The 72,089-nt window shown below is 43.7% G+C and overlaps 3 protein-coding genes across 3 annotated transcripts; all 3 read left to right on the top strand.

The window, feature by feature from the left end:
• Positions 1-6,462: 6,462 nt before the first annotated feature.
• Positions 6,463-7,355, top strand: LOC309554187 (olfactory receptor 1M1-like; the record flags this gene model as incomplete). Its single annotated transcript, XM_082255818.1, is given in 2 exon segments — positions 6,463-7,330; positions 7,333-7,355. Coding segments are annotated over 2 exon segments (891 nt in total).
• A 21,990-nt stretch (positions 7,356-29,345) lies between these two features.
• Positions 29,346-30,167, top strand: LOC309554774 (olfactory receptor 1468-like; the record flags this gene model as incomplete). The annotated part of the gene is made up of 1 exon (XM_082256475.1): positions 29,346-30,167. The coding sequence occupies one exon, from the start codon at positions 29,346-29,348 to the stop codon at positions 30,165-30,167; it is 822 nt and encodes a 273-aa protein (XP_082112601.1).
• Positions 30,168-55,568: 25,401 nt separating this feature from the next.
• LOC309554772 (olfactory receptor 6N2-like) lies at positions 55,569-60,161 on the top strand (the record flags this gene model as incomplete). Its single annotated transcript, XM_082256473.1, has 2 exons — positions 55,569-56,459; positions 59,370-60,161. The coding sequence occupies 2 exons, from the start codon at positions 55,569-55,571 to the stop codon at positions 60,159-60,161; spliced, it is 1,683 nt and encodes a 560-aa protein (XP_082112599.1).
• Between the last annotated feature and the right edge of the window lie 11,928 nt (positions 60,162-72,089).

The following is a 72,089-nucleotide window of genomic DNA, read 5'->3' as shown; positions in this document are numbered from 1 at the left end:
AAAGCAACAAAACCCCCCCATGTTGAGGGCATGTGTCCTGCTGTGGTCCAGGGGGTGTTTGGTCCGCTTGCTCGTTCTCTTTCCTGGCCTGACAAGCTGCATGCTTGTATAAGGGTCTGGTAGGGGTTTTGGGGGTAACCCACGCTGTCTTTTTGTTGTGGGCATACCCTCAAACTCAATACCACACACAAAAGGCCTGGTTGTGAACTTGAGGGGACACCCACGGTGGGTTGTTCAATTTTTTGGTGTAGTTCCCCCTCAAAAATCTTCACAACGCAAGTGGCCCCGCAAGTCAGAGCATCCTGATCCGACTTACGGTGCGACTTCCATTCAAATAAAGAGGCTCCCATAGGGAACTAGTGTTGTAAATTGGAGGCTAAAAATAACACTGATAAAAATCATTCTGCAAAAACCTACGTGGGCACACAATTGGCTCTTGGACACTTGGTCCTGGTTCCTCCACAGTTTCGGAACTGGCTTCCATGCTGCTTGGCAAGTTGCCAGGAGATCGGGCTTCTGACCTGGCTGGGGATGCCACATCCTGGCATGATGCAACATCTGCAATGTAAATTTGTAAGGGAATACAAGAATATAAGGTTAAACAATCATTGCAAATACACATATTTCTATGATCCCACTACACAAAAATCTGTGACTACCAACCTTCTTGTTGCTCTGGTGTCTCATCACTTGTTGGCTCCACCAGGATTATTTCCGGAATAATGTCTTCATCTACATAATACAAAACATTGGCCATATCATAAAAGTCACAAGAGGTACATTTGTTAGGACATGGTGCCCTGCTTGATAGCTCTTTTAGTAACAAATATGAAGACATGTACATGGTTATCTACGAAAAATATGGTACATTAATGTTTGACAGTGCATAGGAACCAATTACCTTTAGTGGAATCTGTGCCACCTTCTGTGCCCATGTCCTCATCTTGTTCGGCAACTGCCGATGGAGCTGCCAGACCTCTCCTCCTCCTTTCCCATAGTTTGGCACGGAGTTTACGTTTTTCTCCTATTTAAAGGTTTGAATAATAATCTGTGATTAATAGGAATGTTTGCTGAGAAGATTCGTGCAGGAAAGAACGTTCGTTGCAACACAATACATATATTTTTAACTATGGCTTCCTGACTTTTAATGTCATATACTAAAACATCAACAATAGATCGATCAAATCACGACATGACAACTAAAATGAGTAATCTAACTTTTTACATAGACATTATAATCTAGACATGTTAATACAACATACACAAAATTATAAAAAACATATTGCATGATTAAAAAAATAAAGAAAAAATAAAACTTACTTTTTTTCAAAATCCGATGGATTTGGGAAAGCTGATCCTGCTCACGGTGTTTGAGGTCGGACCACCGTTTCCGAATCTGATCTTTCGATCGCTCGACACCGAATTTTTTGACCAAACAGGCCACCACCTTGTCCATGATGCCATCTTTCCTGGCATTGGGCCGATCGTAATTTGCCAACTTTCCATCGTAATCCATTTTTTCTAAAATGGAGACCATCTCCACCATTTCTGGCTTTGACATGGGTGTAGCCCTTGATTTTCGGGTGGCCCAATCACTTCGGCCCCCACTAATTGAGCTCCCAGATTGTTGAGACATGGTTCGTAATTAAACAATGATTATTCCACTGCCTCAGGTGTGAGTGCCGCATGTAGGCCTGATCTTCGGCACGTACACACCCCTGCACAAGCCCGCCACTGGAGGAGGAGTTGACGCCTGCGCTGTATTTAAAGGACGCCAGATCGTTCGGCCGACGATTCGCTAGCGGACATATCGAGAGTTGGAGCACGATCGAGCGGCGAATCACGACTTTTCCCCACAAACAAAGGTACGACTCTTTTAATAGAAAGTGTGTGTTTTGGGCCCTATACAGCTTTTATTAGGAATATCTTTATTATGTGCCAAAATACATGCTCTTTTAATATGTTTTGTGTTGTTTTGTGTCTTGCAGGCATATACTGTCCTGCAATATGGTGGACAATTTCACCACCCACAACTTTCTCATCAGTTTCATTGATGAATTCAGGCAACTGCCCTGTTTGTGGCAAGTCAAGTCCGCAGATTATAAAAATAGAAAACTCAGAAAACAGGCCATGGAACATTTGGTGGCCTTCTACAAGCCCGTCTGTCCTGGGGCAAATTTTACTTATATCCGCAAAAAAATAAACAGTATTCGCACTGCCTACAGGCGGGAGTTAAAAAAAATAGAGGAGTCCACCCAGTCTGGAGCAGGGGCACGGAATGTATATGTACCACGGCTGTGGTACTTTGATAACATGCGGTTCCTGGCAGACACCATGGAATCCAGGCCGTCAATTTCTACGCTGCCTTCGACTTCGGCAGAGGGCTCAGTGTCGGTAGATCCAAGCCAGGATGAGGATTTCCTGGACGAGAGTTTTACTCAGGTATGGCATTTCACAATATATTGTCTGCTAAAATGTAATCATGTAACAAAATTATAAGCTAAACCATAATTGACCCTTTAGGTAAACGGGCATAGCAAGGGGTTGGCATGACAGGCAACCGCCAGGGGCGCAGGCCAAGGGGGGTGGGTCACAAAAACATTGGCATTGTTTTATTGTTTATTTTAACAATCCACTCAGCCTGCACACCCCAGAACCCCCAGTTTGCAGGCGGATTCATGCAGGTGTAAAACATTGAGAGCAGCTTCATGCAGGTGTAAAACATTGAGAGCTGCTTCATGCAGGTGTAAAACATTGAGAGCAGCTGAGCCAAAAGACCAGGAGACTGAGACTGCCTCTCACTGCATCCCCAGCACACCTCTGGTCCTAACAAACACTGCTGTAGCCTCAGCATTCCTCTGGCTCAACCTTTTTTAATACAAAACTAACAGCTCCTGCAAATGATCCATCCATCCTTGCTTCCATGTCTCTGGTCTCTCACTCTGGGTCAGCAAGGCAGGTGGCTTCCTTATTCATGTTTCCCTGCACTGCTTCACCCTCAATGCCCTACATCAAGTCCTCTGCAAGTTCAGGCCCCTCTCTCTCTGCAACCCCCTCCTCTCTCTCTCACACCCCCTCTTTCTCTCCCTCTCTCTATCTCTCAACCCTCTCTTTCTTTTTCACACCTGAGACAATGATTGCCCACTAGAGAGCTCTACACTGGGCAAACAAGGGGCAAATTAGAAACTTTTAATGCCCTTTAATTTTTTTTTGGGGGGGTGGGTTACAGTTTTACATTGATCTTGGGGGGGGGGGTTGTTGCCAAATACAGCTCCTCAACAAGGGCACTGGAGACCCTAGATATGCCACTGTATGTAAAGTCTGCTATTTGTTCACAATAATATAACAAACATGACTTTTTATATACACTATAACATTCTAATCAATTGTTCATTTCATCAACAGGGAAGTGTCACTGAGGAGGAGCCAGGTTGCAGCCAGGAGCCTGGGGAGCCTGCGGAGCCTGAGGAGCCTGAGGAGCCTGCGGAACTCTTTCCACCACCACCTCCTCCTGCCAAACGGAGGCAAAAGAGGAAGCACGTGGATGACATCACCGACGAGTTTATCCAGGAGGCCACCATAGCCCTACGTCGGAAACTGGAGGCCAATGAGTCCTTCGGCAACATGACGGCAAAAATTTTAGATAAGGTGGACCTCAGGCAGTGTCAGTATGCCAGAAAAATCATCCTCGATGTGCTGCAAAAGGCTGAAAACGGCATACTTAATGAGCACAGCCATGCATGCCAGGAGCACCCGTGCCCTCCACCTCCACCTCCACCTCCACAACACCCACCACCTCGCCAAATGCCACATGGCCAGTGGCAATATGGCCAGCAGGATCCAAACCTGCCCTCATGGCAACCTGATTTCAGTTACCAGCAACTTTAATTTTTGTAACCCCCTATTATTTATTTTACCCCTGTTTGCCAGTTTCTAGTTTAATTTTGTCCAAATGGACCTTTTTTATGTTTAGTTATACGGAAAGTATTGATGTTTGCTTTGTTTTTTTTTTGCTGAGATCCAAAAAATAAAGAAAATTGAAAATAAAAAATGGCCTATCTGAATTTGTTAACATGTTTAATATTGTGCATAACCTGAAAAATATGTTTTAGACATTAATTCATACAAGAATAAAGGGTCATATCAATAGTTAGATCTTTGGTGTGAAAATACAAAAATAATGGTGAAGAGTTCAAATTATTTAATTCTAAAATTTGATAGAACAGATAGAATAGACAAACATTATCTTCATCATAACAGAACACATGCCTTTTTATTAGAAAAGTATGGCATTATGAGCAGCATCTTCCTTCTTCTCACATTTATCAAGATGAGCATGTGCTCCGCATTTCACCTATTTCTTGGACTTCCGCGAGCCGAAAGTTCTTTCTGAATAAAATGTTGAGTTTACTAGAGAAAATTCTTCCGGGAACTCATTTGGTTTGATCATGCGTGTTGGGATTTGTAGCTGTGTGTCGGCAGAATTGTGTACTGACAGGCGAACAATCGTCCGTTCTGGTGTCGGCATACAAATATTTTCATGTTTGCAAGAAAGACTTTTGTCCGCGGATTGTGCGCAGACATCTGTCGGAGGCACCATACTAACACGCGTACAATCGGCAGATCCTTCGTCCACCGACGTTTGTATGCCGACGATCGGTACGTGTGTACGGGCCTTAAAGCTAACTACACAGACAATGCCTTCTGGATACAGTGTAAATTAATTGGCTCAGATTTATTAAGAGCTCACACACAAGCGAGTCATGCTAAACCCATCACAGTGCGGACATCAGTATATCGCACTGTTTATTTCTAAAAAATTTGAATGAAATGTAAAACAGTTCCATTCACTGCAGCAGTGTTACAATCTGATGGTTCACATCCCATCGCATTGTGCTGGAAAAAAAAAAAAAATGCATTGACAGTGAATACAGCAATTAGTAAGGGAAAAAGTTGTATGGGCCAGCTTGGCCAAAATGAACTATTTAAAATGAAAGGAAAGCTGGAGTTAGGTATTAAAGCCTAATTCTAGCTTTCCTATAACTTTAAATGGTTTCTAAACAACTATTTAGTGGAGTTTTGTATTTGAAAAAAAAAAATACATTTATTTTTATTACAGTCACAATCATAAACCCAAAGAGATCTTGATTACTCTCTATGGAATCTTTAATCTGCAAAGAAACATATAAATGTTTGAGTGAAAAAAAGGTTTCCCGGTCAGTCAACTGGGCTTATCCACCGATACACATCATATGCTTTACACTTACAATAGATAAATGGGATATTTCTATATTCTATTCTCCCTCTCTTTCTATTTTTTCTTTAAATTCATGACTTCATCTAGGTCTTATTTTTTCCCTGTTAATATAAACACTGCTAAAAAAGAAAGAAAAAAAAACTTCTATGAAGAAGATTCATTAACCCAGAACTATATATTTATTTTTGACATTATTTTGGAATATTTGACATTATTTTCACTCCCTTTGTTTTAGTTTTTCTTTGTTTTATTCTTTCCATTCATGACATTCTGCTTTTATTCCATGCTAAATAGACAAACTTGTAGAAAACTCTCTCATAAAAAATAATTTTGTTATATTGTTACATTATTTAATATTGACACTTTAATTTTCTGTTAGCAAAAAAAAAAAAAAAAAAAAAGCATCTACATTGTTTTTTTGTTGATTTATTTAAAATTAAGTTAAATTATCAAAAATACATGGGTTTTCATCAGAGATCATTAGTAAATAGAGTAAGTACATGTTTAAATTCAGACTAAATTCACCAAGCTATAATGCTTTAACTAATTGAAATAGTAATCATGAAGACAAATTAGAAATTCTATAACTTGATCAATCTGTTTTCTTTGCATTGTGTAGTATAGTCTCCCACTACTGTAATGGCTTTAAACCATACCAAAAGCCAAATACTATATATATATATATATATATATATATATATATATATATATATATATATATATATATATATATATATATATATATATATATATATATATATATATATATTACTGTAGTTTTCCTGCAATGCTTTTTTTTTACACATGATGTATGTACTGTACATATGTAATGTTTTATTTGCCCAGAGTTCTTCTTCTTCTCAATGTTCTTGTCATTTTCTTATATGAAATATTAACTAAAAGAACAGAGATTTTCTCAAAGAAAACATTTACCGAGCAGCCAAGGTCACTCCAATCAACCAAATATGTTTTAGAAAAAAGACTGTGTTTTTTTTTTTTTTAATTTCCCATTTCCCAAGCTGTATTAAAAGAGTATTCAAAGTCACAGGTTCACCTTATTTGCTATCAATAATTTTACAAACTCAACATATATTTTTTTCTGCTATGGTTAATACATAAAAAAAGCTATATAAATATTTTCTGCTTTCACACAGACCACACATAAAGGCAATTTCACCACATTCTTCTTTTTGGGATTTAACAGCATGGCTGTATTTAATCTGCTGCTCTTCACCTTGGTCCTTATTATATACATTGTGACAATATGCGGAAACGTTTTGATCATCATGCTGGTATATTACAGCAAGACCCTTCATTCTCCCATGTACTTCTTCCTCTCCCAACTCTCTATATCTGACATCATGCTGACCACAGATATTGCTCCTAACATGTTAAATATTGTTCTACATGAGCGGACCTCCATATGCTTTTCTGCTTGCATCACTCAATATTATGTCTTTGGCACAATAGAAATATTTGAATGTTACCTTCTGACAATAATGTCCTATGACCGCTATCTAGCCATCTGCTCTCCTCTGCATTATTCCTCCATTATGAAACCAACACTTTGCATTAAACTAGTTTTTGCATCCTGGATTTTCAGCTGTTCTATGGCATTAATATCAACACTTGGCATAGTTCAACTAGAATTCTGTGGAACAAATGTTATTGACTATTTTTTTTGTGATTTCAATCCTCTTCTGGAACTTTCCTGCTCAGATACATCCAAAGTTCAAATGGAAGCCACCTTGCTGTGCTTCCCTGTGCTAATATTACCCTTCCAAGTGATAGTGGTTTCATATATTTATATTGTTTTAACAATATTAAAGATCTCCTCCTTTTCGGGAAGACTGAAATCCTTTTCCACTTGTAGCTCCCATCTCACCGTTGTTTTTATATTTTATGGAACCCTAATTTCTGCATATCTGATTCCAAAGAAAGGGCAATCACAAAGAATCACTAAGATAATGTCATTGTTGTACACGGTTTTTACTCCCTTTGTAAACCCTTTCATTTACAGCTTGAGGAATAAAGAGATCAAGGACAATTTAAAGATATTCTATGTAAGCAAAAGGCTTTTATTCAAAACCTTTGGTAAAAATTAAATTATTAAGATATATCTGTTTAAACATGTGGAGAACTTGGTGTGCATTGGTACCCAAAAATTAGACTTCTACCGTACTGAAGCAGTGCTTAATAATAAATTGATTCTAGAGTTCAGTAATAAAAGATAGTGGTGCTGCGCTATCATATAACCTCAAGTAAATAAATAAACATGTGAAAATGTCAATTAAAGTGCATGTGCTAAAATTGATGCATGCCAATATATAAACGTGCAAATAACAATTGCTAAAGTGCATGTGCTGGAACTAGAAATAGGTCAGGGAATACACATATAATAAAAGTGCATGTGCTGAAAATGTGTCAGTGAGTACACAAATAATACATCTCAACCATTAATAATATAAATGCAGATGACAAAGTAACTAAATTGGTAACAATCCACAGAGTGAGTCCAAGTAAAAGCATGAAAGAAATGAAAGTAACGTCCAATGCTCATCCAGAAGGTGCTGGAATCCTTTCACCCAAAGTCAGAAAAATGATTGGTGTCTGAAAGATCCAAAACTAATGTGACACCTCTAAGTGTACTAGCCTCTCACCTTACAACTGTATGGTTACTACGTAAATACAGGTGGTCCCTGGGTTACAAATAAGATAGGAACTGTAGGTTTGTTCTTAAGTCAAATTTGTTTGTAAGTCGGAACAGGTACATTTTTTTAAGTTTAGCTCCAGGCAAAAGGCAAAAGAATAATTTTTAAGTTTTTTCGATAGCATAGGGAAGGGTTAAATCCCCTGTAACATTTGTTTTGCTGTCTGTGCCCCCGTTCAAAAGAATTCACTTCACTTTCTGTCCCTATGACAATTGGATTTTGAAAATTTTGGTTCGTTGTGGAAACCCGGATTAGTGATAAAGCTTCAGTGTAGACACCTTTTTCCCATGAGAACTCTTACAGGAGTGAATTTCCCTTCCTAGGGGAAGATTTCTCCTCACTTCCTGTTGTCTCCCTCTGTTTGTAAGCGCGAGTCGTTTGTAAGTCGGATGTTTGTAAACCGGGGACCGCCTGTAGGTAACTTTCCCTTTCAATCTTCTCGCTGCTTTTCCGAGGTAAACCCTTTGTACACTCAGCTGATGAAAAACTGTGATTGGGGGTGCAGGGGTGGCCGTCTGAAATTATCTAGCAGGTCACTTTAAATGTATTCACAGCATCCTCCGGATATCTGCCTGGAAGGAACAGCGGGGGGGGGGGGGGTGTCAGACATCAATTTACTTGCCCGCCTGTTGGCAACCATATGAAGGGCAAGCAAAATTGAGGTCTGACCCCCCTGTTGTTCCTTCCAGGTAGATATCCAGGGGACGCTGTGGATACATTTGGAGAGCCCTCTAGATCATTTCAGTGCAGCACCACTATCTTTTATTACTTTACCTTTGGCTACGGATTGGCTAATCGGTGCTTGCAGCAATTAGTTATTATTTTCATCTTATAGTGATAGTGCGGGAATATTGTTTTATCTCGATACTAGAGTTCAATCACCCAAATTAGATTCCTAACAAAAGCCTAACACCCTTCATACCTTCATTCCATGGCAGGTCTTACAACTCCCCTTAAACTGTGTTTTGTTTTTGTTAAAATTTCTGCTTTATGACCACTGGAGATTTCTTCATCTAAGAATGGGTTTTTAGCTACTTACTGGACCCTTCTTAGCAACATCCCTTTTTACTTGCCAGCCACTGCTAGTGACATTAAAAACTCAACAGTGTCTTTTCTGTGTGTACTGTCCTTAAATTGATACTAACGAATTGTTTTTTTTCTCATTTGAAAATAACAAACATGTCATACTTACCTCCTCTGTGAAATGTTTTTGCACAGAGCAGCCCAGATCCTCCTCTTCTCGGGTCCCCTGCCGGCGCTCCTGGCCCTACCCTCCTGCCCCCACAGCAAGCAGCTTGCTTTGGGGGCACCTGAGCCGAGCCGCTGCTCTGTGTGTCCATTCAGACACAGGGGGAGTAATTCACTAAGCTGAAAGAATTGCACTGCTCCAGTTCTATTTTTTCTAGCCACGTTAAATAAATTTACATAACGCGTGGGCGAATTTGTGATCATGAATGTCAATAGGGAATTCCGATTAGAGCGGCATTATTGGCGATCGCGGCTTTTACAATTAGGAGTTTCATTGGAAACTGACAGGCAGGAACTGCACTCAGCACTGTGGTGTAGTGACATCTGCACATACACACTAACTGATCTGTCATGGGTTCTAGTCTGACCATCATCACCTCAGTTGGGTTGGGGGGAGGGTGTGTATGTTTTTTATGTCTACAGATTGTTAAATGGTGGTAAAATTAGTGATAAGTACATGCAGCTGAGATGATTGGACATGCCTGTGAAGCGGGGGCGTTCAAGCATTCGCCAAGTGACAGCATTCATTGCACAGTAAACCCTCTTTAATACTGCCTGATATTTTCACAGATTAATGGTATTCTGTTCATCTGAAATTGATGTGGTGGTATTAAATACAGCTTCACGTTTTTAACTGTATCCATCTCTTTTAAACGAAAGAAGGTGGTACCGTCTTTGGGACTTGAACCCATGGTGAAAGAGGTAACAGGTAGGAAAGATAACCATTAAGCTATTGTGATCAGCACAATCATACTTACAATATTCATATTTGAAGACAATGTGGATTACTATTGCTATATGTGCATTTTGGAGTCATGGGACTCCTCTCTATTCGCCAGATAACAGTATTCTGCAAAGTAGCATACTGCTTTGCAACTTACCCAAAAGCACGTAGGTCATGGGTTCAAATCACAACCATGCCAAAATTTAGCCGTCGCCCAAAGATCTTGGACTGGCACAGTAAACGCACAGGGACTGGAGGTGCTGCCTCCTCAGAGAGGGCAGCAGAAAATGCAACCAGCCCCATCTTCAAAGCATTGTTAAAATCAGCCATTTTGCCAGGGGATTTTGAGGGTGCCCTGGCGCATATATACACACAATTGCCAATTAGCCCAAGCATGCTATAAATTGAACACATTGACAGGTGGACATTGTGTGGTGTATTGTGGATTAGAGTTTGCTCTATTTGGAGATTGTCTACTGGTAAGTCAATTGTACATATATGTGTGTGTGTGTGGGTGTGTGTTTTGAGGTCCTGTTATTGCTTGTCTTCTTTGGGCTTAAAGATTACTGCTCAAGACAGATTGTTAAATAGCTCAGTGGGCATCAGGTCCTGGGTTCAATACCAACTTTGTCATGTGTGTTTGTTTTAATTACCATTGCCAATTTACACAGGTGGGGACACACAATTCTTTCTTAGTTTAAGTGGACAAACAAATATTGCAAAATATGTCATGTAATGTGTTTATAACTAGAAGCATTTAAAGTGGAATACAAAATATTACTCAGTCATACTCATAAAGAAAGGTCTTTGTTGAACATGTTTACAAAACACAGAGAGGTGTCCAAAAATTAAATTCTAACTAGCACCTTAAAATGTACAGCATAGTTATGCTATTTTGCACAAAAGTTCACAACTGGTAAACCACATGCCTACGTGTAGCACACACAATTTTTACATATATTGGTCTCTTTCACTTGTAAAAATGTCTGTAATAAATGCATGGCAATGTGTACCAATGCCAACCATGAACAAATGTGCTTATCCTGCTAAGATTCTTCAGTTAAAAAAGCCATTATTTAAATGTTGGACCCTGACATGTGTCTCTGCATATGCTGTTAGCATACTTTAAATCTCTCAAATGTAAAGACATTTCACTGAACTCTTTAAGGTGCCTCTGATTTTTTTTTAGCTGTGTGCTATAAACACATTTGCAATTCACATGAAGACACATGGAAATGGACTTGCTTTGGAGATTGGGTTCACATTCTGTCCTGTTCCAGGTTCAAACATTGATCTCCTTCCTGTTCCAGGTAATACGTTTTTAACCCCTGCTTCCCACAAACCACATTTCTCACCCTGATACTCACACAGAAAGCTTGATCACCATGGCTTTTCCATTTCCTCTTCCACCTTGAGATTCAGTTCACACATGCCAATTGGATCAACACATCTAATTTGTCTGATAGAAGAGTGTGAATGGCTTTCAATGGAGCTGGATCCCAAATTTTGAAATGGTGTTTTGCATTTTTGTCTCAGTTTCCTGTGCAAATGCTTGCCAAAATGCACACCTGATTTGCACATTAACCCCTTGAACAGGGACACCTCTTTTTTTTTTTTGTTTTTGGGGTGCGATTTTGGTAAGTATCAATTGCTCTGCTGCGATGTTGGCTTACAAGTTTGGTCCCTGATGTTGTTTTTCTTCCTTTTCAGACTACAGTTTGACATTTAGCCCCCCCCCCCCATAAGAGGAGATTTGTTGCTGTTCTACTTTTGGTAGCTGTCAGTTTCTCTCATGTGCTGTTGGCTTGCAAGTTTGGTTCTTTATGTTGTTTTTCTTCTTTTTCAGACTACAGTCTTGCCTTTAGCCCCCCCCCCCTCATAAGAGGCGACTTGTTGCTGTTCTACTTTTGGTAAATGTCAGTTTCTCTGCTGTGCTGTTGGCTTGCAAGTTTGGTTCCCCCCCCCCCCCCCCCATAAAAAGAGGCTATATCTGCAGTGTCGGTTCTATATTTGAACTTTGGCATTTCTAATTCTGCAACTTACCTTGTTTTGTCTCCTTTGCAGATTGTTGCCTTGGGAGAATTTGCTGCTGCTAATCACCCAGACTACCTGCCCACCTGGTCCTCCCATGGCTCCCCCCAGACCTGCTAAGAAGGGGTTGAGGGGAAGGCGGAGTAGCTATGGGGGGCTCAGGTGGGCACGTTGTCTGGCTCGTGGGGAAGGGAGGCTCCAATTGGTGCCAGAAGGGTGCTTGCTTCCTCCAGCCTGGCGGAAGCTGGGGGTGGTGGTTCCCCACCATGCCCGGCAGAAGCTGGGGGTGGCTGCTTCTCCTCTTTCCAGCCATGGAGAGGGCTCTTCGGGGAGAGGCAGCATTTCCACTGCCCCCTGGCTTCCCCATTTCACCCACAGCCAGAACTGGGTCCTGGTCCAGCCGTATCTTGCACAGTACGCCCAGATTACAGGGACCAGGACCCATATGACTTTAACAACTGAAAGAAAGTGCCTGTGGGGTGAAATAAGGGAAGCTGTAAATGCAGTGGATGGGACTGTATCTCGCTCTTCCCAAAATGTCACCAAAAGGATTACAGATATCCGTGGAGCCATCCAAAAAAGGCTGAGAGTGTGGGCTGTGGAGGGACATGTGACAAGAGAGCATGGAGTCAATCGGGCCTACGTGTTGCTCCTGAAAGACTACTAACAACAAGTGCTGCCAATCATCAGCCTGAACATGATTTTGGGAATATCAACACGTGGGGATACTGATGATTGGCAGAGTGGTAAGTAACTAACGTGGATCTTACTTGTTGTTGGGAACTAGTTGTGAAATTAGTAACTAGTATGCTATCTGTAAAATGACTGTATTTTTTTACTTGTCCTGCAAATATTTTTTGTTTTTTTTCCCTATTCTGTCCTCTACATCAGGAGCGGCACCCCCTCTGGAGCCCATGCCTGACAGCGAGGAGGATGGCACCCATGGGTTGGAGATGGCATGGGACAGTCCTGGTAAGTCAAGCAATATATAAGACTGGTCTCTTCTCTACAAATGCTAACTCACATGGCAATGTCTTATTTTTAGAAGAACATCAGCAGGAGGAGGAGCGGCCACCCCCACTGCAGCAATGCCTGGAGGAAGGTTTTGGTAGGTATTGCTAATGAGGTTTTGAAAAATCTTAGTGTGCCTCCAGATTAAGCAATTGTCATTTATTTGGAAAGAGTGTTGCCCTAAATATGTGTAACCCTAAAAAGACAGGACAAGTCATTAATGGGTCCCCTATTTTAGATTCATACCTTGCCTTCTTAAACTTTTGGGGTGTGCTAGCAAGTGTCCTATGAGCCCTGTGAAATAGTTTGGAATGTCTGGGCCCAGTTCTTAATACATTAAACCATGTTTGAAAATGGCAAAGAATCCTTACAGCCTAATGTTAGTTCCTAAGCCATTTCTTGTCCTTTTTTTTTAGAACATCAGGCCCCTCGTGAAAGAGCAGCTGGAGCTGGACCTGGAGCTGGCAAGGATTCCGCATCCACTGCTGGGGTATGTGATCTAAGTTAACAAGGGGGAAATGTTCAATGAAAATGTTAGCAATGTTGCTTGGATGTGGCCTACATATTCTCTTTTGCATTTGTGCAGGGACATTCAGGCACTGCACCTGCAGCTGAAGAAGCCTGAACGTCAGGTAAGAATTTTATCTTTTCTAGGTCCCAAGAAGGTTCAGCCAAATCAAGACCAATTCCATTCCTGGCAGGCTTGGATTTGCAAAGGCAAACTTCATGTGTGCCTTGTCTTTTTGTGTAATAGTGCATTTCTTAGACCATATTTTCTGCTAGTTAGTTGCATGTGGCAAGTCAGTGGTGTAGTAAGACACTTTGTTGAAATCTGAAGAATGAAGCTACCAGACTAGAGCAATATTTGAACTGTTTAATGTACAAACTGTTCAGCCATTGTAATGTTCGCAACCCTCATATAATGTGTATCCATTATCAGAAGTGTTCCTAGCTTGGCTAGCATTACTACGAGCAAGTCCTTTTTGGAAGTCCATCCAACTGTTCTAATGTATGCTTGTGGTGTTTATGCTGTGTAACTAATATTTAAGTCCTTTCTAATGATGCTTTTTTATTTTTTTATTTTCTTTTAGCCAGCATTGGATGCAGCTGGATCGTCACCTCTCCCTCCTCATCATTCTCTTATAAATGTGGCAGAGAGGCTGGTTGCCCAGATTGAGATCCTAAATGAGCCAAGGAGGCCTGCTGAATCAAGTGAATTAGTACGGTTGCTGGGGCTCATACAGGAATCTGTATCAAGGTTGACTACAAACCAGGACATCTTGATACAGGATGTGCGGAACACCATAAACACCTTGGCCAGCCATCAGCAGCAAGATTGTCTCCATGTGGATAGTCAGCTGCTGGCCATCCGCCACCTGTTGGGAGATGAAGCGGCAACATTGCCACAGGCCTCCCAACCAGCACAATCTGCTGACCCTGCAGGTAGTGTTGGTTGGAGGCCCCCAACAGTGTTGCCGCACACTTGGCAGCCAGCTGGGGAGGTGCCGACTTGCCAAATAGCCACTCCCAACACTTCACAGACCCCTACAAATGTTGATCACCGAAACCAGCAAGCCTCCTTTCCCACCAAGTCCTCACACACCCAATGCATATCTGACCCTTCCTTCGATTCCACACTCCCCCTTCAAAACACCCCAATAGGTCCACCCCTTCCCCAGCTTCCTCACAACACACCTGTCCAACCCACGTATCCCAGCCCTCCTTCCCAAGCACACTTGGCCAGACCCCCTCTCACCACTCCTCCACAGACCCTCAATATGTCTTCCCAACACAGACCCTCTAAGTCCAACACTCCACCTTGCCCCACACCTTAACACAACACTGTCCCATCCCTACCCCATATTCAATCCTCTCACACCACCAGCAGCAGCATCTTCCACAGCAGCAACAGCAGCAGCAGCAACAACAACAGGCTTGGTCGCAGCAGAAGCAGCTGGTGTGCCTGGTGAGGCTGGCTCAGCAAATGCTGCAGCCACAGCCCCAGCCCCAGCCACAGTAGCTATAACCACAGCCACAACAGGGACAGCTGCACTTGCAGCAGGTGTTGCAACTTTTGCAGCAGCAGCAGCAGCCCACCCCTCCCCCCACCTCCTGAGGAGCCACCTCATGTTTGATGTTTTTTTTTATATATATATATATATATATTTTCAATGTTTTTTTTTTATTTGTGTTTGTCATTACTGTTTGTAATAATTTGGATATTGTTTGTAATAAATATTTTAAATTAGATTTATTTTTTGGTTATATATTTTATTTTGGGGGGAGGGGGGATGCTGGGCAAGAAATGTAGGCCTTTATACACAGGTGCATCTCTTACTGCAAACATATGGTTACATTTCAACTTGCTAAACACAATCTTCACATAATGAAATCCTAAAAGGTGTCGCTTCTAATTTTTCTCCAATAAATTTCTTAGGGAGAACACAACTGATTCAGAGCGGTGGGGGCTGGAATTGGCTGTGTGTTGGATTTGGTTAGTATTTTCTAGGGGGAAAAACACACAAACTAGTTTCTTTCATAACAAAAATAGTTTATTAAAAACATATAAAAATAACACAGATATGAAAAACTAGATCTGAAAACAGTCCAGAATAAAGGGCTGGTCAGCAGCAAGATTAACCCTTGCCAGCCCCTCCAAAAATTGAATACAATCACTGGCCCACCTCAGTGCCATGGGCAACGTGATGTCCTGGACCCCTGGGGAGAAAAAGAGACAAGATAATTACCTGGAGGCAAAATGCTGAAACAAAGAATTGACAAAACCAAAACATCAAAAACTAGGCACTGGTTTATATTTGCCCTGTTTTCTCTACATTCTTGTTCAAACATGATAGATTGCTGGTCTAAATAGTTACACTCAAATGCTTAATCCACAAAAATGTTTGGGGCAGGTGTAAGGTGAATTCCTTGGCCAACAAGAAGACATTTTGAACTTCAACCTCCATGGATATATCTATGTTGGGAATGCTGTCCAATTTGATCCACACAGGATCAGAGTTTCCTATTGCCCTGATGGTTTGATTAATCAGATGTGGTGGAAGGGAGGAAGCCCAGCTCCTAGTAAGCTGAGGTGTGGTCTTTCATCTCTTAGCATTGAAGCCTGAAGATGGTAGAGATCACAGTGGAGGAAGCACTTTGTTTGGGCTAACAGGTAAATCCTAGATGCTCCAGCTTTAAGGGGACATAAGCCTAGACAAAAATCTTGCAGGGGAAAGTGTTCTAAAGGTTCAACAAGATCACTTTTGATTTTATTAGCTGTTCCACAAAAGCAATGTAAAAGGCTTGCCATATCAACCTCAATAGGTTAAGATAAACAAACATTTGTAACAATGGTATGTGTTGTGTTCAATTGCTTCCCAGGATACATGTACACACAGCTCTCTCTATCCCAAACTAAATGTAGATTGAGTTCTCTCTTCCTCTCGCTATCTATTTATCTAAAGAGACATATTGTAGAGACTCACAACTTGGTAGCCAGAGGTGGGCACGTGGATGGGGTTGGTCTTATGTCTCTAGAAACTGTGTGAAGAGAGAGAGAAAAAAGAAGAAAAAGAAGATTAGCAATGAATTTCACAAAACAAAATGGAGGTTAGGCAGTAATGGAAAACATCAAACCCCCACTCCTCTCATCTTTATCCCAACCATATCCACCCTCCCCCTCTTTCTCTAAATGTTCACCCATTAAACCCCCCTACTCTCTTACACCTTTCTCTCTCTCCCATCCTCTTCTCTCTCACCTATCTCTCTCTCCCTCTCTCTCTCTTTCTCTCTCTCTCTCTCTTTCTCTCTCTCTCTCCCTTTCTCTCTCTCTCCCTACCCCCTCCACCCTCCGCTGAAAGGGTGCTTTTTGCATCTTTTCAGTGCTGAAGCTGATTTCTACACTGAACAAACAAGAAAAAAAGAAGAGGGGAAAAAGGACCAACTTAGCCTCCTTTATACTGAACTGCTTGTATCCCTACATCTCTGGACTGCCTATTCCAGGACACTACCACTGGTCAGTTAGTGGGAGGATTTCCACATACAGTTCAATTGGACTGTGTCCATTCAATCTGGACTGATCTTGGATGTCCTAAGGATCCCTGTTCGTTCAATAATCAAGCTTTCTATGAAGTGCAATAACTACCAGGGACTGTATGTTTCCCCAGTGATGAAATCATTTTTCTTGCATGATTGATTAATTATGCTTGGTCGCTGCAGCAACATCCTGTCTTGGTCTCTGCAGCAACCACCTGTCTCTGTTTTTAACAATGTTTTTATATGAGCCTGTGGTTTGTACTGGGAGTTCACAATATATATTTTTGTCATTTTCAATAAAGTGTATCTCACAATTACTTCAGTGTCCTTAGTTGACCCTTTTGAGGAGAGTCCCTTTTTCCCCTCTTCTTTTTTTCTTTTTTTGTTCAGTATTACATAGGTCAACAGACCCTTATTAGCCCGTATGCGGGCAAATGGGTATGTAGAGGGCAGGCTGTATGGTTCCTGGAGTCCCACCCGCCCCAATCTACCCTATTTATAGGCCTTAGAGGAAAGAGCAATCTTGTTGTTTTATTGACTGTGAGCTGTGACCCGGCCCTGCCCCCTCTCTCTCCTGATTGTCTCAATGATTTGGACTGATAGCAGCAGGAGGCAATATTGCCATGCTACCATCTCAGCCAAGGAGGAGGGAGAGTCTGGACCAGCCAAGTGTCTCCTGCAACATTGCTGGAGTGAGATGGGCTTAGGTAAGTATAAGGGGGCTGATGCACACAACAGACTTTTAATCCTAATCCATATAATGCATTAAGAGAAAAAAACCTGATGCCTTTACAACCACATTAAGTCTGCTCTGTCCCATACACATTTAGACTTTCTACCCTAACAAATCTTAGACATTCTAGCAAAAGCACGGATTACTTACCTTCAACAACTTGGCCATGGAAACCGGTGGTGATAGGCCAATGAAACACAGCAATTACATCATTCACATGCTACTATTGGGGAAACACTGGCGTCTACACCCTGCCTGACCGGAGGTCGCAAACCCACACGTCACTATTGAGTGACGGCTTGCTGTGTGCCTCACATAGCTCATCACAGCATACAGATGAGGCAGAAGAGACCTCCCGGCTTGGACAAACGCCAGAGCGCAGACCTTACTGCAGACTGCTGAAGCCGACACAGACATAAAGACTACCGGTGGCAGAGCAGGTACACCCTTTATTGTGATTTAAACAAGGAGACCTTCTTGACTCACAAAAGACTTGGCCGTATTCTTTAAAGGTGAAAAGATAGGAACTTATTTGTATCCTCAACATATCCTGTGTTGTTATGCTGCCAGTGCAGATTCAAGTCCTATAACATCCTTGACAAATTGAAGGAATTTTGAAATCATCAGTGCCTTCTCTGTGTTTTTCCCAGACTGCAGTTACCTGCGAGCAGACTGTCAATTAGTATCCCTGAACTGACCACCTACCTGGGCCTTGTTCTGGTATACCTCTGTATGCTGGAACCTCAACAGGAACTGGGATAAAAGTATTGATGAATTGTTTCTTTAGGGCTATGCATGCACAGCTGTGTTATTCCCTTCAGTGTTGTTTTTATAGGCAACGTTGTCTCTTTTATATGGTGTTGGTTAGTTGGTTTTGGAATTGGTGTTCAATAAATGTAATAAAGTGTACCTTGATTCAATACCCAGATGTCCTGTGTTGACCTTTAGGAGAATCTTACTCCTTCTTCCCCCTTGTTTTAACTTGGCCATGGGCCTCTGAAATGGATGGTTTGGTAGTCAGAACCTTCAAAAAAAAAAACATAAAAAAATGTGAACTCAAATTTGTTATATTCCAGGGGTTAAGCATTTAGAAACTTAAGAAGAACACACACAATGTTGAAGCCAAGCCACCCCCATTTTGAATGTGGTAAACACCAGGACAAGATGAGATTAGCATGGCCAAAAAGAACATAGAGTTACAAAATATGCCATGTACACTTCAGGGAAACCAACCAGAAATTAGAGGCCTCAGGAAACCGACTAAAGACTATAATGTCCAGTAATGCTCCCTACTACCACCTTCCAATAGGGTAAGTTAACCACTACCCTCGCCACACTGACTGTTTTGCCCAAAATAAACTTGCAATTAGTGGTCATTGTTAGAAGATCCTAAAAAATCCACGATGGCCAGCCTTACATTGGCCCTCATGGGATATTCTCTATTCTTGACCTTCACAATCCTCTATGTCAAACTCAATTTCAACCTTCCTGTCACATCTAGCTAAAATACACTGGATCTTCCATAAACTTTCATTTGCACATATGCACATCCCCCTAGCACACACATTACATGTGAGAATCCCATTGAATGTACTTACAGTGTGGTGCCTCAGGGGAGCATGCCTCCTTGGCTTTATTGGCCTCCTCCTCCTCCCCTTGGGGGTGACCACGTAGCAGATACTAGAAACACAAAGAAAAAATACAATCATTTAATAACAGCAATTTTGAAAAGGGACACAGAAAGTAGAAACCCATTGAAGGTAGTTACAGTGGGCTGGGGAGGCAGCCTCTCCTCTTCCCCTGTCCTCCCCAACATCATAGATGTCTGCTGCTACATAAACAAAAACCAAGAAAAACATTGCAGCCCTTCCAGTTAAAACAGGGACCCAGAAAAAACACAAACACATGAAGGGTACTTACATTCACCTTCAGGGCAGGTGTCCTCCTCGCCCCTCTCTGCAGCTGTCTCCTCCTCCCTCTCCTCCTCCTATGCTGCCTCCTCTCCCATCTCCTCCATCTCCTCCTTCTCCTCGCTTTCCTTGTCCTCATCTATTGCTGAAGCTACATAAACCACAAAAGAGAAATATACACCAAAAAATGCAGTCCTCCAAGTTGAAACAAAGACACAGAACACATTCACAGTCAAAGTACTTACAGTGGACCTGAGAGGAATGAGCCTCCTGCTGCTCGTCGTCGCTTGTCTCTACACAAAAGTACAGCACAAGTTAGACACTATTTTCGGACACAAATATCAAGCTACTTATCCACATGGTAGCAATATATTCAATGCCCCTACAATTCAGTACATACAGGAGCAATGACATCAATGAGATTCATTGGGCAGGTTTGGAAAAAGGAGGTCACTATCCATCCATTATGGTGCGCACCCCCCATACCTGTCCCCCACACTGAAGAATGTAGTGGCTCACACTTTCAGGTCACTTGAAGCAGCCTGAATATCATGTGTTCACTATGCAGTTACATTAGTCCTAGCTCCACAAAGCTGATCTGAAAGCATGTTATTCAAAACAGGTTTTAAACATTTCCCAGTGAGCTGTGTTATGTGCCCAGCGCCAAAAACAAAAAATACAAAAACATTATTTAGGCACCACAATACCCCCAAAGTGATTTCAAATTAAATCTATAAAATGAACATGTTTCTGCTTACCATCAATAAATCTGAGCGGCTCCAATGGCTCACTCCCTGGGGCCATATACTACAGGGTCACAGTCCTCCTCCTCCCCTTCTTCACCAAGCAGACCACCTCTTGGTCCCCATCAGCTGTGTCTAGAACAAGAAGATAAAGAGGATATAATTTAATGACAATATCTAAAGGGAGTTCAAAAGGCTGTGAACACACACACACACACACACACATCCATATTTTTTGGCATATTTATTCCACATATTACCAGAGATTCTCACCACTGTCTTCTTCAGCACTCTTGGATTTTGCCTCTTTATGTCGCTCTGAAGGTCCTGCACAGACGTGCGGTGGCATAATCTCCTCCACAGCTTCATCCGGAGGGCCCACATTATGGTCTGCTTGGCAAAGATTTTCAATGGCCCAGCATAGCGGCAGAGGAGGAGGGTCTGTGGAAACAGCAATTTATGTTTTACTAAAAGAACAAAAAAATGTGTTAACAAAGCTCAAAACATACATAAGAAACATTTAGAGATTTGTGACCAATGATTACCATTTCTGGTGATACATATCATTCTATGTACACATCTATCTCCATGCCCTATGTCACCACACAGTGGTGATGACCTCAACATGAGGGTTGCATTGGGGAAAGGGGGCCCTAAACACCCACCTCAAAGTATCTTGTCCCCATGTGGAGGCTTTTCCACATAACCCTGGGCAGTGTTTGGGGGGGGGGGGTTTCATGGATCGTAAAGCCCCCCTTTAAAAAGTGTCACCCATGTTTTCCCCCCCTCACCCAACCCCTATGTGTACTAACTCCATTAGTTAGCTCTTGCTTAACACAACCCATACTCATTCACAGGAGGGAGGGGCTAGGATCTGGGACTTGTTAAAAGAGGCATTATGACATCCCAAAGTCTCCTGGGCACAGAGCTGACATAACTACTGGCCTGTGATCTAGGGAAGAGGTCCATGTCCCCATCAACATATGGACAAGGTGCTTTGGGGTAATGATGGCAGATTTGGGGTGGGGGCACCCATGACATTGTTTTATACTACCTTTTGGCATGGGGTTTCCCTTAAAAGCTAGACAAGCACCAAAGGCCACCATCTTCATTGGTGGGAGTAGGGGGTTTGAGAAACGTTTTTTTTTTTTTTTTGCTACTCTCATGAAAAAGCCACTCTTTAAAATTTGATGTTTCTTTCTTTGCCTATGAGATTTTGGGTGATGCATGGTAAAGATACAGTAGCATTTTCTAAGCAGACTAAGGTGAACAACCAGACACTCTCTTAAATGCAAATGTTGGCTTTTCTGTTTTCACGTAACACATCCTTAACCCCTTGGCATAGGCTACCAATGTCACTTTAAGGGGTTTGCTATGGTTGGCACCGCATCCCTTTAAAAACATCCACATATTAATGACACTGGTTCTGTGGCAAATTTTTGTGTTAATGAAACTCCCTCGATGCCCGATCTGCAATACATTTGCCTCTGAACGGGTGCAATTGCTATGTTTTTAAGGGATGAGGTGACCACTTTAGGATTGGATCTTCTGGAAGGTGGGACTTATGGACATGTGCCCAGCATGATTGGCCATCTTTTGATCTACAAATTCCCAATTACAAGTAGCAAACAGTAACTTGCAGTGTATATATATATATAAATATATATATATATATATATATATATATATATATATATACATATATCGTACCAGACTTTTGGGTATTTGGTATCTGGACATGGACCCGAACATTTCACTGTATGTTCTGGTACTGTCCGTTGTTCAGTAATGTAATTTGATGTTTTGGCGCAGTTTTAATGGCGCAGTTTCAACAGGTGCAAGGCAGCCAATCAGAAAGCGTTTAACTAGTGTGCCCTTAGAAGCCATCAAAGCCATGCCTACTAATGGCATGGATGTGATTGGCCAGTGCAGCATGTGACCAAGACTCTATATAAGCTGGAGTCACATAGCGTCACACGTCACTCTGCTTAAACTATACTAGAGAGAGGTTCCTGATGCTTTTGCTGAGGGAGAGATAGGAGATTACTGTAGGGTCAGGCTGGAGATTGCTTTGAGGGAAAGAATAGGAAGAATCTTCTTTAATCAGACAGCGATCTACATTGATTGTATTGTGTGGGGGTGCAGTGCACAATCTTTTTGCCCGGAGGGAGAGATAGGAGATTATTGTAGGGTCAGGCTGGAGATTGCTTTGAGGGAAAGAATAGGAAGAATCTTTTTTAATCAGACAGCGATCTACATTGATTGTATTGTGTAGGGGTGCAGTGCACGATCTTTAAGCCCTGACCTGAGCCCAGTGAGGAGGAGAAAGGAGAAAAAAAAAACCTTTTATCAGTCTGTTAGTTGGGCGGCGTGCGGTACTGCACATTTGATGCAAGCTCAGTGCATATGTGTCTGCTTAATCTGCATTTAAAAAAGAAAAAAACTTTTTTCCTTCATATTTTACTTTGACATACATTGTTTAGACACTGCTTTTCTAACCTGCTCTTCAAAAAGCACCAATGTAAGGGGAAAATAATTATTTTTCAGTATTTAAGGGAAAAAAAAATATTTTTCAGTTTTTCATTCAAATGTTTTTTTTTTCTTATTCAATAGCAGAATAGAACAACAACAGTATCCAACCTGTTAGGCGTGCGGTGTGTAGCGGCCATTTCATGCAAGCTGAGTGCATATGTGTCTGCTTAATCTGCATTTAAAAAAGAAAAAAACTTTTTTCCTTCATATTTTACTGTGACTTACAGCGTTTAGATACTGCATTTCAAATCTGCTATTCAACAAGCACCAATTAAGGGGACAATTATTTTTCAGATTTTCATTCATACGTTTCAGTGAGATACACCGTTGCATACTGTTGTTGTATTCTGCTTTGCAATAAAAACCCATTTAGGGTAAAATAAAGTTAATTGCGGCTTAGTCTGCAAATGGTACAGTGAGCTACACCCATTGCATACTGTTGTATTGCGCATTGCAATAAAAACCCATTTAGGGAGGGAAAAAAACTTAATTACGGCCTAGTCTGCATATGTTACAGTGAGATACACCCATTGCATACTGTTGTAATGTGCATTGCAATAAAAACCCATTTAGGGGATAAAATGTTAATTGCGGCCTAGTCTGCATATGGTACAGTGAGATACACCCATTGCATACTGTTGTATTGCGCATTGCAATAAAAACCCATTTAGGGTAAAAAAAGTTAATTGCAGCTTAGTCTGCATATGGTACAGTGAGATACACCCATTGCCTACTGTTGTAATGTGCATTGCACTAAACACCAATTTAGGGGAAAAAAAGTTAATTGCGGCCTAGGCTGCATATGTTACAGTGAGATACACGCATTGCATACTGTTGTTGTATTCCGCTTTGCAATAAAAACCCATTTAGGGGGAAAAAAAGTTAATTGCGGCTTAGTCTGCATATGGTACAGTGAGATACACCCATTGCATACTGTTGTATTGCGCATTGCAATAAAAACCCATTTAGGGTAAAAAGAAGTTAATTGCGGCTTAGTCTGCATATGGTACAGTGAGATACACCCATTGCATACTGTTGTATTGCGCATTTCAATAAAAACCCATTTAGGCTAAAAAAAGTTAATTGCGGCCTAGTCTGCATATGTTACAGTGAGATACACCCATTGCATGCTGTTGTATTGCGCATTGCAATAAAAACTAATTTAGGGGGGAAAAAAAGTTAATTGCGGCCTAGTCTGCATATGTTACAGTGAGATACACCCATTGCATACTGTTGTAATGCGCATTGCACTAAAAATCAATTTAGGGGAAAAAAAAGTTAATTGCGGCCTAGTCTGCATATGTTACAGTGAGATACACCCATTGCATACTGTTGTATTCCGCTTTGCAATACAAACCCATTTAGGGGGAAAAAAATTGTGGCCTAGTCTGCATATTTTACTGTGAGATACACCCTTTCTATACTGTTGTTCTATTCCGCTATTCAATAAACACCCATTTAGGGAAAAAAAATTAAATTGCTGCCTATTCTGTATCTGTACGTGTGAGATACACCCGTTGTATACTGTTGTTCTATTCCGCTATTCAATAAACACCCATTTAGGGTAAAAAATATTACATTGCGGCCTAGTTTGCATATTTTACTGTGTGATACACCCGTTGGATACTGTTGTTTTATTCCGTTGTTCAATAAACACCCATTTAGGAAAAAAAAATTAATTGCGGCCTCGTCTGCATCTGTACGTGTGAGATACACCCTTTTAGATACTGTTGTTCTATTCTGCTATTCAATAAACACCCATGTAGGGGAAAGAAATATATTAAATTGCGGCCTTTTGTGTATCTGTACGTGTGAGATACACCCTTTGGATACTGTTGTTCTATTCTGCTATTCAATAAACACCCATTTAGGGGACAGAAAGATATTAAATTGCGGCTTAGTCTGTATCTGTACGTGTGAGATGCACCCTTTGGATACTGTTGTTCTATTCTGCTATTCAATAAACACCCATTTAGGGGACAGAAAGATATTAAATTGCGGCTTAGTCTGTATCTGTACATGTGAGATACACCCTTTGGATACTGTTGTTCTATTCTGCTATTCAATAAACACCCATTTAGGGGAAAATTAATAATTTTGCAGCGTTTGCTGATTATGTTACTGTGAGACACACCCTTTACATTTTTTTGGCGCATCTACTTCCACCACCGAGGATTGCAGGGCGCTTCAGTTTGCCTCCTGTTGCTAACTCCTCCTACTCCACTTCCTCATCCTCATCCTCTACCGCCCCCACATCCAGAGCAGTGATCATTTCCAAGGCTTTCAGGGCAGTCATTCACAAGTGGCTCCGAGGGTGGGTTCCTGCACCAACAAACGCCAGGTACACAGTTCTGGAGGATGACGAGGTGGAGGATGAGGAGGAGGAGGAGATGGAGGAGGAGGAACCACTTTCACAGCAGGGTGGCACATAGATAACTGATAACAACAGATACTACACTTGATCTTAGGCAAAAGGTCGAGAATCGATGCTGGTGGCATTCCCAGCTGACAGCAGGGGCACAGTGGAAGCACGAGGCGAAGGAAGAGGAGGAGGAGGTCGCCAACGCAGCCAGGGCACCGCCAGCACCTCAGAAGGCAGGGTTTACATGTATGAAATGTGGAAAAGCTTTGTCGGCACGCCACAACAACCAGGACCACCAGCTGTTTTTTTTTTTTAAGCCCCTGGTGTGTGAATCCACTCAGACTATCACCCGGTGGGTGCATAAAAAATTGCACACCAAAAAAGTGAAACACAAAAAGTGCACAGGTTGTACACATGGTCCTTGACTGGGGTACTTACACTGGCTAACCTGGCCGAAACCAGGCCGAAACCAGGCAGCCCCATTCTTTAGGAGGTCTGCTGAAACAGACCACCCCAAGTACTAGGTGGGGCTGTCCCGAAGAGAGACCCCATGAGAGAGGGCGAACCAAGCCAGAAGGCCATATCCATCCCCTCCCAAGACTTTCAGGGACAGGCCCAAGGACCTACACCCTACTAATCACGCTGTGCAAAATAAAGTGTACCGCCACAATAAAAAACACAAAATGTGAGACACAACACATAAAAGTGTAGAACGGGACAGTGGAGAAATGTGAGGTTAGTGCCACGTTGCAATATGGCAGGCCCTTCGGCCAGGAATAAAATATTCCTCTGGTCCTGACTCCTGACCAAAAGGCCCGGCCCTAGAGGCAGGTGTGAAAAATGTGTGTAGAAAGTGCAGTGTCCTTGGTGCCATACTCATAGTGTTGCCATCCACCGTAAATTATGGCACCCCTGGACTGCCACTCCAGGGGCACATACACCACAGGCTTTTCAGAATCCCGGTCCCTGGCAAAACCAGTGCAGCCCGGTCCCTACCAGAAGGCCTCAGAACTTAGACAGCTTTGGGAGAGCCCGGCCCACAACCAGGGACACATACCTTTTCCAAGGCCAAACTCAACCCAGAAGGGAGAAAAAAGCTCCCCCGCTGCCATCACCGTTCCTTACCATATACCATATACAGTTCCTTACCGTTCCTTATGTACTATACACGTACTGAATGACTGGTCTGCCCCCTTCAACTTCTCGGTCTCCAAATTGGGCACATGGCCTGAGCTTACCCTTTACGCCTTGGAGGTGCTGGCCTGCCCTGCCCTGCAGCCAGTGTATTATGTGAACGTGTATTTAGCATGGATGGGGCGTTATCACAGACAAGCGCAGCCGCCTGTCCAGAGCCAATGTACACAAGCTCACGTTCATTAAAATGAACCAGGCATGGATCCCACAGGAGTTGTCCGTACCTTGTGCAGAATAGACATGTATACCGGCCTTACTCAGCCATTGTTGTATTTTTGATCTTTCTCACTCTTTTGGGGTGTACCCTAATTAAAAAAGAAATAAAATTAAAAACAAAAACCAGTGTTGGCTACATCGTCCTCCTCCACCGCCACTTCCACCTACACCGCCATATCCACCGCCACCTCAACCTCCTACTCCGTATGGCCTCGTACTCCTCCTACATCATTCAAGATGATTATTTTTTATTTTTCTGTTTTTTATGTTATTTTAAGTTATTTCCATATCCACATTTTTTTGCAGAGCACTTGCCATGCTCAAAAGATGATTTTGCTGCCATTTGCAGCCCTCTAGCCCTTTTCATGTTTGTTTTAGAGCCATTTTAGTGCTCAAAAGTTCGGGTCTCCATTGACTTCAATGGGGTTCGGGATCGGGGTAAATTTCAGGTTAAGTCTGGTTCATGAACCCAGACTTTTTTTTCAAGTTTGGCCGGACCCGCCGAACCCGGACATCCAGGTGTTCGCTCAACTCTAGTAGAGACATACGGTAACTTAAAACTCCAACTACCATTATTTTTTTTATTTTTTTTACATAGAGTTTATTTCTGTTTAAATGCACACTATATTGTCAAAAGTATTGGGACGTCTGCCTTTACACGCACATGAACTTTAATGGAATCCCAGTCTTAGTTCCTGGGGTTCAATACTGAGCTGGCCCACCCTTGCACCGATGTGGTCAAGAAGGCCTGGCTCGCAGTCTGCCGTCTTATTCATCCCAAAGGTGTTCTATCGGGATGAGGTCAGGACTCTGCAGGCCAGTCAAGTTTATCCACCCCAAACTCGCTCATCCATATCTTTATGAACCTTGATTTGTGCACGGTCGAAGGGGCCATCCCAAAACTGTTCCCACAAGGTTGGGATCATGAAATTGTCCTAAATTTCTTGGTATGTTGAGGCCTTAAGAGTTCCCTTCAATGGAACTAAAGGGCCAAGCCCAACCCCTGAAAAACATCCCCACACCCTAATCCCCACAGCAATTAGTAAGGGAAAAAGTTGTTTGGGCCAGCTTGGCCAAAATTAACTATTTAAAGTGAAAGAAAATCTGGAGTTATGTATTAAAGCCTAATTCTATTTTTCCTATAACTTTAAATCGTTTCTAAACAACGATTTAGTAGAGTTTTGTATTAGAAAAAAAAAAAAAAAACACATTTATTTTTATTACAGTCACAATCATAAACCCAAAGAGATCTTGATTACTCTCTATGGAATCTTTATTCTGCAAAGAAACATATAAATGTTTGTGTGAAATAAGGTTTCCTAGTCAGTTAACTGGGCTTATCCACAGATACACATCATATGCTTTACACTTACAATAGATAAATGGGATATTTTTATTATTCTGTCTCTCCCTCTCTTTCTATTTTTTCTTTAAATTCATTACTTCATCTAGGTCTTATTTTTCCCTGTTAATGGAAACACTGCTAAAAAAGAAAGAAAAAAAAAACTCCTATGAAGAAGATTAATTAACCCGGAACTATATATTTATTTTTGACATTATTTTGGAATATTTGACATTATTTTCACTCCCTTTGTTTTAGTTTTTCTTTGTTTTATTCTTTCCATTCATGACATTCTGCTTTTATTCCATGTTAAATAGACAAACTGGTAGAAAACTCTATTATGAAAAAAAAATAATTTTGTTATCTTGTTACATTTTTAATATTGACACTTTAATTTTCTGTTAGCAAAAAAAAAAAAAAAAAAAACATCTACATTGTTTTTTGTTGGTTTATTTAATATTAAGTTAAATTATCAAAAATATATGGGTTTTCATCAGAGATCATTAGTAAATAGAGTAAGTACATTTTTAAATTCAGAATAAATTCACCAAGCTATAATGCTTAAATTAATTGAAATAGTAATCACAAATTAGAAATTCTATAACTTGTTCCATCTGTTTTCTTTGCATTGTGTAGCATAGTCTTCCACTACTGTAATGACATTAAAGTATACCTAAAGCCAAATACTATATATATATATATATATATATATATATATATATATATATATATATATATATATATATATATATATATATATTACAGTAGTTTTCCTGCACTGTTTTTTTTTACACATGATGTATGTACTGTACATATGTCATTTTTTTTTTTTTGCACAGAGTTCTTCTTCTTCTCAATGTTCATGTCAATTTCTTATATGAAATATTAACTAAAAGAACAGAGATTTTCTCAAAGAAAACATTTACCGAGCGTATTAAATAAGATGCAGCCAAGGTCACTCCAATCAACCAAATATGTGTTAGAAAAAAAATGGTGTTTGTTTTTCTTTTTAATTTCCCATTTCCCAAGCTGTATTAAAATGGTATTCAAAGTCACAGGTTCCCCTTATTTGCTATCAATCATTTTGTAAACTCAACATATATTTTTTTTCTGCTATGGTTAATACATAAAAAAGCTATATAAATATTTTCTGCTTTCACACAGACCACACATAAAGGCAATTTCACCACATTCTTCTTTTTGGGATTTAACAGCATGGCTGTATTTAATCTGCTGCTCTTCACCTTGGTCCTTATTATATACATTATGACAATATGTGGAAACGTTTTGATCATCATGCTGGTATATTACAGCAAGACCCTTCATTCTCCCATGTACTTCTTCCTCTCCCAACTCTCTATATCTGACATCATGCTGACCACAGATATTTCTCCTAACATGTTAAATATTGTTCTACATGAGCGGACCTCCATATCCTTTTCTGGTTGCATATTTCAGTTTTGTGTTTATTCTACAATAGAAGCATTTGAATGTTACCTTCTGACAGTGATGTCCTATGACCGCTATCTAGCCATCTGCTCTCCTCTGCATTATGTCTCCATTATGAAACCAACACTTTGCATTAAACTAGTTCTTGCATCCTGGATTTTCAGCTGTTCTATGGCATTAATACCAACACTTGGCATAGTTCAACTAGAATTCTGTGGAACAAATGTTATTGACTATTTATTTTGTGATTTCAATCCTCTTCTGGAACTTTCCTGCTCAGATACATCCAGAATACAAATGGAAGCCACCTTGTTGTCCTTTCCTGTGCTAATATTACCCTTCCTAGTGATAGTGGTTTCATATATTTACATTCTTTTAACAATATTAAAGATACCCTCCTTTTCTGGAAGACTGAAATCCTTTTCCACTTGTAGCTCCCATCTCACCGTTGTTTTTATATTTTATGGAACCCTAATTTCTGCATATCTGATTCCAAAGAAAGGGCAATCACAAAGAATCACTAAGATGATGTCATTGTTGTACACTGTTTTTACTCCCTTTGTAAACCCTTTCATTTACAGCTTGAGGAATAAAGAGATCAAGGACATTTTGAAAAATGTGTATAAAAACAAAAGGCTTTTATTCAAAGCCTTTGATAAAAAAAATTGATAAATAATATTTATCTTTTTAAACTTGTATTGTAAGATATTCTATGTAAGCAAAAGGCTTTTATTCAAAACCTTTGGTAAAAATTAAATTATTAAGATATATCTGTTTAAACTTGTAGAGAACTTGTGCATTGGTATCCAAAAATTAGACTTCTATCGTACTGAAGCAGTGCTTGATAATAAATTGAAACTAGAGTTCAGTAATAAAAGATAGTGGTGCTGCGCTATCATATACCCTCAAGTAAATAAATAAACATGTGAAATTTGTACTTCAAGACAATTTAGAGAGAAATGTAAGCAAACTTGGGAAGCATGGAATTTGTTTATTCTCTCTGAAGAGGGAAAGACTCTTATGGAGTGATAATTCCATAACTGAGAGATAGTACCATTGGATAATTCCCCCCCCATCCCCCCATTGCCCTTTCCCCTCCCCCCCATTTGTTTCTTTTTTTGTTTTTTTGTTTTTTGAATAAATAGAAATATAGAGGTGGAAGGTATCTAGAATTAGGTTTGGATAGAGCAATAAAGATGTGACTTAAAGCTTATATTAAGATATTTGAAATGTGAAAATTTATAAAGATGCCTTTAATAAAAGATAAAAGTTGAAGAAAATGCCAATTAAAGTGCATGTGCTCAAATTGATGCATGTCAATATATAATTGTGCAAATAACAATTCCTAAAGTGCATGTGCTGGAACTAGAAATAGGTGAGGGAATACGCAGATAATAAAAGTGCATGTGCTGAAAATGTGTCAGTGAGTACACAAATAATACATCTCAACCATTAATAACATAAATGCAGATGACAAAGTAACTAAATTGGTAACAATCCTCATCCAGAAGGTGCTGGAATCCTTTCACCCAAAGTTAGAAAAATGATTGGTGTCTGAAAGATCCAAAACAAATGTGACACCTCTAAGTGTTCTAGCCTTCCCTTTAAATCTTCTCGCTGCTTTCCGAGGTAATCCCTTTTTACACCCAGCTGATGAAAAACTGTGATTGGGGGGTGGACAGGTGTCCCGGCTAAAATGATCTAGCGGGGCTCTCTAAATGTATTCACAGCATCCTCCGGATATCTGCTTGGAAGGAACACCGGGGGGGGGGGGGGGGGTTGTCAGACATCAATTTTGCTTTCCCTCCTGTTGGCAGCCATATGGAGGGCAAGCAAAATTGACGTCTGACCCCCTCTGGTGTTCCTTCCAAGCTGAAATCCAGGGGACGATGTGAATACATTTGGAGACCCACTAGATCATTTCAGCGCAGCACCACTATCTTTTATTACTTTACATTTGTCTATATATTGGCTAATCGGTGCTTGCAGCAATCAGTTATTATTTTCATCTTATAGTGATAGTGCGGGAATATTGTTTTATCTCGATACTAGTGTTCAATCACCCAAATTTGATTCCTAAAAAAGCTGTCATACCTTTAGTAGATGGCATGTCTTAAAACTCCCCTTAACCTCCCTGGCGGTAGGATTGTTTTCGATTTTAGATGCTGAAAGTGGTACAATTATTTTGCATGTAATTCTTCAGGATGAGCAGCCCAAACCAACTATTTTCATATGATTTTTTTTTAACTGTGCGTTCTTCTTTATAATATCTCAGATATGATAAAGTTTGAAACACAAAATCATTAATTATAATATAATAAATAACTATTGTACAGGACGCCAAGGTTGGGTCCTGTACAGGTGCTATATAGCAACGATTTTTGTGTTATGGTCCCTTTAAGGGAAGTGTGGAAGTACTCAGGGGGTCACCCAGGACAGTTGAGGAATTTCCGGGAATAGCCTGAAACAGGAGAGGACTGACTCACAGTTCTCTCTGATTTAATAGAGAAATATTTGGGACCTGGGATTTCGGAGACCCTGAAGCGATATTCCGGTGGGAAGGGGCCTCCACCTCTGACTATGAGGATTCCAGCACACACAGGGTTAAGAACCTCCAGGAAGCAGCTCTTAAAAGACAGGAAGTAGTGACAGGTGTGTGGTGAGGAGGAGTTGGTGTATGCACCTGTCTTGGAGAGCTGTGAGTTTGGCTGGAGGCTGCAAGAAACAGGACTTAACAAGGACTGTTAAACCTTGGGGGGCGAAGACCCAAATACAAACTGTATGTGTTTTCCTTTTACTTTGTGCTGAAGATAAGCAGACTTTATTTTGTATTTTTGTGCTTGTGTGCTGCTGGAATCATTATTTTGTGTTACCTGCTGAATAAAAGCCTTTTTGTTTAAAGTTTAACGGTTTTGCACTCGGTCCTGTGGAGCCACAATGCCCCCAAACATTACAACTGGTGTTTCAGATGCGGGCAGAGTGCATTTGCAGCCGCAAAAGCCATTTAAAACTTAAAACTGACATTTAAAGAGACAGTGTACTTATGGCATGTCTTGGGTGAAATCAGCTCAGACACTGCAAATAGCAGGCAAAAGCATGGAGGAGGTCATCAAAGCTTTGGCGCAAGCCACTGTGACCCAGCAGCAAGCCTCAGCAGAGGCAAACCGTTGCCATGAGGAAGCGATGGCCCAGCAGCAGCAGGCCCTGGAACAGGCTGTAGCTGTACAACAGGAAAGCACACGGTTGCTAGCTGCCCAGTTTACTACCCAGCAGGAGTTCACGCAAGCACAAGTGGTGGCCTTGCAGAAGGCAGTACAATGTCTGGCTCAGGGACGAGAGCAGCCGGTCGTCGCCACTGGCAACTAGGTGTCCCTGAGAGCCAGCCATTTTTTGCAAAAACTGACACCCAGTGATGATGTGGAGGCTTTTCTCACCACCTTTGAGAGGATAGCAGAGAGAGAGGGGGTGGCCCTGTGACCAATGGGCTGGCATTATCTCCCCTTTCCTCACTGGTGACCCGCAAAAGGCCTACTTTGACCTCCCATCAGAGCATATCAGAGACTATGAGCGTCTGACGGCAGAGATCCTGGCCCGTCTGGGAGTGACCACAGCTGTCTGGGCTCAGCGGGTGCACCACTGGAGGTGCAAACCTAGACAACCACCCCGTTCCCAAATGCAAGAACTGGTACAGCTGGTCAAAAAATGGCTGCAACCAAAAGAGTTAACAGGCCCACAAATGGTAGAACGAGTGGTGATGGACTGGTATCCGCGGTCCCTGCCAGAGGACCTTTAGCCCAGGGTAAGCCATGGAGACCCTGCAACCGTTGACCAGCTGGTAGAGTTGGTCAAAAGGTACACCGTGGTGGAGGACCTCCTCCAACCTGCCAAGCGATGGGAACCCACACCAAGGGCAACCAGGCCAGCCACAGCACCTAGGAGAGAAGCCCTGCCAGATGGTGGAACCTACAAACCTGCATCACCTTCCGCAGAACCACAAAAGTTGGTTCCTGTCCCAAGGATAGGGGACATACAGTGTTGGCGATGTCAGTCCGGGGGGCATACCCGGGCCCACTGCCCACTTCAGGAGAAGTTAATGGATTGCGGGACTGGTCGGAGAAGCTCCTTCTATGTGCAAAGGGCATGTGCCACTCATCTGGATCTGGCTGCAGGACAGTTTGAGTGTGAAGTGTGGGTGAGCCACCTTCCTGCCAAGGCGCTACTGGACTCCGGTAGCATGGTGACACTGGTACATGCCAGGGTGATTGGAAGACTCGGCCAAGTAAGCAAAACTCTACGGGTAGCGTGTATCCATGGGGACACCAGGGAGTACCCCCAGGTGCCGGTGATTGTTGCCCATGGCCATCCCTCAGTGACACAAGAAGTTGGGGTGGTAAGAAACCTGATCCATGACATCATAGTGGGGCGGGACTGTCCACTGTTTTTGAACTATGGAATCAGGTACAATGTGAGCTGCCTGGACAGCTAATAGGACAGGGGGCACGGGGCCTCGAAAGGACAGAGTCTGAGGGGTCTGGGCCTGAAATCCCCTCAACACACCTCTCTAACGTGGAAATGCCTGTCCTTGATCAGGAGTTCACAGAGAATGGTGATAATGCTCCGGGGGGCAACACCGAGCTGGCATCTGAGGAGGGGGAAGTCTCCCCATTACAGGTTATGTTGGGGGAGGATGACGAGGAACTCTCCCCGTTGCAGTTCTCGGTTGAAGGGGAAACATCCTTAAGGTCGGTGCACCCAGGCCTGGATGTATCCAGCTGTGCGTTTGGCACCGCTCCATTATGGGACCCAACTTGGTCAATGCTGGAGAGCAGGTTTCCGTTGATGGGGTGCCACAACTGCCAGGTGCAGACCAGAGGTTTCCTCATTTTGCGTTGAAGGGGGACTTGGTTTATCGAGTGGCTGAAAGCCGAGGGGAAACTGTAGAGCAGTTGCTGGTTCCCCAGCCATATAGGCGGATGCTCCTCGACCTAGCCCACAATGACACACTGGGAGCACACCCGGGGGCAGAAAAAACAGAAGCCAGGATAACCGACAGGTTCTTCTGGCCAGGGGTGAAGGCCGAGGTTAAAAGATATTGTGCATCTTGTCCCACTTGCCAGTTAGCTGCCCCACTACAGAAATCCCCTGGTACCCTTACCAATCATTGAGGTGCCATTTGAGCGGATTGCCATGGATCTCGTAGGACCCTTGGTGAAGTCAGCAAGGGGGCACCAATATATATTGGTCATCCTAGATTACGCGACTAGGTATCCAGAAGCAGTCCCCTTAAGGAAAACTTCCTCTAAGGACATTGCTCGGGAATTATTTCAAATGTTTTCATGAACGGGGTTCCCTAAAGAGATATTGAGGGACCAGGGCACCCCTTTCATGTCAAAGGTGATGGCGGACGTGTGCAAGCTATTTCAGATTAAGCAGTTGCGGACGTCCGTCTATCACCCGCAGACTGATAGCCTAGTTGAAAGGTTTAATAAAACTCTAAAATCCATGTTAAAAAGAGTGGTCCAGAAAGACGGGAGGGATTGGGATATGTTACTCCTTGCCCTGTTGTTTGCAATCCGGGAGGTTCCGCAAGCGTCCACGGGCTTCTCACCGTTTGAGCTAGTGTATGGGCGAAGGCCCCGGGGGTTACTCGATCTGGTAAAGGAAACCTGGGAAAGTGAGGCCTCACCGCACAAAACCGTGGTAGAACATATCTCACAAATGCGGGGGAGGGTGGCTAAGGTGATGCCATTAGTGAGGGAGCACCTGCAGAAGGCTCAGGATGCCCAAAAAAGGGTATACACCGGTCGGCTGTTCTCATACCCACTGTGGAGAGCAAGTTCTTGGCCAAATGGCAGGGTCCGTATGAGGTAGTAGAAAAAGTGGGGGAGGTGAACTACAAGGTACACCAGCCCGGCAAAAGAAAACCATACCAGATCTACCACATAAATTTGTTAAAACCGTGGAGAGACCGAGAACAGGTATTTGCCGTGGTAAGTGTCCAGTCAGGGGACCCTGCAGGGATTGACCTGGTGCAGGTTGCTGCTACCCTGTCGAGGCCCCAATCCCAACAATCAAAAGAGTTTCTGCAAAGAAATAGGGACATATTTTCAGGGTTGCCTGGTCTCACCAACGTCATCGAGCATGACATTGTAACCGAGCCCAAGGTAAAAATCCGATTAAAGCCTTATCGTATTCCAAAAGTTCACATGGTGGCAGTATCAGAAGAGGTGAAAAGGATGCTTGAACTTGGGGTCATTGAAGAGTCGCAGAGCAAGTGGTCACGTCCAAACGCGTTGGTACCTAAACCCAACGGCACGCTTCGCTTCTGTAATGACTTTAGGAAACTTAATGAAGTCTCCAAGTTTGATGCTTATCCCATGCCATGGGTGGACGAGCTAATTGGGTCCAGCCAGGTATATCACCACGCTGGACCTTACAAAAGGGAACTGGCAGGTTCCCCTAACCAAGGAGGCCAGGGAGAAAACAGCCTTTTCCACCCCAGAAGGCCACTTCCAGTACAAGAGGATGCCATTTGGTCTTAACTCCCCAGCCACATTCCAACGGGCCATGTATAAAACTTTGCACCCACATCTACGATATGCTTCCATCTATCTAGATGACATAGTCATCTTCAGTACGGATTGGGAGTCTCATCTTTCCCGGGTTCAGGCAGTGGTAGACTCCTTAAGAAGAGCAGGGTTCACCATCAATCCAGAGAAGTGTGCAATCGGGATGGAGGAAGCCAAGTACCTAGGGTACATTGTGGGTAGAGGGCTGGTGAAGCCTCAAAGGAGTAAGGTAGAAGCCATACAGGACTGGCCCCGTCCCTTAACCAAAAAACAAGTCAGAGTATTTTTGGGCATAGTTGGCTACTCCTGGAGGTTTGTGCCCAACTTTGCCACTGTGGCTGCACCGTTGACTGACTTGACCAAAGGCAAAAAGTCAGTCGTGATAAAATGGAATTCCGAGGCTGAAGAAGCCTTTTGGAAGCTTAAGACTGCGTTGTGCCAACATCCGGTACTCGTAACTACGGAGCATTATTTTGTGTTATCTGCTGAAATAAAAGCCTTTTTTTTTTTTAAAGTTTAATGGTTTTTCACTCGGTCCTGTGGAGCCACAATCCCCCCAAACATTACACTATATATAAGTTAAAGTGTGTGTATATATATATATATATATATATATATATATATATATATATATATATATATACACACACACGTGTATATACAAACCCAATTCCAAAAAAGTTGGGACACTGTGCTAATTGTGAATAAAAACAGAATGCAATGATGTGGGAGTTTCAAATTTCAATATTTTATTCAGAGTAAATCATAGATGACATATCAAATGTTTAAACTGAGAAAATGTATAATTTTAAGGGAAAAATAAGTTGATTTTAAATTTCATGGCATCAACACATCTCAAAAAAGTTGGGACAAGGCCATGTTTACCACTGTGGGGCATCCCCTCTTCTTTTTATAACAGTCTGCAAACGTCTGGGGACTGAGGAGACAAGTTGTTCAAGTTTAGGAATAGGAATGTTGTCCCATTCTTGTCTAATACAGGCTTCTAGTTGCTCAACTGTCTTAGGTCTTCTTTGTCGCATCTTCCTCTTTATGATGCACCAAATGTTTTCTATGGGTGAAAGATCTGGACTGCAGGCTGGCCATTTCAGTACCCGGATCCTTCTTCTATGCAGCCATGATGTTGTAATTGATGCAGTATGTGGTCTGGCATTGTCAGGTTGGAAAATGCAAGGTCTTCCCTGAAAGAGACAACATCTGGATGGGAGCATATGTTGTTCTAGAACTTGGATATACCTTTCAGCATTGATGGTGCCTTTCAAGATGTGTAAGCTGCCCATGCCACACGCACTCATGCAACCCCGTACCATCAGAGATGCAGGCTTTTGAACTGAGCGCTGATAACAACTTGGGTTGTAATTGTCCTCTTTAGTCCGGATGACATGGCGTCCCAGTTTTCCAAAAAGAGATTTAAATTTTGATTCGTCTGACCACAGAACAGTTTTCCACTTTGCCACAGTCCATTTTAAATGAGCCTTGGCCCAGAGAATACGCCTGTGCTTCTGGATCATGTTTAGATATGGCTTCTTTTTTGGCCTATAGAGTTTTAGTCGGCAACGTCGAATGGCACGGTGGATTGTGTTCACCAACAATGTTTTCTGGAAGTATTCCTGAGCCCATGTTGTGATTTCCATTACAGTAGCATTCCTGTATGTGATGCAGTGCCGTCTAAGGGCCTGAAGATCACGGGCATGCAGTATGGTTTTACGGCCTTAACCCTTACGCACAGAGATTGTTCCAGATTCTCAGAATCTTTGGATGATATTATGTACTGTAGATGATGATAACTCCAAACTCTTTCAAATTTTTCTCTATAAAACTCCTTTCTGATATTGCTCCACTATTTTTCACCGCAGCATTGGGGGAATTGGTGATCCTCTGCCCATCTTGACTTCTGAGAGACACTGCCACTCTGAGAGGCTCTTTTTATACCCAATCATGTTGCCAATTGACCTAATAAGTTGCAAATTGGTCCTCAAGCTGTTCCTTACATGTATATTTACATTTTCCGGCCTCTTATTGCTACCTGTCCCAACCTTTTTGGAATGTGTAGCTCTAATGAAATCCAAAATGAGCCAATATTTGGCATGACGTTTCAAAATGTCTCACTTTCAACATTTGATATGTTATCTATATTATATTGTGAATAAAATATAAGATTATGAGATTTGTAAATTAGTCCATTCCTTTTTTACTCACAATTTTTGTACAGCGTCCCAACTTTTTTGCAATTGGGGTTGTATATATACGTGTGTATTTGTGTGTATATATATATATATATATATATATATATATATATATATATTTAATGTGTGTATAAGTACAGTAAAACTGCAGGAAAGGGCACTGGGGGGCAAACTAATGTCAATTTATTTTATTTAGTAATGTAATCCAAAAGGATTACAATATATCAGTGTGTTTGTGTGTGTGATTATTTGAATTTGCCGCCGGTTCCACCCCCCTGCGACATGACACTCACAAGAGATGGAAGCCGGGGGCACACAGCATCAGGTGGAAGATCTGGCCACCGTATGCTGCAGGGACACATCACGGGATCCCGGGGACAAGGTAAGTAACCCCTACCAGGATCCAGCGATGCTTCCTGGCAGTTCCCCGAGTGTGGCTCAGGGTTACCGCTAATGGCACTGAAAATCCCCCCGAGCCACACTCAGGAATACCGCCAGTGAGGTTAAACTGTGTTTTGATATTGTTAAAATTTCTGCTTTATGACCACTAGAGATTTCTTGATCTAAGAATGGGTTTTTAGCTACTACTGGACCTTTCTTAGCAATATCTCTTTTAACTTGCCAGCCAATGCTAACGAGACATTAAAAACTTTTTATATAGGGATTATAGGATTATATAGGGATTATATACAAGACTATAGTAATAAAAACTGTATTATTAGTAGTAATCAGTAGTGATGGACGAACATCTGCCGGGGCAGGAAGCGAACGTTAGCCGCAAACTTTCTCAAATGTCTGCGAACCGCAAGTTTGCGGCGGGCCCCATTGACTTTAACCTCCCTGGCGGTATGATTCTTTCGGATTTTAGGTGCTGAAAGCGGTAGCATTATTTTGCATGTAATTCTTAAGAATGAGCAGCCCAAACCAACTATTTACATATGATTTTTTTTTTTTTAAATGTGCGTTCTTCTTTATAATATCTTGGGTATGATAAAGTTTGAAAGAAAAAATCATAAATTATAATATAATAAAAAACTATAAATAAGTTAAAGTATGTATGTATGTATGTATATATGTATGTAGTATGTATGTATGTATATGTACAGTGCCTTGCCAAAGTATTCGGCATTTGTGAAGAATCAACAACAAGTGAGACACAATCATGAAGTGGAACGAAATTTATTGGATATTTCAAACTTTGTTAACAAATAAAAAACTGAAAAATTGGGCGTGCAAAATTATTCAGCCCCCTTAAGTTAATACTTTGTAGCGCCACCTTGTGCTGCGATTACAGCTGTAAGTTGCTTGGGGTATGTCTCTATCAATTTTGCACATCGAGAGACTGAAATTTTTGCCCATTCCTCCTTGCAAAACTGCTCAAGCTCAGTGAGGTTGGATGGAGAGCGTTTGTGAACAGCAGTTTTCAGTTCTTTCCACAGATTCTCGATTGGATTCAGTTCTGGACTTTGACTTGGCCATTCTAACACCTGGTTATGTTTATTTGTGAACCATTCCATTGTAGATTTTGCTTTATGTTTTGGATCATTGTCTTGTTGGAAGACAAATCTCCGTCCCAGTCTCAGGTCTTTTGCAGACTCAATCAGGTTTTCTTCCAGAATGGTCCTGTATTTGGCTCCATCCATCTTCCCATCAATTTTAACCATCTTCCCTGTCCCTGCTGAAGAAAAGCAGGCCCAAACCATGATGCTGCCACCACCATGTTTGACAGTGGGGATGGTGTGTTCAGAGTGATGAGCTGTGTTGCTTTTACGCCAAACATAACGTTTTGCATTGTTGCCAAAAAGTTTGATTTTGGTTTCATCTGACCAGAGCACCTTCTTCCACATGTTTGGTGTGTCTCCCAGGTGGCTTGTGGCAAACTTTAAACGACACTTTTTATGGATATCTTTAAGAAATGGATTTCTTCTTGCCACTCTTCCATAAAGGCCAGATTTGTGCAGTATAGGACTGACTGTTGTCCTATGGACAGAGTCTCCCACCTCAGCTGTAGATCTCTGCAGTTCATCCAGAGTGATCATGGGCCTCTTGGCTGCATTTCTGATCAGTCTTCTCCTTGTATGAGCTGAAAGTTTAGAGGGACGGCCAGGTCTTCGTAGATTTGCAGTGGTCTGATACTCCTTCCATTTCAATATTATCGCTTGCACAGTGCTCCTTGGGATGTTTAAAGCTTGGGAAATCTTTTTGTATCCAAATCCGGCTTTAAACTTCTCCACGACAGTATCTCGGACCTGCCTGGTGTGTTTCTTGTTCTTCATGATGCTCTCTGCGCTTTCAACTGCGCTGTCCCACTTGTTGTTGATACTTCACAAAAAATTACAGTTTTATATCTTTATGTTTTAAGCCTGAAATGTGGCAATATATATATATATATATATATATATATATATATATATATATATATATATATATAAGTACAGTAAAACTGCAGGAAAGGGCAGGGGGGGGGGGCAAACTAATGTGACTATATTTTATTTTGCATTGTATCAATGTGTTTGGTGTGCTTTACATTTTAATTCCCGGTTCCACCCCCCTGCAAACGTCACGTCGCAGGAGACGGAAGCCGGGGCTCACAGAGGATCGGGAGGAAGCTCCGCCGCCGCACACCGCCGGGATACATTGCTGGATCCCGGTGACAAGGTAAGTAACCCCTCTACCAGGATCCAGAGATCTTCCTAGCGGTACCCCGAGTGAGGCTCGGGGTTACCGCTTTTGGCACTGAAATTTAACCCCGAGCCACTCTTGGGAATACCGCTAGGAAGGTTAATGGGAGGCGAACTTTAAAAACCTTTAGGTCATATTTGCAGCCACAAAAGACTTACTAGCTGTGCACAAATAGCCCCACCACATGGACAATGTCATAACAGAAGTATTGCAATTGGAAAAGTTGCCCTAAAAAAAAATGTTTACAGCAAAAAAAAATTTTTTTTTCCTAAATCAGCCAGAACTGACAGCAGCCGGTAAATACATGTCAATTACATATAGGGTCCATTCACACATCTGTAAAATGGGTCCGCATCCATTCCACAATTTAGTGGAACATTTACAGACCCATTGATTTTTAATTTCAGTCTAAAAAATTAGGCATTCACAGGATAAAGAAGTAAGTGTCGGCCAGTACAGGCCTCAAAAAGTAGCCGACAGGCGTTCACCTGACAGCAAAGAACTTTGTATTATGTGGCTGGTGGTACATTAGGCATTCGCAGGATACAGAAGTAAGCGTCGGCCATTACAGGCCCCAAAAATTAGCCCACAGGCTTTCACCTGACAGCAAAGAACTTTGTATTCTGTGGCTGGTGGTACATTAGGCATTCACAGGATACAGAAGTAAGTGTCGGCCATTACAGGCCCCAAAAATTAGCCAACAGGTGTTCCATCTGACAGCAAAGAACTTAGTATTCTGTGGCTGAAGGTACATTAGGCATTCACAGGATAAAGAAGTAAGTGTCGACCAGTACAGGCCCCAAAAATTAGCCGACAGGCGTTCACCTGACAGCAAAGAACTTTCTATTCTGTGGCTGGAGGTACATTAGGCATTCACAGGATAAAGAAGTAAGTGTTGGCCATTACAGCCCCCAAAAATTAGCCGACAGGCGTTCACCTGGCAGCAAAGAACTTGGTATTCTGTGGCTAGTGGTACATTAGGCATTCACAGGATACAGAAGTAAATGTCGGTCATTACAGTCCCCAAAAATTAGGCATTCAACGGACATAAAAGGCCTTTTATGCCGCTGTATTTACCTAAGACAGGGACCATGAATTGTTATGGGTGGTGGCAGATATTTATGGCCTGTCATGAGGAATTTGCATCAAACATGGTCTACTGGTCACATGTGTTGAATTCCTCCAAGATCCATGCCTCATTCATTTTTAGAAATCTTAGGTAGTCAACACTGTCGTGAGCTAGGCGAGTGCACTTATAGGTCACAATCCCCCCTGCTGCGCTGAACATCCTTTCGGACAGGACATGGACGAGGGGCAAGCCAACAGTTCCATTGCAAATTGTGCAAGCTCTGGCAAGAGGTCAAGCCTGCCCACCCAGTAGTCCAGGGGTTCATCACTTCTAAGAGCGTCCACATCGGCCGTTAACCCGATGTAGTTGGACACCTGTCAGTCTGTGTTCCCTGATGCTGGATCCAGAGGACAGCTGTAGATGGGTCGGCTGAAAGAATGATCTCCTATCAGAAGTGACCAACACATCCTTAAACCGCCCTCTTCTTGCAGGCGCTGTTCGATTGGTACCTGCAACTGTTTCTCTGTGAATGGAAATTCTTCTGCCAGCGCACGCAAAAGCAGAATGCAGCATTTCTTGAAGCAAGGCCTGGAAGTGCTGCATTCTGACAGCTCTCTGTGATGGTGGTAACATTTCAACCATTTTTTGTTTGTACCGGGGGTCTAAGTATGTTGCCACCCAGTACTGGTCCTTGCCCTTTATGCTTTTTATACGGAGGTGGGTCCCTCTTAAAACACTGGAGCATGAAGGCCCCCATTTGCACTAAACTGGAAGCGGTGTAGTGGCCTTGCTCCTTCTTATCATCCAGGATAATGTCATCCTCGTTCTCCTCCCCCCATCAAAAGACAACACCAGGGATCCCAGAAAGGTTTAAAGCATGCTCTTCTTGCTCCTCCTCATCTCCCCGGCACCATCCTCTTCTGATTCCTCTTCAGACTCCTGTTGTTGACGTGTCTCAGATGGAGTAGCCCCCTTGGGAATTCATCCAGCATTGCGACTTCCTCATCTTCCTGCTCCTCGATGGCTTGATCAATGACACAACGCAATGCATGCTCCAGAAAGAAGGCGTAAGGTACGATGTCACTGATGTCGCCCTGGCTGCGACTAACCAGTTTGGTGATCTTATCAAATGGCCGCAGAAGTCTGCATGTGTCGCGCATGAGCAGCCACTGGCGCGGTGAAAAAAAACCAAGCTCCCCAGAACCTGTCCTGCCACAGAGTTTGTACAGGTAAACGTTAACTGCGTGGTTTCTGCTGGAGCAGCCTATCAAGCTTATACAATGTTGAGTTCCATCATGTCGGGCAGTCACAAATAAGACGTCTAATGGGCAGGTTGTGTCGTCGCTGAATGTCAGCAAGGCGAGCCATGGCTGTGTAAGATTTTCTGAAATAGGCCGAGATTTTCCTGGCCTGCCGAAAGACTTCCTGAAACCCAGGGTATTTGTAATTTTGCCCTGTTTCAGCGTGCTCAGCAGATTGGCACCACTGTCGCACACCACTTTATCAACTGTCAAATTGAGTGGTGTTAGCCACTAATCTGCCTGTGAACGCAAAGCTGAAAGAAGTGCAGGACCAGTGTGGCTCTTGGCTTCCAGGCACAACAGACGCAACACAGCATGGCAACGTCTCACCTGGCATGTGGAAAAGGTTCTGGGGATCTTGGGCGGTGCAGCAGAAGAGACGGTAGAAGCGGAAAAGGAGGAGTCAGCCGAGGAGGAGAGGGAGAATGGAGTAGAAGGAGGAGAAGAAGAGGCAGGCCTGCATGCAATCCGTGGCGGTAAAACCAAATCTACACGGGTGCCATGGGTTACACGCTTGACGGCCGTCAGAAGGTTCAACCAGTGGGCAGTAAAAGTTATATACCTTCCCTGCCTGCATTTGTTAGACCACGTGTCTGTGGTCAGATGTATCTTGGCACCAACACTGTGTGCCAAAGATACATTCACTTGCCGCTGAACATGGCCATATAGCTCTGGGATGCCCTTCTGCGAGAAATATTTCCTTCCTGGGACCTTCCATTGTGGTGTTCAAATGGCCACAAATTTTTGAAAGGCCTCCGAGTCCATCAGTCGATATGGCAGTAGTTGGCGGGCTATCAGTTCCGACAAGCCACCAATCAACCGTTGGGCAAGAGGGTTATCCGACGTCATTATTTTTTTACGCTCTAACATTTGGGCCATGGAAGCCTGCCTTTTTCCAGAAAAATGTGAGGACGGCATGATGGAATGTGGAGTGGAGGACAATTGTGAGGAGAAGGAGAAGGAGAAGAGGCTGGACGGTGAGAGCCTGGAGTGTGGCTTTGTGGGTTCTGACGGCGTTGCTTCCACTGGGCTCGGTGATGGGAGTCCAGGTGCCTTCTTAAGGCGGTCATCCCTAGGGGAGTGTTGGGCTTACCGCGACTTATGCGTTGACTGCAAAGTCTGCAGATGGCAACACTATTGTCAGCAGCGGACATGTTAAAAAAAGCCCACACTGCGGAGCCATGTGCCAGCGTCCTGGGAGCACCAGATGTGACCGTACATGGTTGATGGCTCGCTCCTGATACATTAGCAGTCTGGTTTGTCCTTCCTGTGCAATGTAAGTTCGGCTTTCTTCTCCTCCCTATCTGCTGGTCCATCTCTCCCTCTGAACTCCCCTCCTCTTCCTCTCTTGTGGGCAACCACGTGACATCCATAGACACTTCATCATCCACGTCACCTTCCTGACCACTAACAATCGAGATCTCAGAGTAGGCAGCAACAACGGGGACCAACCTCCTTGGGCTGATCTGGGTACTGTCGTCAGACTGCTGAGTGGCGGCTGTTGCTACCTCCTCTTCCTGATCCGATGCCAAGAATGGCTGCGCATCAGAAATGTCTTGTGATGGATCGGAAAATAATTCCAGTGACTCAAGCGGAGGGTATATGGTGGTGTTGGTGGTGGTGTCTTTTGGGGGTGCACACAGCAGAGAGTGAAGAGGGTGCAGATAGCGAGGATGAGGAGGGGGCAGAAGAGGAAGGCTGAGTGAGGCACTCAAGCAAGTCTGGTGCGTCCTTTGATGTAATCGAACGCACCTTCTGCAACTTCCCACTTTGACTCCGGCCTGGTGCTCCTGCCCTACCCCTACCACCCCTGCGGAAGGGTCTGACTTTTCCTCTGCCTGTCATTTTTTAAATGACCCTGTGACAAAAGTCTCTAGAGAAGCGCAGTATATGTGGAAAGAAGTATATAACACCCCGCTTCAATCTGTCATTTTGGGGGGCCACTGGTCTATCACACCAGTTACATATAATACTTTTTTCTAATTGCGTTTGTCAATCTTTGTAGTTGTAGTGTCACTGCAAAACCGCTCACCGGTAACAATGCTGCACAATACAAATCCACTATAATATGCTTTCTATATTAGAAAGTATATTATAAGTGTATTACACCCCTATATAGTGCACTGCACACCAAACAATAATACACCTATACCAGTCCTTAAAAGGACTTTTGTGGACCTATTAGCTAGCGATTTGTGTCACTAACAGTCTGTCCCTGCTCCACGCAGCAACCTCTCCCTACACTGACAAAAGACAGAATGTGAAATGGCAGCCAGGTCAGGTCTATTTATAAGGTAGGGGGTATGTCCATGTGCTGAAATGTCAAAACTGGCTGTCCTGTTCCACCTGATGGATGTGTCATGGGTCAAAGTTGTTCACAATGTAAAAGCATATGGCGGTTGCGAATATCGCCAGATGTTCGCATGTTCGACGGGCAGCGAACGAGCAAAGTTCTCCGTGAACTGACCGTTGGGTGAACCGCAAGGCCATCTCTAGTAGCCAGTAGAAGGTTTCATTATATTTTTAAAAGGGATGTCTATGAGCAATTATTTACTACAGTATTGCATTTTCAAAAAAGAATACATTGATAAAATGTTTTATTTTTTATTTTTTTATCAAAGTCACAAACATAAACCCATAGAGATCTTTATTACTCTCTATGGAATCTTTGATCTGCAAAGAAATATATAAATATTTGTGTATAAATGATTTACTATTTAAACAGCTTGACTTATCCTCCAATACACGTTACACTCACAATAGATATAGATGATACTTATTATTTTCTCTCTAACACTTTTTCTGTTTTTCCATTTGTGACCTCATTTATGTTTGCTTTTTTAAATCTTAAATAGAAATAATGGTTAAAAAAAAAACCCTTCTTATAAAGACAATAATGTGATATTGAACATTAACTACATGTGTAATTTTGATATTTTCTCTTATAATTAAAAAAAAATATTGTTTTTTTGTTTTTTTATTTTTATTTCATTTAAATTTTAACAACATACAGTATGCATCAACAATCATCAGTGAATCAGGTAAGGTTTTTTTTTTTTTTTTTTTTTTTAGAAAAAATGCAGTAAGCTATAATGCTCCCATTGATGAAAACAATAATTATTATGACAAATATCAAATTATTTTGCTTAGTGCATTGAGCTAAGCATAATTTTCCATTTCTGTCGTTGCATAAAAGTGTATGTAATCCCAAGTACTAAAGTTACACAAATGCCTCCCTTTTTGCTTTGTCATTGTAGTTGAGCAAGGTCTTTTACATATCATGTATATTCTGTATATGTACTCAAAGTGTAATACTGTATAATCCCATAGTTTCCATAATAAATCTGTCTCATTTAAAAGGTACTATGTAGTGTTTTAAACTCTTCTCCCTAAATTTGCACGTCATTTATTATTACTGTATATTAAAAGAAAGGGCTGATTTTCTAAAAGTGTAGAAACCGACTGCTTAGCAAAGGGAATTTTCACTGAACTCAATAAACAATGTGATGCTGAGTTTATTTCAATCAAACTATTTTGTGCAATAAAAAAATCCTATTTTTTAAAAACTTTCCTTGAATGTGTTTGAGCATTTAACCACTTCAGTACTGATCACTTTCACCCCCTTGCTACCCAGGCCAGCTTTCAGTGCTGTCACACTTTGAATGCCAATTACTCAGTTATGCAACACTATACCTAAATAAAATGATTATTATTATTAATATACAAGATGTATATAGCGCCGATAGTTTACTCAGTGCTTTACAACATTAGGGTACAATTACAATAAAATTGAATAGAGTAGGAATCATAGAGTCCTGATCGTTATAGCTTACAATCTAAGAGGGAGGGTCAAGAGATAAAAGAGGTCATAACTGTTGGGGATGGGCTGATGGAGAAAATAAATGTGAAGTTGTTAGGTGGGGGCCAGACAGGCTTCTCTGAAGAGATGGGTTTTCAGGGATCGTCTGAAAGTGGACAGAGTAGGAGATAGTCAGGCATGTTGGGGTAGAGAGTTCCTGAGGATCGGAGAGGCTCTGGAGAAGTCCTGGAGGCGAGCATGGGATGATGTGACAAGGGAGCTAGAGAGCAGGAGGTCTTGGGAGGAATAAAGAGAACAATTTGGTTGGTAATTTGAGACTAGGCTAGTGATTTAGCTTGGGGCAGAGCTGTGGACGGCCTTTTATTTTTTATTTTTACACTGTTCCTTTAAAAAAAAATGTGATCACTTTTATTCCTTTTACAAGGAATGTAAACATTCCTTGTAATAGAAATAAGCATGATAGGACCTCTTTAATGTGAGATCTGGGGGTTAAAAAGATCTCAGATCTTACATCTACACCAAAAAAAAAAAAAAAAAATATATATATATATATATATATATATATATATATATATATATATATTTATTCATCTCTAAAAAAATGGGCCCTTTAAGGTCGTTGCTAGGAAGCAATGTATAATGTTGCTCCAGTCCTCCAATGCCATAAAGTGGAGTTGCGGCCATCTTGCCCTCACTCGACTTCCTGCCTAGGAGGGGAAAGGACCGGATCATTTTCCCCGCTATCAACGGGTCCGGTAAGCTGGGAAAATGGCTGGGAAGCGGCGGGAGGGGCACATCCCCCGCCGCCCATAAAAGTGACCCAGCGTCAAATTCACTGGCTGGCTGGGACCACTTTTATCAGAAAGAAAAAAAAAAAAAATGTGGTTATCGTAGCTATCTGCTGCCATAACCCCGGTATTTCATTTCAAAGTAGCGATGCGGTCCGGAAGAGGTTAAAGCCCAAAACAAAAATGTAATATATTGCAACTTACTATACCTTTAATCCTTTCACTGCCAGAACCATTTTTTTAGCTTTTTGTACAGAATTTTTAAAAAATATATATTTTAGGCCTGCTTACTTACCCCCCCCCCCCCCAAAAAAAAAAAAAATCAGTATATATTTTATGAACGGTGAGGCTCTAAATAATAAAATAATGGTAGTTCAAAAATTTAATGTTACAAAATATTAGCACAAGAGTTTATCAAGCACAAAATCCCTATTAATCCCTATCCCTATTTTCATAAAAAATAAGGTAAGTGAAACAAAAAAAAATAATGACTATCAAATTATTTTACAGGTTGTTTTAATGTGCCAGAAACTGCAAAGTGGAAAAACAGGGTGGAACTCCGCTTTAACTCCTTGCAATTGAACAGCAAGAAGCTGCTCAGATTTCATATAGTGCATGCATAAGATTAGGCTCGGTGGGCAGGCACACATCAAGAAAGAAGCCAGACCCTGATGAAGTCTTCTTTTTAAAGTGGCAGTGTGGGATATAAGGAGGAGGAAGAGTGACAACACATGAGGAGGCAAGCAATTAAACATGTTTACTGAAATATATATAGTACAGGAATGGTGTTATTACCAGATGGGGCAATGGGTGGTCTGCCCTAACTCAAATACTTGGTAAAGATTTTATTCCGATAGTTTATACACAGTGTATTTTTTTTTTTTTTTTGTAAATAAGAAACTATACATTTTTTTACACACAGACAACACATGTATTACAATCCCCTTAAGATAATAGATTTAATGGGGGGCGTGACCGGATGCTGGGCTGTCAGGACGTTATAGCAGAGAGCTCCGTCTGTCTAAGCAACAAATCGGCTGCCATCCGCCGCTCAGATCCCCCAATATTGTACATATTGTGCTGCAGCCGTCCCTCTGTGATCCCCTGTTCAGGCTGGACTGCTCATTTTTGCTTTAGGCGGAGCCCCGAGATTGGGGCCTACACCTCATCTGAAGCCGTGGACTTTCCTAGCGATCGCCGCAGTCCGCCGTCCGGCGCGGCGGCGGCTGCTCAGGCTCACATAACCTCCCTGCCTTCCTCATACGGGCTTCCGCCACCCGACCGACCTCACAGGACCCGCCATCCTTCCAGTACACTTTATTAAGCAGCTGAAAGGTGCCCGAAGTTGCGGCCTAGTCGCCCTGAAAGCAGCGGCCTCTCCTGCAGATGTAACACACAGACCAGGCACTGGGTAAGCACTCCTTGCACTGCTTATTTTGACAACTCAGCTGCTTCATACAGACTTGGTCCCTCACAATCTCTCCTGCTTGTTGCAGCAGCTGCTCCTTCCTTTGTTTGCCTACCTCATCATTTGAGCAGTCCTTTCCGTGCACATATTCATATGGGGATGGGACTTTTTTCCGGTGATGACCGACCGTAATTAAAGTGAGCTCTGGCGGCACCTTGATGAACTCACCCCCTGGCAATGTCTTCTAAAACACCCAACTTATGCTCCATGTCCGGCAAGAAATCCGGGAAGGGATCCTCATCCAAACTGCCCAGTTCCGGTACTATCAAACGCTTTTAATCAACAGGCGGCTCCAGCACTCACACGCAAAGTAGCAGGGCTGAGGCCTCGGTATCAGGTACGGTGTCATCCATCCGCTCTGCCTCACAGCGGAAGCACTCTCCCTCCTCCTCATATTTTTCTGACCGGCTTGAAGAAATGCATTCTCCGGCAGCTTCTGATATGTCCTCACTTTTACATGGTTTAAAACAGGAAATTGGTGGCATGTTTCGCAATTTAGAACGGTCACTTAAGAAGGAGATCACCGCTGTTCGCGCTGATATGTCCCACATACTTGGCAGAGTAGAGGATACAGAATGGAGGCAGGACTCGCAAGAGGCTTCCATTAGAGAGTTACAAGACAAGGTCATGCAACTGGCGGTGGCCCACCGTGCCGCCTTATACAAAATGGAGGATCTGGAAAACCGCAATCGGCGGAATAATGTGCGTATTCGTGGACTCTCCGAGGCTACCAGAGATGATGATCTTGAAACATCGGTAAGGGGCATATTTAATTCCATCCTGGGGAGGGCTCCCACTGATCATTTACGCTTTGATCGCACACATAGAGCGCTTAGGCCTCGTAACCTATCCTCTGACCTGCCTCGGGACGTTATCTGTCGTCTGCACTATTTCGAAGACAAAAATGCTATCATGACTAAACTACGTGGCACTCAAGTTGTTGACTTTCACGTAGCGTCCCTTAACGTCTTTCCTGACCTTTCCAAGGAGATCTTGGAACGATGCCGCGCACTTAACTCGCTCCTGGAACAGCTTAGGGCCAATGGCTTCACTTATCGTTGGGGTTTCCCAGCATTTCCAATTGCTACCAAGAATGGTCATTCTGCTACCCTCCGCTTCCCGGAAGATCTACCAGCCTTCCTCCAGGATGTGGGCCTCCCACCCTTGGATCTCCCTGGGTGGCATGATTGCATCCCCATTTTCACTTTCAAACCAGGTGCCTCCTGGAGTAAAACGCTCTCCAAAAAAATGCGCACCTCTGCGCCATCTTCTGCTCGCAAATCAGGGATGACCCCTATCTGAGGTATCCCCCTTCTCCATGCCTGCTGATGTGATACTCTTTCTCAGGCTTATTCATGTTCTTTCCTTTCAGGTGCATTGGTTTATTGTTCCTATCATGCTTGTTCACTGTTTTATATACTCATGTTGGGTTTATTACTGTCTCCTCTGCCAGGGGGAGGTTATTTCATGGTTATTTGATATTCTGTTCTACACATTGTCATTTACATTTTGGCTTATCGGGGTGCCGCCGCCGGCTCCCTTTTGAGCGTCTCTACAGGATGAAGTTTCGTCCGGTCGATACGCTCCCCTCTTTCCTTTTGGGGGTGGGGGTTCCCGGAGCTGGAGCTCTGTCGCGTGGGACATGTTCTCCTGATCGGCGCCCTATCTCTGGTATCGCCCATCCCCCCAGGGACCACTGCAGTTTACTGCGTGCCGATACATGGTGTCCCACTGGACATTGTCTCTGTATTGATGTTATGTATTCTCCTCTTTTCTTGCTGTTCCTTCTTTTCTTATTTTCATCTGTCCTCTCCTCTCCCCCCCCCCCACTCCCCCCCCACTCCCCTTCCTTTAGGCCCGGGTTTTCAATGTATGTGGGAGGGGTCTTTGTTGATACCTAATGGGGACCATAAAAGTCTTGTCCTATAATGTTAGAGGATTGAACACGGCATATAAACGCCATCAAGTGTTCCGGGAGCTGCAACGTGAATCTTGTTCTATTGCGTTCCTTCAGGAAACTTATCTCACCCATTCTACTCATGTCAAATTATTCTCCCCACAGTACCCGACCTGGTACTATGCACTTTCTCCCTCTAACAAGGCTAAAGGTGTCGCTATCGGGTTTCGCAAGAACACTCCTTTCCAACTTGGAAAATAATGGTCGTTATCTTTTTTTAAGGGGTTCAATAGGAAACACCCGCTGTACTCTGGCTAACTTTTATGCACCGAATCAAGCTCAGTCCACTTTCCTACACACAACACTTTCTGAGCTGGCGAAGTTTGCTGAAGGTCTCCTGGTTGTTGCTGGTGACATCAACATGGTCCTGGACCCTGTTCTTGACACCTCCAAGGGTCATTCGAATGTCCCGTTTAAACAGATTGCACGGCTTAAAAAGTTGTTACATTCCCTTCAACTAGTTGACGTCTGGCGAATCCTGCATCCTAAAGATGCTGATTTTTCCCACTTTTCCAAAACCCATGGTTGTTACTCTAGGATTGACAACATTTTTCTGAGCCACTTTCACTTATCCCTTTTGCGATCCGCCTCCATTGGCTGTGCCTCCATTTTGGATCATGCTCCTGTGATGTCCACCCTGCTCCTTCCCTCTCTCCCACCCCGCTCCACTAATTGGAAGCTAAATGACTTGCTTCTCTCGAACCCCGCAGATGCGGCTCTCTTATCTTCTGCACTTAGCCAATATTTTCTTGAAAATACCACTGAGCACGCATCTCCCTCCTTAGTGTGGGAAGCCCACAAGGCTACTATAAGGGGCAAATTGATGGAGCTGGGGGCGAGGAGGAAGCGAGAACAGGGCCAATTGATCGCTGAGCAGCTTGCCCTGGTGGCGGATCTGGAAAAGTCACACAAACTATCATTGCATGTCTCCCACCTTCAGGCCTTAACAGAGGCTAGGGAATCCCTACGATCCTTACTTGACAAAGCTACCAAGCGCAAATTTCACTTTTTAGCCCATAAACATTACGAGTGGGGTGATAAACCCGGTAGAATGCTTGCCAGGCCAGCTTTTATTCAGAAGGTGAAGCTTCCCTCTGGCCTTACATTCCTCCCCTGATATTGCCAAAGCCTTTAGAGATTTTTATGGCAAGCTTTACCATGTAGAAGGTGATCTCTGTCATCTCCCTTTAACTGAAAAATGCAAACGTATTTGGGCTTACCTCAAAAAGGCTAATCTACCAACCCTCTCCAAACGCTCCCTGCGGAAATTGGAAAACGATTTTTCTGTTGAAGAGTTCCAATTGGCACTAAAATCCACCCAAGTCGGTAAGGCACCTGGCCCTGATCGCTTCGCGGTTGCATATTTTAAAAAGTTTGCTGATGTCCTACTCCCTCACTTGACCTCTTATGCCAACTCCATTTCTAAATCTTCGTGTTTTCGTCCAGAATCATTAGCTGCTCACATTTTGGTCCTACCTAAGCCGGGCAAAGATCCCACAGAATGTGGTAGTTACCGCCATATATCCCTCCTGAATGTGGATCTTAAATTGTACTCTAAGGTGTTAGCTAACAGACTACTGCCCTTGATCCCCTCCTGGGTCTCAGCTGATCAGACTGGTTTTATCCCCAGGAGAGAGGCGAGGGACAACTCTCTTCGTGCTCTCTCTCTAATCCACTTTGTCCGCACTAGGTCCCAGCCTACCCTGTTCCTTTCTACTGACGCTGAAAAAGCGTTTGACAGGGTGGACTTTTTTTTGGCCTTGGCCCCAAAGCTATACAACATATTGCAGCTTTATATTCCCAACCAACGGCACAGGTACGGGTTAACGGCCTCCTTAGTACCCCCTTCATAATGGCACGCGACAGGGGTGTCCTCTATCGCCCCTTTTGTTTGCCATTTCCCTAGAGCCCTTTTTATCCACTATTAGGCATTCCAACGATATACATGGTGTCACTGTGAACCGTCAGACGCATAAATACGCAGCTTATGCGGATGACATCCTTTTTTTCATACAACAACCTCGTATCTCTTTACCTGTACTCTTACGAGCTTTCGCAGACTTCCGCCACATCTTAAACTTCAAGATCAACATGTCTAAATCCGAAATATTAAACATTAACCTCCCCCATACTGAAGTCTCCGCTCTGTCCCCACATTTCCCATTTCCCGGACAAATTGAAATACCTAGGTATTTATCTAACCCCCCGCTTGAATAATTTGTTCGGTCATAACTACATTCCCCTATTGAATATGATCAAATCAGATCTTCGGCAGTGGTCCTCTTTACACCATTCCTGGTTGGGCAAGACCAACATAGTTAAGATGAACATTTTGCCTCGTATCCTATTTTATTCAAATGTTATCGCTGGGTGTTCCTATTGGGCTTTTTACTATTTTGCAGTCTTTGCTTTCCAGGTATATTTGGCAGGGCAGGCGCCCCAGGATTGCCAGGACGACGCATTTCCATCCAAAGCGTTGTGGGGGACTTGCTCTCCCTAGTATCAGGGACTATTTCCAAGCGGTCTCACTAACCCGTGTGGCTGATTGGAAGTACTCTATTAGTTCTAAATTATGGGTACAGCTGGAATACGATCTATGTGACAGATACTTGTCTGCAGTACCATGGATTTCAAGGTCCGCCAGAGCCCTCTCCCCAAACACCTCTCCCCTGACCCTATCAACCTTGTCTGTCTGGGATTCCATGCATACAAAGTTTTCCTGGAACTAGAACTCTCCTTTAATGCCTCTGTTGAATCACAACCACTTCATGCCTGGCAAACTGGATGCTGGATTTAAAAATTGGTCTCCTAAGACTCCCCTCTTGTTGTCCCACGTAACCCACTCCAATACTGTGAAGCCACTTAGCCACATTTTGGGCTCCAGCCCCGCAACGGACATGGACCATTGGAGACACAGACAGTTATCCAGGTTCATAGCTGCTCTTCCACGTCCGCTGCGTGACTCCAAGGATTTGAACCCTATTGAGGCAATATTGGCCCCTTGGGACCCCCCCCTTCACTCCACCTCGCAGTTTTACAAGGCACTTATCTCATTGCAAGGCCAACCCTACCCGGATTTCTTACACAAGTGGGAACTGGATATTGGATCTCAAATTTCCGATAACCGGAAGGACAAAATTCTTGCATTGGCTCACATTTCCTCTCTCTCCACCAAGGTGGCGGAATCCAACTACAAGTTATTGTCCCGTTGGTACTATACCCCGCGGAAAATGCACATTATTTCTCCGGCCATCTCCCCGTTATGTTTGGAGGGGATGCGGAGATACTGCATCGCACGCACACATCTGGTGGCACTGTTCAATAATACAACCGTTCTGGACTGAAGTCCTTCGGCTTATACGTGTGATCACGGAAGTTACGATCCCATCAGATCCTTGGGTTGTCCTGCTGCATGGAACTAACATGCCGCTCTCTAAGTACAAAAGATCAATGATCCCTCATATGCTTAATGCGGCCAAAGCCCTGATCCCCGCCCTCTGGGGCTCACTGACCATTCCCACGATACGTCACTGGCTACGGAAAATTGATACGACATACCAATTCGAGGAACTTACTTTTATAGCCCGTGACAAACTAGACCGTTTTCACTCTGCCTGGCAACCTTGGTCTTCTTTTAAAAACACTTCTTCCTATGTGGCCCTACTCACTGAGGACACCCCCCTTGGTTTATCACCTTCTAATGTAATCCTTTCTGATTAAAGTTTTTATTATTTGGTACATAAGTCACCCGTGGCACACTTTCCCACCCTCCTCTCCCCCCTCTTACCCCCTTTTTTCTCCCTGCTGCTCTCTTCTCTTCTTTCTCTTTCTTTTCTGCTTTTTTCTATCCTTTCACTTTCCTATAGGCTCTCTCTGACATTGGTTTTATGATGCAAGATGTTGTGCTATCAATATGTTTTCTCAGACTTTTCATGACTGGGCGTGCTTGACGCGCACTGAGATGTTCATGCACTCATTGATATTGTTCCATGGCTATTTGCCGTATTTAATGTCGGCTTGTATGGTCTATGTTCTGTTTTTCTTTGTCTTCTTGAAAAATTTTTCAATAAAGAGAAATTAAACAAACAAAAAAAAAAGATAATAGATTTAATAAATGTAATTAAATGTTATAATAATAAATCCTTCTCTCCTGTCACACAGACCACATATAAAGGCAATTTCTCCACATTCTTTTTTTTGGGATTCAACAGCATGAACATATATAATCTGTTACTCTTCACCTTAATTCTTATGATATACATTGGGACAATATGTGGGAACTTTTTGATCATCATGCTGGTATATTACAGCAAGACCCTTCATTCTCCCATGTACTTCTTCCTCTCCCAACTCTCTATATCTGACATCATACTGACCACAGATATTACTCCTAACATGTTAAATATTGTTCTACATGAGCGGACCTCCATATCCTTTTCTGGTTGCATTACTCAGTATTTTGTCTTTAGTTCAACAGAAGCTTTTGAATGTTACCTTCTGACAGTGATGTCCTATGACCGCTATCTAGCCATCTGCTCTCCTCTGCATTATGTCTCCATTATGAAACCAACACTTTGCATTCAATTAGTTCTTGCATCCTGGTTGTTGAGTTGTTCTATGGCATTAATAGCAACACTTGGCTTATGTCAACTAGAATTCTGTGGACCGAATGTTATTGACCATCTCTTCTGTGATTTCAATCCACTTCTGGAACTTTCTTGTTCAGATACATCCAGATTACAAATGGAAGTTACTTTGTTGTGTTTTCCTGTCATAGTATTACCCTTCCTTGTGATAGTGGTTTCATATACTTATATTGTTTTAACTCTGTTAAAGATATCCTCATTTTCTGGAAGACTGAAATCCTTTTCCACTTGTAGCTCCCATCTCACTGTTGTGTTTATATTTTATGGAACCCTAACTACCACTTATCTGATTCTGAAGGAAGGACAATCACAAGTGATCACTGAGCTAGTGTCAATGTTGTACACTGTTTTTACTCCCTTTGTAAATCCTTTCATATACAGCTTGAGGAATAAAGATATCAAGAAAATTTTTAACAATTTTGTGTATAACCAAAGGGCTCTTTTTTCAAAACCTTCGGTAAAAGTGAGAAAAATATGTTGATGCCCTTAACATGTATAAAAGTAAACCAATCAAAGTCTATAGCAATGAATATATCCTTTATACACTCTTTTCCGTATCATCTTTAGAAAATAATTTCAGATGTTCCTAAAGATTGCTGGGTCTTGGAGTCTATCTTACCCTTACATGCTCTGCCTTCTACCAGTCTAACTACTCCACTCTGTTTCAGAAAATTAAAGGAGTTGTAAAGTCAGAAGGTTTTTTTGTCCTAATGCATTAAGATAAAATGCCTTCTGCTTACAGCAGCCCCCCCCCCCCTAATACTTACCTGAGACCCATCTCTGTCCATCCAGTCATGTTCACGAGTTCCTCGGCCATCTGGGACTCTCCATCCTGATTGGCTGTGTCACAGCAGCTCCTAATGTCTGTCAGTCATAGTCAGCCAATCAGGAGATAGAGGGGGCAGCGCCGAACCGCAGCTATGTGTCTGAACAAAAACACACGGAGCTGCACAGTCCTGTATGCCCCACAGTGAATAGAAAACATTGACTACTCTATGTTTGCATAAACTAAATGGAGGTTTGGGAATCTCACTTTTATTAGTAAACTATGAAGCTGCACATATTGCCCCATTGGAAATAATTCATAAAAGCCATATGACACCCCTATCAGAGTTCTTCTTGACAGTTGATGTATATTTCCTAATCTGGCTTCCAAAACACTTGTGACTAGGCATGTGCTGAATGTATCCAGGTTTGGTTTGGTGAATATTCAGCAAACGTTACCGAAGTTTGGATTCGGAATTCAAACCTCATTGAAATCAAAGTTCAAAATCTGTTTTAAATGCTAAAATATTTACCTATGTTAACAGTTGTGAATTGAAATATATACTCAAGCATTGGGTGTGCTACAATAACAGGTGGTCCACCTTTCCCCCCTATACCCTGTGTTTCTAAATTCTCTCACTAGCAGACCACTTCTATGACTATCACTATTACTTCCCTTAATGTTAAAGGCCTAAATTCCCCCTTTAAAAGGCACCTACTATGGAAAGAGGCCCTAAGACTCAACTCTGACATCATATGTGCACAGGAGACTCATTTTGCCTATTGTAAACATCCATCGTGCTCTCATAAGCAGTTTCCGCACTGTATCTTTGCTGATTCCTCAAAGAAAAAAAACAGGAGTCCTAACAGCTATTCGCTTCACCGTATCATTCGAACTACTCGATTCTGAAAGTGACCCCTTATGGTGGATATGTCATATTATACACCTCCATTAATAATACCATTATGACTATTGTCAATGTATATGCCCCAAACGCCCACCAAGGCCAATTTTACAAAACTGTAATGGTGAAACTAGAACCTTTTAGACAGGGTACCTTAATTATATTTGACTATTTTAATCATATCGTAGATCCAGATCTTGACTCCTCAAATCCCCCTCGCAAACAATCTCCTGCTCTCTCCTCTCTTTTGCACTCTGAAGACTTATACGACCCCTGGAGATGCCTACATTGCACAGAGAAGGACTATACCTTTTATTCACACACCCAAAAATCTTACTCCAGAATAGACATGTTTTTGGTAGACAAACATGTCCTCCAAGCTATCCAAGATGCAAAATTTGACAACTAGAGATGGCCTTGTGGTTCGCCCAGCGGTCGGTTTGCGGCAAATTTTGCTTGTTCGCAAATTCGCAAAAAGCCGGACTTTTGCCGATGTTCGCGAATATGTCCATGCCACCATTTTCTTTTTCATTCAGAAGAACTTTGACCCATGACACAGCTGTCAGGTGGAACGGGACAGCCAATTGAAACATTCCAGCACATGGAAAGTCCCCCTACCCTATAAAAAGACCCGATCTGGCGGCCATTTCACATTCCGCTTTCTGCCAGTGTAGGGAGAGGTCTGCTGTGCTCATCAGGGAGAGTTTGCTAGACACATATAGCGTTGTGAAGATCCACAAAACGTCCTTTTCACGGCTGGTATTTTTCAGTATAGATCTAGTATCTTTTGAGCTTAGGGAGAGGTATCCTGTGGTTGCTTTAGGGGCAGTTAGAGATTGGCTGCAGTCACACACAAATCGCTTTGTCAATGTCCACAAAAGTCATTTAAAATGCTCCAATGTCGTTTTAGGGTCTATTACAGTCTCTTTACTATAGGGGCAGGTATCCTGTGGTTGTCACAGATGTGTGAATGGACCCTATATGTATTAGACAATGTATTTACCGACTGCTGTCAGTTCTGGCTGATTTATTAAAAAAAATATATATATTTTTTGCTGTAAAAAAAACATTTAGGGCAACTTTTTCAATTGCAATACTTCTGTTATGACATTGTCCATGTGCTGGGACTATTTGTGCACAGCTAGTACGTCTTTTGTGGCTGCAAATATGACCTAAAGGTTTTAAAAGTTCACCTCCCATTAAAGTCAATGGGACCCGCCGCAACTCGCGGTTCGCAGACTTTTGAGAATATTCGCAGCTGGCGTTCGCGAAGCGCCCGGCCGATGTTCGTCCATCACTATTGACAACATTACATGGTCAGATCACGCACAAATAGTGCTTAAACTATCCCCCCCACGCCACACACAATTAGGGACTGGATGGAGACTCAGTACCTCTCTCCTCTCATGCCCTCATCTCCAGAAACATGTCGCTTCTGAGATTGAAAACTATTTCTTAACCAATGATCCTAAAATTTGTTGGAATGCCCATAAAGCATATCTCAGAGGCTTTCTCATTAAACTCGGAGCACATGAAAAAAGGTACGCAATGCTACCACATATAAGTTACTGGCACAGATATGTTCCCTTGAAAATGGACATAAGACTAGACCCTCCACACTTCTAGATACAGAAATGTAAAATGCCAGACGGAAACTTAGCAATCACCTACCCTTAAACTTTGATTTATCCCTCAAGAAACGTAAACTTCATTTTTATGCCCACCACAACAAACCCGGAGCCAGCCTAGTGAAACAAATTAAGCGGCACCTAATATACACTAAAATCCCATACCTCAGCTCCCCTACTAGTAACCGCCTCACCAATCCTAAAGACATTGCCAACAGGTTTAGCCAGTTCTACTCTAAATTATACAACCTCACCTCCTCAAGTGAAGCCCCCTCCCCCACTCCAGAAGATTTCACACGACTCTTGGAACATCTACACTTACCTTCATTCTCCCCAGACCACTTACAAAGCATGTCCTCACCCTTTCCACTGCCTGAAATTGAAAAAGCCATTACCTCTCTCCCATTACACAAAGCTCCTGGACCTGACGGGTTCAGCAATGAATACTACAGACGACTCTCCAAACTACCTGCCCCCTACCTTTGCCAATCTTTCAACCATATTGCCAAAGCAGGCTCCATCCCCCCAGAAGCCTTAGAAGCCAACATCACCACAATCCCAAAACCTGGCAAACCATCTGATGATCCAGCCAGTTATAGGCCCATTTCACTTCTAAATACAAACACCAAATTGTATGCCAAACTATTGGTCACACGGCTATCCCCGATCATATCCCAACTGGTACACCCCGACCAGGTGGGATTTGTAGCTGGTAGACAAACGTCTAATGGTACCTGGAGATACATAGACCTGACCTTCTACAGTAGGTGGAACATCACCGAACAGCTTCTCTGTTCATCTCTTTGGATGCAGAGAAGGCATTCAATAGAGTTGACTGGAACTTCTTATGAGCAGTACTGACAAAATTTGGTTTCTCTTTACCCTTCCAACTTGGTCCACTCTTCAACGCAATTATGGCTCTTTATTCCTACACTAGCGCTGAAGTTACAACCTCAGGCATCTCATCAGACCACTTCCACATAACCAAGGGAACCCATCAAGGGTGTCTCTTATCGCCTCGAATCTTTACCCTCATCATGGAACCGCTGGCCTATTCCATCCGCAACAATCCTCTTATCTCCAGAATCACAGTTGGCAATGTCAATCACAAAATTGGCCTTTATGCCGATGACGTGATCATCTCGATAACTAATCCTATACAATCACTCCCACACAACCATCATACCCTAGAACTCTTCAGCAAGGCCTCATTGTACAAGATCAACTACTCTAAATCCTCCATGATTGGAGCAAACATCGATCTGAATTCCAAACGTAGCATTGCTCAACACACCTCATTTTCGTGGGCTCCTGATTCTATCCTTTCCTACCTGGGCATACACCTACCTACTCCCACCTCTTGATTGCTCTTACCTAATTTCATGCAACTGGTATCCATCCTTCAAAAAACAGCTCAAGACCTACAAAACCATTGGCCTGGATGCATCGCCCTAACCAAGATGTATCTTCTGCTGCACACACTATATGTTTTCCGAACTTTGCCTATCACCTTCCTACAATCCCACCTCAACAAATTACAAGTAATTTTGAATTCCTTCATATGGAATAGGAAACACCCCAGAATTAATTGCTCTATCCTTTGCACACCAACATCGGCGGGTGGTAGGGGAGCACCAAACATCCCTGCATAACTTAAAGCAACCATTTTTGACCAAGCTAAACAATGGTGGAAAACTGATCATCAGCATACATGGCTCCAAATAGAAGCAACAACCATAGCAGCTTGCCCCAAGATGCTCCTCAGTGCCCTACTCCTACAACACCACAGGCAAAAATCCCACCTTAGCACAATCAATGTGACTATTAGCACATGGAGAGCAGCTTACCAACACTATGCAGGCATACCCCTCCAACTTCTGAACCTTATACATCTCAACATGATACAAGCCATTACGCCGGATATCTCTATATCAAACTGGATTTCTGCTGGCCTTCAAACAACCAGTGACCTCTATCAAAATTCATTGCTCCTCTCATTTCAGCACCTACAAAAGAAGAATACCTGCTAAAGACTTCTTGAAATTCCTCAGAATCTGTTCTGCCCCCTCATGTATATCATGGTTGCAGACCCCCTTCTTTTGACATCTCTTAAAAAATTCTATGACATGAAGAAGCCCCATCAAAAAGGCATCACCTATATATATATACACAACTAATCACGAACCCCACAACCGAATCGAAAACCCGAACAATGAGACATTGGGAAGGAATTATAAACCGCAACTACTCAGCTCAACAATGGCGACAGGCAGAGGGTCTCCAGATGTATACTACATTGGGAATCTGTACAAAAGATCCTTAACAACTTGTATCTTACACCTACCAATCTGGCAAAGATCTACCCCACTACATCTCCTACCTGCTGGAGAAACTGCGGGCATCCTGGAACCCCAATGCACATCTTGTGGACTTTTCCTAACTTAAAACCCTTCTGGTCTACACTAATTAGATTTATCTCCTCTGTCATTACATCCCAAAGGTTTCAACAGCTGCAAGGCAGCCAATCAGCAAGCGTTTAACTAGTGTGCCCTTAGAAGCCATCACAGCCATGCCTACTAATGGCATGGCTGTGATTGGCCAGTGCAGCATGTGACCCAGCCTCTATATAAGCTGGAGTCACATAGCGCCGCGCGTCACTCTGCTCTAACTATACTAGGGACAGGTTCCTGCTGCTGCTGAGGGAGAGATAGGAGATTATTGTAGGGGCAGGCTGGAGATTGCTTTCAGGGAAAGAATAGGAAGAATGTTCTTTAATCAGACAGCGATCAACATTGATTTTATTGTGTGGGGGTTCAGTGCACAATATTTTTGCCCTGACCTGAGCCCAGTGAGGAGGAGGGAGAAAAAAGGAAAACGTTTATCAGTCTGTTAGGTGGGCGGCGTGTGGTGTGTAGTAGCCATGTAATGCAAGCTCAGTGCATATGTGTCTGCTTAATCTGGATTTAAAAAAGAAAAAAAAAAATTCCTTCATATTTTACTTTTTTTTTTTTAATAATGTTTTTTATTGAATATTCAACAAAGTACAAAGGACAGTAATGTACATTAGTAACAACAAGAAGACAAGGTACAGTAAAACAGCATACATTAGCGCCCAATCAGGGGGAGTAAAGGGGGGGAGGGGGAGAGGGTACTGTTCCACAACAAGGAAAGTGTACACACATCATATAGCTTCAGTATCAACAATAAACCGAGTTCAAAAAGCTGGACTACTGAGTCATCTAACTATTGAGTTAGTACCACCTAGGTCAAGAGGTATACAAGGTATTAATACTAAAAAAGAAGTGGGAGGCGGGAGGGGACAGCACCTCCCCCTAACGTGGCCCCCACCTGGGAACATATTCGCCACAGGAAGGAGCACCGTCCCGCCCCCGATCCCCCAACTCTTCAAGAGAAAGACTGCTTCGAGCCTATCTAGGAACATATTTCCAATACTTCCAATCATCGTCAAATTTAGAGAGAGTCAGGGCGTTGACTGCCAACATCCGTTCACACAGGTAGCTCTCATTAACTAATTTAATCAGGTCATTGAAGCACGAGATTACTAGGGATCTCCAATTTCTGAGTAGCAGCGTCCTGGATGCTAATAAAATGTGAGTGACCATGCTACGATAACACTTAGGGTAATCATCAATGTCAATGTTTAGCAGGGCCATAGCTTTCATGGGTGGGTGGAGGATGCCATTACATTCCGCTATGCAATGGAATATCCTGGCCCAGTAGCTCCTGAGTGAGGGGCACTCCCAAAGTATATGGGTCAACGTGCCCGTACCACCACACTCTCGCCAGCACTGGTCAGAGACCCCGGGGAATATCTTTGAGAGTCTGATGGGGGTGTAGTACCAGCTATTAGAAATCTTGAGCATCTGTTCCCAATGTGAAGTACAGTGGGGAGTATCTGTAAGTGGACATGAAGGCTCGGGACCACTGCTCAGGGGTAAACGTGCAGTCCAAATCCCTCTCCCAGCGCAGCATAGGAGATGTTTTGTGGGGATGGGGCCCTCTCAAAAGGCATTCGTAAAAGAGTGATATGCCTTTGCCCCGTTTGACCACATTGAGCAGGTAGTCCCATACACCTTGGGGAAGGGATCTGTGTACCCGGAGTACCGTGAACGTCAAGGTGTCAGGAATCTGGTAGGTCCGCATCAAGGAGGATGGGGAGCGGAGGGAAACCGAGAGGAAAAAGTGGGATAGCGTAGTCAGTCCCTTCATTTGCAAATGTGACAGGTTGAGGGAAGGTAGGTGAGCCCCTAGGATGTCCAACGGCAGGGAAGTTGATTCGTAGGGAACAAGTCCTGCCCGATCTCCCTGAGCCGATCCCAGCCTGCGCCATGCCAAAAGGGAGGCCCGCATAGGAGGGGAGATTCTGGAGAGACTCCAGGGGGTCCAGAGGTCGCCCAGGAGGAGGAGGCGGAGGTTCCGAGTCGGCGACAGATGTCTCTCAATCTGCGTCCAGGGGAAGTCGGTAGAGTCGTGAAACCAGGGCCTGAGCTGGTCCAGTCTAGACGACCAGTAGTAGAGATAGATGTCGGGCAGCTTCGCTCCACCCAGACACTTAGGTTGCGTCAAGACAGAGGTGGCTACCCGAGCACTCCTTCCGCACCAAATAAACTGGCGCATATCCCTAGTTAAGGCGTCAAGACATGTCTTAGGAAAAGTCAGGGGAACCGCTCTAAAGATGTACAGGATTTGGGGTAGTATTGACATCTTATACGCTGCCATCCTACCACTCCAAGATAGCTCAACTTTGGCAATTGAGGCCATCTCTTTGGTAGTCTTCTTGAGGAGGGCGTCAACGTTCGCCGAGAGGAGCGACAATATTCGGGGGGTAATGTTGATTCCCAAGTACGGAATGTATTAGTTCATCCAGGGGTATGGGAAAGAGGACTGGAGATTCGCAAGCGTACGTTCATCTATACCTAAGTTGAGCGCCAGGGACTTAGTCGTGTTGACTTTGTGGTAGGAGACGGCCCCATAATCAACCAGAATGCGGTGTACTGCTGGGAGGGACTGCAAGGGTTTGGTCAGGATCATTACAATGTCGTAAGAGATTCACCGTGTGTGTCACATCGCCGACTCGGAATCCCACCACCCAGCTATGTGACCTAATGGCCTCCGCCAGGGGCTCAATCATCAAATTGAAGATCGAGGGGGAAAGAGGACACCCCTGGGGGGTGCCATTTGAGATATTGAACGGAACCAAAGTCGTACCCGAAGTGAGAATCTGAGCGGAAGGACAGGAATACAACGCAAGGATCGGTGAGAGAGACGGGCCAGAGAATCCAAACTTCTCCAGCGTCATCCTCATGAACAGCCAGTTGACCCTGTCGAACGCCACCTCTGCATCCAAGGTGAGGAGCAGAGAAGGCGTTCGCGTGGCCTCGGTCAAGTGGACAAGATTAATGATTCTCCTGGTGGCGTCAGACGTCTGGCGTCCAGGCATAAAGCCCATCTGGTCCTGATTGATAAGGTGGGGGAGAATAGGCTGGAGGCGGGCTGACAGTATCCTAGCATAGATTTTGACATCGCTATTGAGGAGGGATATAGGCCGATAGTTACCAGGTAAACTGGGGTCCTTACCCGGCTTGGGAATGGTAGTTATGTATGCTGACAACATGTCAGGGGGAAAACACGCCGTCAACGCAGCTTTGTTGAAAACGTCTGCAAGGGTAGGGCTAAGGAGGGAGGCAAATAATTTATAATAGTCATTACAAAGATCATCAGGTCAAGGGGACTTCCCGGAGGGGAGCGATCGAATGGCCTTGGAGATATCCTCCGGCGTAAAGGGGGAGGATAAGGAAGACATGTGGGATTCGGACAAAACGGGCAAACGCAGCTTGTCCAAGAACTCGCGGACAAGCTCCGGGGTGGGGTGCAACGTGCTGGGGTCCTGGGCCAAATTGTAAAGGGAGCTGTAAAAGTCCGCAAACTCGTTGGCTATATCACGAGGGTGCGATAGTCTCGCACCGGTAGTTTTGTGGGAAAGGTAGGATATGCGGGAATTTACTCTGCGTTGTTTAATGCGAAGGGCCAGGGTTTTACCGGCTCTATTAGCGTGAGCATAAAACTTGAGTTTAAGACTTTTGAGATGGCGGTCATAACGAGACATACGATGGGATTTCAGGGATTCCTGTTTTTGGGATAGTTGTGAGAGCACAGTCTGCATGGGCGAGGTCTTGTGTAAGGCTTCGAGGTCCTTAATGTCTGCCAAAAGGGTAGTCAGCATTTTAGTGTAGTTTTTTCTCATCCTTGCAGACTGCTGGATACAGACACCGCGAATAAACGCCTTGTGTGCACCCCACAGAATCCAAGGATCCGAAACAGAAGGGGTATTAATTTCAAAGTAAGAAGACAATTGGTCCCTGATGAATTTACCCGAAGAGGAGTCCTGCAACACCCTAGCATCACATCTCCAAATCGACGTCCGTTCCCTGGGTCCAGACTCCTCCAACACCATCTCAACCGCCGCGTGGTCAGACCAGGTGATATTCCGAATGATGGAGGAGGAGACCTTACCCAGCAAAGGGAGATCCGTCAAAAACATGTCAATTCGCGAGTATGAACCGTGTCTATGGAAGTAATAGGAATAGTCTCTTTCGGAGCCATGCAGGCACCGCCAAACATCATAAAGCTGTTCCCTCAAAAGAAGGGAGTGGAGGGAGAGTTGTCGGCCACGGGCGGGCGCCGAAGCATCAAGCCCGGGGTCGACCACCATATTCATGTCCCCACACATAACCAAATTACCGTAAACATTAGAGGTAACCTTTTTCAAAAGCCTGTGGAGAAAACGCTTTTGGTGACAGTTCGGAGCGTAAACAGCCACAAGGGTCAGGGGAGTGGAGTTGAAGTCACCTTGAAGAATAAGAAACCGTCCATCGGGATCCGGGTAAGCGAGTGGAGCCGAAACGCCACAGTGTCCCTTATTGCGATCATCACTCCCCTCTTCTTTTCAGGGGCATTAGCGAAGAATAGAGCAGGGAAGTTCTTGTGAGAGAAGTTCGGTTGGCTGCCAGTTTTGAAATGGGTCTCTTGGATAGAGACAACGTCAGCTTTGCTGTTGCACAGTTCAGTCCACAGGAAGAACCTCTTGGCCGGGTGGTTGAGGCCGTTAACATTCAGGGATAAGAACTTGATGGTCATGGTGGGTACCTGAGATAATCCGGAGGCTGCTGAAGGTATGAGCCAGTAGACAGGGGTGCAATGAGCAAGAGATCAGTAGCACAAAAAAACTGGAACAAAAGGTGAGCTCTGGAACAGCGGAGCAGGGAGAGAGTCAAGGTGCAGGGTGCGCCAAGCGCAGGGTAGAACATAAGAAACAGTCCAAGGGCAGGCAATGCCTGCAACAGAAAAGCAGGGGCCATATAGGTCAGGGACACTAACTAGGCCAGGGACAAAGGCAATGCCAGCGGGGTGTCATTCCCAACCCCAGGAGGAAAGCTCCTAGCCTTGGCTCTCTTGCGGGAGAAGACTTGCCAATCTCCAGAGGATGCCGAGGCGGACAAGGGAACCTCAGGAGGGGTAGGATGGTCCGCAAGGATTCCCCATCTGGTCAGCAGAGACATACCCTCTTCCAGGGTGGAGATGGTCACCTTGGAATTCTGGTGGGTAATGGTGAGCAGGGCAGGGTGCTTCCACTTATGAGGAATGCGGTGGTTGCGCAGGGCTTTGGTAATAGTGGCCAAATTTCTGCGCTTCTGCAGCGTATGCCGGGAGAGATCCGGTAGGACTTGGATGTTGGGATAGTCACCAGGCATAGCCTGAAGTTGACGGGCAGCCTGGAGGATCCTGTCTTTCACCTGGAAAAAGTGTACCCGAAGGAGGACGTCCCTGGGTAGTTCAGGGGCTATGAAGCCCGGCTTGGGGATCCTATGAATCCGATCGATCTCTAGGTCAGAGGCTGAGAGGGAAGGGACCAAGGCAGAAAAGAGGTCAGTAGCTACTTGCCTGAGGTGTTGTGGCTGAACCGTCTCTGGGATCCCCCTCAGCTTCAAATTGTTCCGACGGGATCTGTCTTCAAGGTCCGCCACCTTGTCTCTCAGCCACGCAATGTCCTCAGCGTGGCCATTGTGAGCAGCCACCATAGTGTTGAGCGAGAGAGTGCATTTTTCCATGGAAGTTTCCACGCGCTCCCCCCTGGTCTCCAGGTGTTTCACCTCCTGCTTGGTCTGAGTGAGGCATTGGAAGAGATCTGAATGGAGAGAGGACCACAGGGAATGCAGCATATCTTTTAGCAAAGAAGCAGACACTGGCTGATCTCCTGCAGGAAAGGCAGCAAAGGGATCCATGGCTGTGCAGGGATCGCACGATGCTTTGGAGAAGCTGCCGTTTGATCCATCCCACAAGCCTGGTCAGGGTCTGGTGGCGGGGAGCTCCATCTGGGCTTTTGCTTCGCGGGGCTCCTGGCAGAGGGCGAGGGAGGAGTGGAGGATCCGGACGAGTTTCCACTGTCCGGGTTCGTTACTTGCCTCAGTGGCTGGCCGCGATGCTCCCGCTCGCCGGAATGATGAGAGGCGTGCTGTTGCGGCCTACCCGCGCCATGCTGGCGGAGGCCCGCGGCGGAGGAAATGAGAAATCCGTCCAGCCGGTTCGCCTGCGAGGAGCCCTTCTTCCCCTTCATCCTTCCTGGGGGCTACGGAAGCGTCGTAGAGGTAAGTTTACCCGCTGTGTGGGCTGTAGTGGGCTGAAGTCCCGGATGGCCGAGCGGAGCTGCCGGTCGTCCATCTTGCAGCGCTGCAGGCCACGCCCCCTTCATATTTTACTTTGACATACAGTGTTTAGACACAGCTTTTCTAATCTGCTCTTCAAAAAGCACCAATGTAAGGGAATTTTTTTTTTTTTTTCAGTTTTTAGGCAAAAAAAATATTTTTCAGTTTTTCATTCAAATGGGTTTTTTAATTATTCAATATCGGAATCGAACAACAACAGTATCCAACCTGTTAGGCGTGCGGCGTGTAGCAGCCATGTAATGCAAACTCAGTACATATGTGTCTGCTTAATCTGGATAAAAAAAAAAAAAACTTTTTTCCTTCATATTTTACTGTAACTTACAGCGTTTAGACACTGCAGTTCTAATCTGCTATTCAACAAGCACCAATTAAGGAGACAATTCTTTTTCAGTTTTTCATTCATACTTTACTGTGACACTGTCATACAGCGTTTAGACACACAGTTCAAATCTGCTCTTCAAAAATCACCAATTAAAGGGAAAAATACAAATTTTTCATTCATACGTTACAGTGAGATTACACCAACACATCAACACCCATTGAATACTGTTGTTGTATTCCGCTTTGCAATAAAAACCCATTTAGGGGAAGAAAATAAATTGCGGCCTAGTCTGCATATTTTACTGTGAGATACACCCGTTGCATACTGTTGTTGTATTCCGCTTTGCAATAAAAACCCATTTAGGGGGAAAAAATTTAATTGCGGCCTAGTCTGCATATGTTACAGTGAGATACACCCATTGCATACTGTTGTTGTATTCCACTTTGCAATAAAATCCCATTTAAGGCAAAAAAAAGTTCATTGCGGCCCTGTCTGCATATGTTACAGTGCGATATGCCCATTGCATACTGTTGTATTGCGCATTTCAATAAAAACCCATTTAGGGAAAAAAAAAGTTAATTGCAGCCCAGTCTGCATATGTTAAAGTGAGATACACCCATTCCATACTGTTGTTGTATTCCGCTTATCAATAAAAACCCATTTAGGGGAAAACAAATTAATTGCGGCCTAGTCTGCATATGTTACAGTGAGATACACCCATTGCATAATGTTGTTGTATTCCGCTTTGCAATAAAAACCCATTTAGGGGAAAAAAATGTAATTGCGGCCTAGTCTGCATATGTTACAGTGAGATACACCCATTGCATACTGTTGTTGTATTCCGCTTTGCAATAAAAACCCGTTTAGGGGGAAAAAATGTAATTGCAGCCTAGTCTGCATATGTTACAGTGAGATACACATATTGGATACTGCTGTTGTATTCCGCTTTGCAATAAAAACCCATTTAGGGGAAGATCCAAAATTTGATAAATATGAGGAGAAGGTCAAATAAGGGACGTGGCCTGGGTCATAGTGCTGCTGGTGGAGCTCCTGTTGCAAGGAGAGGATGTGGTCGATCTGTGCCAGCTGCACGCACAAGTGAAACACCTTTCTCAGCTGCGAGTAGGCAACAGAACCTGCAGCAGTATTTGGCAGGGCCTAATGCGCCTCTACAAATGTTGAGGCCAGAACAAGTACAGGCGACAGTAGATTGGGTTGCTGACAGTGCCTCCAGTTCCTTCACATTGTCTTCCACCCAGTCTTGTGCTGAAAGGTCAGAGTTGGCACCTGCAGCCGATGTCCATCAATCTTTCACCTCACCCCCTTGCAAATCAGCCAAGCAGTCTGAGCCCCAAGTCATGCAGCAGTCTCTTCTTCTTTTTGATGACACTGTTACCATGGTTTCCCAGGGCCATCCACCTAGACCTGCCCAAGAAGTGGAAGAGATTGAGTGCACCGATGCCCAACCACTTATGTCTCAAGATGAGTACATGGGAGGACCATTGCAGCACGTCTCGGATGATGATGAAACACAGGTGCCAACTGGTGCGGAATTCCGAATTGTGGAGACTGACAAGAAGGGCAGGGGTGAAGACTTGGAGGAAGATGATGTGGAGGACGATGAGGTTCTTGACCCCACATGGAATGAACGTCATGCAGGTGACCTGAGTAGTTTGTAGGAAGAGGCGGTGGTCGCACAGAGCCACCAGCACAGCAGAAGAGGGAGCAGAGTGCAAAAGTGGAGCGGCCGTGCCCTAGACACTACGCCTTCTACTGCCCAACGCAGCAAGGGACCGAGCACACCAAAGACAGCTCAAAGGAGTTCCCTAGCGTGTTCAGACAATGTGATGATGACAGGACATGAGTGGTTTGCACGCCTGAAGCGAGGCATAAACCTTCTCAACCTGAGCACAACCTGCATGACCAGGCATCTAAGTGCAAAGCACGAGCTGCAGTGGAGTAGACACCTCCAAAACCAAGAAAGGTCTCTGGCTCCTCCTGCTTCCTCTTCTGCTGCTGCAGTCTTGGCCTCTTCATCCACCTCTGTAGTCTCAAACAGAGGATCTGCCAGCAATACCACCACCTGGGTCACCAACAACGTGGAAGCGTTCAGCTTTCTATCTCCCAAACACTGGAGCAATAGAGGAAGTACCCCCCTACCCACCCGCGATCCCTGGCCCTGAATGCCAGCATTTCAAAATTCCTGGCCTTTGAAATGCTGTCATTCCGTCTGGTGGAGACGCAGAGTTTTAAAAGCCTTATGGTGGTGGCTGTCCCACAGTACGTTGTGCCCAGCCGCCACTAATTTTCCAGGCAAGCCATCCCTTCCCTGCACAACCAAGTGGGTGACAAAATCAGGTGTGCACTGCGCAATGCCATCTGTGGCAAGGTCCACCTAACTACGGATACATGGACCAGTAAGCAGGGTCAGGGACATTATAGCTCCCTAACAGCACACTGGGTAAATTCAGTGGCGGCTGGGCCTGAGGCGGATAGCAGTTTGGCGCATGTCCTTCCACCACCGAGGATTGCAGGGCGTTTCAGTTTGCCTCCTGTTCCTACCTCCTCCTACTCTGCTTCCTCATCCTCCACCGCCTCCTCATCCGGTCATCGTAACACCTTCACCACCAACTTCAGCACAGCCAGGGGTAAACGGCAGCAGGAAGTTTTAAAACTTGCCTGTTTGGGTAAAAAAAAAAAACACACCACACAGGAGTTGTGGAGGGGCATTGAACAGCAGACCAATGAGTGGTTGCTGCCAGTGAGCCTCAAGCCTGGCCTTGTGGTGTGCGATAAAGGGTGAAATCTCGTAGCAGCTCTGGGCCTAGCCGGTTTGACACACATCCCTTGCCTGGCGCATGTGCTGAATTTGGTGGTGCAGAAGTTCCTTAGAAATTACCCCGATTTGTCAGAGCTGCTGCTGCTCGCCTGTCAGTGCCGCAGCATAACTTCGGCCTTCCCACTCACCGCCTCATATGTGACGTGCCCACAAGGTGGAACTCCATCTTGCACATGCTGTGCGAGCAGCAGCAGGCCATAGTGGAGTTTCAGCTGCATCACGCACGTGTGATTTGCTCTGCGGAACAGCACCACTTCACCACCAAAAACTGGGCCTCCATGCGAGACCTGTGTGCCTTGTTGCGCTGTTTTGAGTACTCTACAAACATGGCCAGTGCCGATGACGCCGTTCTCAGCTTAACTATCCCACTGCTATGCCTCCTTTAAAAAAACGCTTCGGGCGATGATGGAAGAGGATGTGGCACAGGATGAGGAGGAGGAGGCGGAGCAGGAAGAGGTATCATTTCCAAGGCTTTTAGGGCAGTCATTCACAAGTGGCTCCGAGGGTGGGTTCCTGCACCCACAAACGCCAGGTACACAATTGTCCAGCAAGGGTATAGTTCTGGAGGATGATGAGGATGAGGAGGAGGAGATGGAGGAGGAGATGGAACCATGTTCACAGCAGGGTGGCACCCAGGCCAGCTCATGGCCATCACTGGTGCGTGGCTGGGGGGATACAGAGGACACAGACGATACACCTCCCACAGAGGACAGCTTTTCCTTGCCTCTGGGCAGCCTGGCACACATGAGCGATTACATGCTGCAGTGTCTCCGCAATGACTGCCGAGTTTCCCACATTGTTACTTGTGCTGATTACTGGGTGGCCACGCTGCTGGATCCCCGTTACAAGGACAATGCACCGTCCTTAATTCCCTCGGTGGAGCG

This window comes from Pelophylax lessonae, assembly GCF_965119305.1.
Source record: "Pelophylax lessonae genome assembly, chromosome: 4".
Taxonomy (NCBI): domain Eukaryota; kingdom Metazoa; phylum Chordata; class Amphibia; order Anura; family Ranidae; genus Pelophylax; species Pelophylax lessonae.
Note: the sequence above shows the minus strand (reverse complement) of the source record. Positions and strands in the feature narration are given on the sequence as shown.